This window comes from Chinchilla lanigera, unplaced genomic scaffold (assembly GCF_000276665.1).
Source record: "Chinchilla lanigera isolate Chin_1 unplaced genomic scaffold, ChiLan1.0 scaffold00032, whole genome shotgun sequence".
Lineage (NCBI taxonomy): Eukaryota > Metazoa > Chordata > Mammalia > Rodentia > Chinchillidae > Chinchilla > Chinchilla lanigera.
Window position 1 is genome coordinate 12,910,303 of NW_004955433.1, and position 72,089 is coordinate 12,982,391.

Consider the following 72,089-nt stretch of genomic DNA (forward strand, 5'->3'; position numbering starts at 1 on the left):
ACATAAAGAAGGTCACTATGTACTTGTTAGGGGAAAATTGCAAGAGGAAGAGATAACAATCATAAATATCTATGCACCAAATACAGGAGCACCTAACTATATAAGGCAAATTTTAACAGGCATGAAACATCAAATAAACAGTAACACAGTCATAACAGGGGATCTTAACACCCCATTGTCACCAAGAGATAGATCAACTAGACAAAAAATCAGCAAAGAAAAAACAGAACTAAACCAATTTAATTTTTATAATTAGTGCTGAATTGAACATCTTGGTATATGTCTTTTTTGGACAAAGGCAGGTGTGTTTATTTAGAATGGATTTGAAAAGTAGAACAGCTGGGGTGTAAGAATGCAGTTTCAGGATTTGAATAAATTAAATGGAGCTCTAAAAATGTCTTTATTTAGCTATATTCCCACAAACTATATGAGACTTTCTGTGTCCCATAGTCTTCTAGCACTTGATATTACCTGATATCTAAAAGTCTGGACAGGTTAATAGATATGCAGAGGCATCTCACTGTTGTTTTGATTCCACTGTTCTGCTTGCTAGTGTAGTTGAAATCCTTTTTTGTGATTTGCCTCTCATATTCTTTGCTAGTTTTTCTACTGGATCTGGTTTCTCTCATACTGATTTAGAAAATCTCTTTTTATACTCTCAATACTAATCCGTTGTTTGCTTTATATATTGTAGATATTTTCTCCAGCCTGTCAGTTGTCTTTTAACTGTTTTTGTTAAAAATGATGTCATACATGCTCTTTTAGGGAGAGATAAAACAGAGTCAGAGACAGAAACAGGGATTTAAGTATAAGTGTTTGCTCTTAATTACCTTCCACATACTCCACACTGAGCCAGGCTCTGTGGGACAAGCAAAGATGAACTAACTGGACACGGAATCTTTCCTCAAGGGGCTTATGATCGGGTGTGAAAGAGGGGAAGAGGGGCAGATAGCTGTTAATAGAAGTGACCCAAGCCTCTATTAAAGGGGTAAAGGAGTAAGCATACAAATAGTTACTGTCTGGTGAGAGGACCTTATTCCCCATGTACTACATTTGAATGTGTTCCCTAAATTTCATGTGTTGAAAAATTAATCCTCTCATCACTTCTCTGCCTTTTGGCTAAGATCAAGTGAAAAATTAATCCCCAGATTCATGTACTAATGGTGTTGGAAGGTAGGACCTTTGGAAAGTGATTGGATAATGAGAACTCTGCTTCCTCAAATCCATTCGTGGGTTAACATATGAGGGTTTATCAAGGGAGTGGCTTTGTCATGATACTGTGCTGCCTCACCATCTGATGCCCCCACCATGTTATGATGCAGCCAGAAGGTTCTTGCGAGATGCCAGCATCATGCTCTTGGACTTTCTAGCTCCAAAACCATAAACTAATTAATATTATCAGAGCACAGACTAAGACACTGTCTGAGAAGGCTAATGATGTATAAATGGATAACTAACTATGGGTAATTTAAATCCAGGCTGGCGTGGGTTTATTTAACATTTTTCTTAAGCAGGGAATGGGGGCATAAAAGTGGCATTTTGGCCAATTTATGCTTGAAAATCTCTTATGAAGACAGGCACTGCCTTAGGAATAATGTGCCCCTGTATGTTCCAATAAAGCCAGGTTTTATAACAATAATTAAAAATAATTTCTTTGATTTGGTGTTGTGGTCAGGATTTGCAAGGGGAACAATTTGATACAGCACACATAATTTATCGGATTATTTTATAATAGTCACCCAAACAGTCATATACAAAGAGAGTGCAGGAAATCTGTCCAGACACTGAAGACCCAAAGAATCCAGCTGAGGGCCTGGATCTCACGGCAGTGTCCTGCATGAGTCCAGCCAAAGACCTAGAGCCCATCACAATGCCCACCCACAAGTCCAGCTGGAGGCCTAGAGCCTATTGACAAGACCTCATGCAAGCCTGTTTCATGGATCTGTACCGGGAAGGCCCCAAGGTCAGTGGTGGAAGCTACAAAGTCTGCACCAGCAGGATGAAGAATCTATGTTAGCAGGCTGAGGGATCTGCACTGGAGCCAGGAAACAACGCTCAAAGTAAGGACCAGCACTCCCTTGAAAAATGTCACAGCCATCCTCAGTGATAAAGAGATCCCGAGCTCCTCTGACAATGAGAACAGCAGAGTCCATATCAGGAAAGCCAGAGCAACAAGTTTCTCTTGGAAACTGAGCAGTGTACCATCTTCCCCTCTGGAGCCAGGAAATGATGCTTAGAGTAAGGACCAGAGCTCCCAAAGTGAAACGCAGCCATTCTCAGTGACAACAATGTCTCAAGCTCCTCTGACGATGAGAACAGCCACGCTGATATCAGGAAAGCCAGCATGACAAGCTCCTCCAGGAAAACCAACAGCACCCAAGGGAACCAACAGCCCTCCTAACAGCACCTCCTCTTCTTTTCCAGTTCTCCTTTTTATTTTGTTGCCAACAGTCCTCAGGTGGGCCTCCTGCACCCAGCACCACACTGATTCAGTTTAGCTGGATGTTGCAAGTTGACCATCAGTTGTTAATCTACCACATTTAGTATTGGAAGATGTAGTTGTTTTGCATTTAGGGACTAGGTTGTAAGTAGACTAGTTCTCAATATACTCCAGAATCTTACTCAGGCAGAGTAACTAATTAATTAATCATGAAAAACTGACCAGCTGAAAAGAGGGTGTATGCATATGTCCCTTCCACATTTACTCTGGGAAATATAGAGTTAAATGGCGATGGAATCACATCAGCATGGGCACTATCATTTCTCTCTCTTGATCCTTCTCATAAGTCACAATCTCAGATTGGGGAATTTCCATAAATTCAATGTGAATGACTCTTACTGGATTATAATTCCAAAACACACTCTAAACCCCTTGACTCTGCCCCAACTTGAGGAAACTCACCTTCTCAAGTGTGAGACACATACCATGTTTGTCCTGTACCCTGGCTCAGGGATTGCACTGAAGAGGCTGATGTTCTAGACTGACTAATGCATTGAGTGTGTCACCAGCAACCCATGGAGCCTTCTATACTGCACTCTAGAGCAGAACTGGAAGACATGCTGAGTGATGGGCATCTACCCTCTTTTTGACTGATGGATACAGACTTTAAGAAGCAGGCAGAATAGAAAAAAATTAATCTTGGGAGTCAGAAGAATTGGATTGTAATCCCTCATCTATCAACTCTAATCCCTAAGAGAATTTAGACAAAGAGTGCTCCTCCTCAAGCCTTAGTAAATGGGATGGTGTATGAGTTCCCTAGGTCTGTGTGATAAATTATCACAAACGTGAACTTAAATTTATTCTCTGTCATGGAGACCAAAAATCCAAAACCAAGGTGCTGGCAGTGCCATGTCTTTTCCATCTTCTGGTGGCTCCTGGTGTTGTTGGCTTGCATTAGCATCATTGCAATGTTTTCACGTGACCTCCTCTCCCTCCTCCTCTCCTCCCCCTCCCTGTATTTCTCCTCCTCGTTGCCATTGTCTTCCACCTCCTCCCCCTCCTCTTTCTCCTCCTCTATCTCTTATATGGACACAAATCATTGAACTTAGGCTCCACCCTAAATCCAGGATGATCTCATCTCAGGACTCTTAACTTAATTACACCTGCAAAGGATCTTACTTCCATGTCATTGATTCCTGGGTACCAGATATTAGGATTTGTGTATATCTTTTTGGATTTGGAAGACACAGTTCATGCACAAGAAAAAGGAAGGAAGAAATGATCTCTAGACTTCATTCTATGCCTAACCCCCTTTTAACTATGATCATGGTCATTTAAGGAGGAAACAGAAAGAGAAAGAAATGTGCTCCAAAAGCAGGGGTAGAAAAACTTGATTAAATATGTACCAACCAGTTTCAGAGGTGGAAATAGAAGTAGGTTCTTTGTTTTCACACTCCTTTTTTTTTTTTTTTTGGTTTTTCTCCAGTACCGGGAACCAAACTCACAACCTTGCGCTTGCCAGGCAGGCGCTTTGCCACTGAGCTAAATCCCCAGCCCCTTGTTTTCATACTCTTGAAACAACCCAAAAGCAAAAAAAAAAGTAAAACCAAAATCACTTCCCTCAAGACCTAGATGAGAGAAAAGCATTAGTACTTCAGTAAAGAGGAACAAATAAAAATTACAGCTTCTCACACTTCCATGCGAAAGGTCAGCTTGCATAGATGTGGTGTGGGTGTGGGTTACTCCAACAACTTGCGGGTCCCCAAAGAAGATAAATCTTTCCTCAGCTGGGCACGGGCAAGGCCACATGGATGTATGTATGCAGAATACAATTCATAAAAGTGCTGCTTAGGAGATACATCAAGGCAGAAATAGAAACCTATGCTTATGTGGGAGGGAAGAAAAAACTATACTGTTTGGTGGAGAAGGCAGAAAGAAGGTGATTGAAATGTCCAGAGCTTGGAGGGGAACACTGTGGAATCTGCCTGGAGAGCCACTGATGCGAATGCTTTGGAAATCTAAGCAAAAGGAGCAGCTCATCCACGTCTCTGCTTTTGCTGTCAGGGGAATGAACTTTAGTGGGGCTTGAAATATGACTTCTCTAGGCTTGGTTAGAGTTCCAGAGACAGTGCATACCACTCGGCTTGCCTTAGGTGCATGCTTCTTCCCTCACCATCCTGTTTGTCTAAAGAAAGGCAGAGCCCTTTGACTCAATGTCCTGCTGTTCTATCATGTGAAAAGAAGGGTCATTCCTCAAATGGAAATTGGGGTGCTGTCTCAGCAGGAGGCAGAGAGCATCCTTGAAGCAGCACTGCTTACAGCAGTGCAAGCTGAGGGGACCAACAGGAATAAAAAAAGCACCTATAGGATGGCAGCAAAGGGATCCGTTACCCCCTTGGGGCCTGAAGGAACAGGACCCAGAGTTATTAGAACCTGAGGGATGTAGAAGAGGCTTTCTGGACAGGAGATAGGGCAGGGGGCTCGAGGGAGAGGCCACTGTGACACAGAAACTGGGCAGGAAGGAACCAGGAGCTTAAATATGTATACCTATCTCTCAGCGCCTCTGGTACTTTCCAACAAAATCCAGTGAGTAAGGGCAGCTGATGATGCAGTCTGTGAGCTCAGCTTCCAAGGGCACCAAGCAGAGCAAAAAATGGCAGAGAATGGATTCAGAGTGGCAGGTAGGAAATACCTAACGTGGGTGCTGTTATCACAAGAAGGTAAAAGAGATGCCAGCCAGCCGAAAGATGGCGCAGATCTATCAGGAGGCCAGAAGGAAAAGTGCCCAGGAAGGGATAGGAGTTAGAAGAGAAGACACCACAGTTTCCTACATTTGGAGGCAACAAAAAAAAAAAAAAAATGAAAACAACAAAGACGACCTTAAGCCATGTTAGGTGAGGGTTTCAACTGTCTGAAAACAGATGGCTCAGCTTCTTTTTTTAAAAGGTTGGCTTCATTAAGGTGATTGTATGCCATACATTGAGGTGTCTTTTTTCCCTCTGGAGAAATGAATCCAGGGTACAATTTGGAGGCAGTTGATCCCAAGAGATGCCCAGTTGAGTACCTTTGACAGAAAATTAACTGTTTATCTTTGTCAATATACTGAATATTGGAAACTATAATGCAACAGTGCAGGCCATTCTGTCACCACCCCCATCTCTAATGAATGAAAGCTAATTGGAATCCTAGTGCAGTAACAGCCATAAAAGCGAGGCTCTTAGCTGAGATGGAGGGAAAGTACCACTTTAGCAATTACACTTCCTTTACCTGTCAAAGGAAGGAGCCTCTGGCCAAAGACTCAGTCCTTGGCAAGTCTGGGTGAAATGACATCAGTAGATGTAAGCTTGATGGCTTGGAGGAAAAAGTACATTGTGTTTTTCAGTCCACATTACTTCCACATGCATTCCATGCTTTGCAGCTCGCAACATGCATTCACAACTGCTTTGTCATCAACCCTTCCTACGAGTTCACCTGGGTAACATTATCTTCTCCCTGCCATGATTTGAAAACTGAAGTTAAAGAGGTTCATGTAGCTGATATCTTAGGTTGGATGTTCCCAGGAGTTGACCGTAAGACAGGATTTTAGTAGTCTGTTTGGAAGATGATCCCAGGAAATACTGGTGTGGGATAGAGAAGCAAGAGAAAAGGTAAGAAGGCCAGTTCAGAGGATGGACAAGTTCCCCTCAGTCACATTGTAGGTGATTGGGAAATAGTATGAAATGAATGTTGGTATTGTCTTACTCAAAGGCAAGTGTACTAGAGGATGTATCCTTCACCTCCAATTTGCACTTTTCTCAAGTTTGACTCCCCAGCACTAAAGGACACCCTGCTTTCTCAAGAGAAAACCCTGAGCCCCACCTCATAGGAAATAGTGTCCTGGAATGTGAGTGCAGAAGGGACAGGAGGCAGTGGGACGATGTATACAGTCACTGCTGGCCACCAATCCCAGCATGTCCAGCCCACCTTGTCCTTATGGGTTCCAGCTTACAGGCTTTCTAAGCCTCCTCTTCTGCTAAATATGGTTGGCTTGTCATGGTCAATGGTATGCAATACAACAGCCTCTGAGGACTTCTAGGAAAGATTCTTTTCCTCTTTGGATAACAGAAGAAAGATGCAAAGGAGACCTCGCACTCTGGCCTTCTATGTTTCCTGCTTTTAGACCACTCACATGAAGTTCTGAGGCCTCAAATGGTGATACCAGCAGGGACCATGAGGGTAAAGACCCTGACATCATTTATATTCTGATACCAAAATAGCACAATTGCATACATCCAGACTTACTCTAAAGTTAACAACAGCTGGGGATGTAGCTCAGTGGCACAGTGCCTGTCTGGCAAGCACAAGTCCCTGAGTTTGATTCCTGGTGCCATAAATAAATAAATAAATAAATAAATAAATAAATAAATAAATAAATAAAGTTGACAATAAATATCCATGTGGTTTAAGCTACTATTAGGTGGATGTTCTGTCAGTTGCAGCTAAATATATTCCTTCCAGAAAATTTATTTTTTGTCTCTGAATGCAAATAAAAATCCATACTATTTTCATTTCCATTTAACTTTTCTTTCTTAGTGGCTAAATTTTACAAAATGCTAAGATCTTCATTATTCCCAGCCCTCTAGGAAGTTGAGGCAGGAGGATCACAAATTTGAGCCTAGCCTGGCAACTTCGCAGCTTAGGCAAAACAAACAAAAAGTAAAACAAAAAAGTCTGCCTCTTTCCTTAAATTTTTGAGTAATCAAAATGAAGGTAGTGGTGTAAACTGGTATAAACGTATGCCAAAATTTAAAATGTACAATGAAGTAATCTAAGTAGGCTTATCGTTTTTACTTTTGCAATTTTACAACTACTTGACAGTTAGCTGTTATTTCTTATCCATCCACACTGACTGTCTGCAGATTTTGAGAAGTGTTGACAGGTATATAGCTAACCAACATAGAGTGTATTTCATAAATTTTCATCCTCACTTCATTTTCCAGACAGACGCAATATAGGATATTCCTTATCCCTCTGCCTCAGACAGCTTTGTTGAGTCAGTTACCAATGCGCATGTCTGAAGTTACTGTCTCCTTGAGAAATTTTCAGATTTTTTTTGGAGTGTCCAGGGATGAGCTTCTTGATGAGCCAACTATGTACTTGTGAATATTCATGGTGTACATATTGTCCCTGATTTACAGTGGTTAGACTTAAGATGGTTGAACTATATAACCTTGCTGAAACTAAGCACATTAAGTAAATATCATTACTATTTTGAATTTGGCCTTTTCCTGGACTAGTGATGCATCACAAGATACTCTTTTCTGATGCTCAGAAGTAGCAGTAAGCTGAAGCGCTCAGTCAACACAATCAGGAGAGGAAACAAAATGATACTCCCTGGTGTGCTGTGTTGCTAAGCTAGGATGTTTGGTAGGTTAGGGTGTATTCAAGGTATTTTGACTTAAATACTTTCAACTTGGATGGAATTGCAGGAATGTGACCCCACTATAATTCTAAGAGCTTCTGCACTCTCTGATGACTGCCTCAGTGTAGCAGAATGGCATTCTTTTCCCTTCTATTCGACAGGAGCCCATCTGAAAGATCAAGATCAGACTAAATTATATTAATGAATTAGTTGATGTTTCCCCCAAAAGTTTTATCCCTTTATTTTAATCTCAGAATTTAGTCTGAGATTATAGAGTTTCTCCTCTAGTATCCTTCTGCTCTCTCAAATGATTCATGAATCAGATGTAAGACAGATGAGCTCAAACACGGTGGGAAGAAGGGACAGAAGAATAACTTTGTCAGAAATCAAGTCCAGGGTCAGTAGCAAAACACACAGAAGTAGAAACAATTCCTAACAAAGAGTCAACAAAGACTTGGTTATTTGGGGACTCCATGGCAAGCCTCAGAATGAGGGGGACGATGGTAGAGTCAGGAGTTGTTAAGGATTGAATGTTTTCAACTTCTGGAATGTACATAATGAAGCCCTAAACTACCTGATGCGATGGGATTTTTTAGATGGACATTTTTGGAGACAGTTAAAGTTAGAAAATACCATGAGTGTGAGCTTGTCAATGAGCTTAGGGTCCTTACAAGAAAAGACATCAGAGAGGGCCTCCCCATCCCTTGCTCTCTCACCTTTCCCTTTTCTGCTATATGAGAGCACAAGAGAGTATAGTGATTAACCAGAAGCCAGGAAGACAGCTGTCACTAGAGAACACGTGACACCTTGATCTTGGACTTCCCCACCTCCAGAACTGTGAGAAAATAGATTTCTATTGTTTAAGCCACCCACCTTATACTATGTTGTTATGCCAATCCAAGTTAAAGCAAGAGTGTTGGATTTAAATAAAGCTCATCCAAGCACAGATGCTGGGCTCCTGGGTAAGACCTTGCTCCTTTTGAGTTCAACTTCTCTTTCCAGCCAAAAAGAAAGGACTGTATTACTTTTGATGTACTAGTTTTCTAATAATTCCCAGAGTTCTCAATTTCAGCCTAGGTTTTTATATGCTCTATCTCTTTGTCTCCAAACTGAGCACATCTGTAATTAGAAGTTGCAACCAAGAACTCTCCATGTCAATTTACCCCAAATACTGTTTGGGAAAAGAGACAACAAATAAATCAACCATATCAGCAATGGTTTCCATTTATTTTAAAGTCTTTGAGTGCTGTAAAAGCAAGCAGCATGTTAATATGACATTTACAAATCATCCCCAACCACTCTCTAATTAACTTATTGTGTGCCTTCTCTAAACTAGCATACACAGAATTAGAGGAGAAACACTTATTTGTTCTGTTGCTAAGCAACCACTATAATTTGCATAGTAAAAAATCATTAATATATTTAAGCCAAAATCCTATCTATTTATAACAGTCACATTTGAAACTTGACATCAAAGTCTTAGCGTTACTTTATTCTCTGTTCTTAAGTGAGCAGCTCAAAGAAACAGTGAGTTGTACTTAATACATAATATTACTGAGAAGTTCAGTTGTATTTTCCATTACTTGTCTTATTTATTTGTTGATTGATTGATTGATTGTCATGCTGGGGATCAAATCCAGGGCCTTGGGCATTCTTGGTAAGTGCTCTACCACTGAGTTCTAGCTTCCAGTTTTGTTCACTCAATTCATGGTTATCAGAGATAGAAGGAGACTTTAAAAATCTGTCCAACTACTTCCCATTTCACAGTCTGGGTAATGGAGGCCCAGGAGTAGGAAGTGTTTTCTCAAGGACAGACCATGGCTACATAGCAGGAACATTCACATTACCTGAGTCTCCATCTAACATTTCCTCAACACAATCTGTTGTCTCAGATAATTATGCTAACCATGGCAACCAAGAGTAAAATAAAATTAAAAATAAAAGCAATAATAATAAAAGTGACCTGCCCATAAGACACTATGACTAAGAAATATCCTGAAACTTTGATACATTTCAGTAGAGTGTTAATGATTTCCAATGGCAATTATGAATCTAGGGTTTTACTTGTTTGTTTGTCTCATGTGTTCCTAAAAATGTCCAGACACAGTGCGTTTCTGACCTACCATTTTCTTGGGCTGGGAATAGAGCAGCCACATGCTTCCCTAGGAGTTGAAAGCTGAGCTGTATTTAGCTAACCACATATTTTAAAGACACAATCTAAGTACAGGTACAGGGGGGGAGAAAGGAGGACAGAAATAGAGATTCATCCTTGCCAGTTAGCCTCCAAGTTTGGTGTCTCACTATAAGACAGTATGGCTAGGGGCTGGGGATTTAGCTCAGCGACAAAAGCGCCTGCCTGGCAAGCGCAAGGTCGTGAGTTCAGTTCCCGGTACCAGAGAAAAACCAAAAAAAAAAAAAAAAAAAAGACAGTATGGCTGTATGACCAGGGGAATCACCTAAGGCACTTGTTAAAAATCCAGATTCTCAGGTTCCACCAAAGAATTACTGACACAGAAATGACAGGGGAGACACCTGGGTATCAGCAGTAACCCCTTCTGTCATCAGAAGACACGTTCAGCAGCTCTAGTACATGCTAAAACTGCTGAGTACTGAACCCTTGATGGACTATGTTATACATACTTATAATAAGGTTTAATTTATAAATTAGACATAGTAAGAGATTAACAAGTAAGAATAAAATAGAGCAATTATAACAATAGATGTGCTATAATAAAAGTTATATGAACATGGTTGGTTTCTCTCTCTCATAGGATTCAAGACAAACACTACTACTATTTTTAGACCACAATTGACCTCAGGTAAGTGAAACTGTGGAACTACTCTCTATATATTTACATGACACCTGGGTATTTTATTATCAGGAAACTTGTAATGGTGGTCAAAGATGTGAACTTGAGAGTTGTCATTACTGGGTTTTACTAAACAGGAAACATAATTTAACTTCTCAGAGGGCGAGCTTCCTCATCTGTCCAGGAGGAATAATAATAGCTACTTATAAGGTTACTGAGACCGTGTCTGGTCGAGGTTTTGGAAAAAAGAGTACCTAAAAAAGAACTTTTCTAATGACTTCCCGAGCCAAGACAGCTAAATGTGTGATCTCTAAGAGCTGCATGTTATTGTGGAGCTTCCAGGAACAAGAAAACGGGAGAGGGCCCTGTCACTCAGCAAGCAGGATGAGTCGGAGGTGGCTCTTCATAGTTGTCGCAAAGTGTGCTGTGTTCTCGGGTGAAATTGAAGATTACAGCAGGGCTGGAGAGGGTCGGACACATGATTACCACATGGCTAGTCAGGCTGCAGGGCAGAGGAGTTTAAGAACCAGAGTATGAATTTCAGCTCCAACACTAATAATTAAAATGGGTAAGTTTTTAAAAATTCCCTGAGCCTTAGTTGCAGTGTTTATATAAACAAGGATAACACGTATTTTATGTGGGCTTTTAGGCCACTGTGGTGATCCAATCAGATAATATAGGTGGGATTTTCATTTTGAAACAAGACTTTGGTTCTATAATAAATGCTTGTTCAACAAAATATACTCTCTCCCAAATATAGTTTTTACAAAGTTTTCCCTATAACCTGCCCATCCAAAACAATAAATGGAATTTTTCTTTAGAGTTGTAGCATTAACATTTGTAGTTGGGTTTCTTTATTTGGATAAAATTTTTTTTTTTGCCTTTTTATGTTTTGATTAAAGGTATATGCAGTTTTGCATCTTTTAAATTTAGTAATATCACATAGGTACTTTGCATCATTAAAATGGCCATCCAAGACCAACATTAACTTAGTCTTCCATTATTGAACTTTCCCTTTGGTAAAAACCTTGCACCATCCTCAAATTCACCATCATGTACATCCAAAATATATACTTACTATTCTTTTCTTTTGAAGTCATTTTCAGAGAATGTGGAATTACTGAGTCAGTGCCACATGATTCCAATTTGTAAGATGTTTTTTAAAATCATAAAATGCTGTGCAAATGTGAGGGCTGCTTACAGCTCATATTTATCAAGTTCGTACTGCAGTGGGCACAGAATCGCACCACGTGCCTTGGGAATAACTCACAGAGCATCCAGGAATCCTTAGTCCTAAAGATACTAATACGTTAATAAGGACGACAGAGATGAAATCAGCAGAAACCTAACCTTCCAAGAGCTCTCCTTTTGGGCTGGACAATGACATCTCCATAAGTAATGACCAAATAAAGCCTCAGGCCAACCGGGAAAGATACTACAGCTCTCTGTGCCTCTTTTTCAATCTGAAAATGAGGGGCTGAGACCGCCTCTTAGGTCTTTCTAGTTCTGAAAATTATGTGATTCTGTCCCACACTGTGGCCTATGTCTTTGGTTGAGGTTTCTAAATAGCTCTACGCTACATGTGTGTAAGATGATAAAGATCAGACTGGGCCCAGAGCAGGTGACTGTCCTGGCTGCATCCTCTGAACTGGGGACAAACTCCTACTGGGGATCATTTGTCTAGAAAGGGCACATTTGATCTTCAGGCTGTTTGGTCCAAGATCCTGCAGTGCCAAAGCAAGGCTCGGTGTTTACATGGGGTACGTGTCTCTTTATGGACATCTGCTTCTTTTGCTGGCTGTGGGAGTGATGAATCCTAAGTAATTCACCTAAATAAGTAAAACTGACTTTAATTCATCAATGAATGAAAGAAAAGGAAAACATCGTCAAGGCCTAAAATGAAGATGCTTTCATGTCCCAAATGTAAACAAAACTAGAATATCTTATTCCACTGACTAAACTATATTGAGTCATAGAAATGGGTCATAGGAATGACTTCAGTATTACTTTTGCCTTTAAAATACATGAAACAGGGCAACTCAGTCTGTGAAAGTATTAAATTTGAGCCTATGTTCAAATGCCTAACATTTCATTTCCGTTACGATGGAGGAGGTATCCAAATATTGCTTCAGTAATTTCTGTAAATATTATTATTATGCCAGTCTTTTAACTCAAATATGATACCTTGCTCTCCATGTGGTTCATTCGCTCTCTTGGTTTTTTTTTGAAGAAAATAAAAGAAGACCCCAGTCATTCCGATCTCACTGACTTCTTAGAGATGGAGGTGCCGGGTTGGACTGAGACAGCTCTATCTTCTCCATTTTGTGCCACCCATTTTTCTCCTTGAATTTCAGTTTCTGCATAATGGAAACAAAGAGCTGAGTTTGATGCTTGGTAACTAGCTCTCACCCTTTCTTGATGCTCTATTCTTGCTGTTGAGTGGAGCTTGGGCTGAGATATTCCTTGTAGCTAAGAAAATAAACAAGTACCAGCAAAGTTACAGAAATGAGTGGACAAAAGCACTCTTTTTTGCCACTGATATGTGTCTCTGTTTCCGTGTCCTTTATTTCATGTTTGTCATATCTTCTACTAAAAGTAAAGTGGTTTTCCCTGTTTTTACCTTTGGGCTCAGCCCTATGACTTCGGACATTCCCAGTCATGCTGACCTAGTAGTGGCTTGAAATGTGCTCTTGTGGTTGTGCTTGTCAAGTTAGGTTTCTTCTGCTTTCTTGGCGTTACTCTAGGCTGATCATGCTCTGGCCGGCCTGCTGGCCTTAGGAAGAGGATGAGGGAGCCACATGGGTACAGACATCTCAGCTTCTGTGGCCAGTGTCGGTCCCCTCCAGTCTACCCACACATGTATCAGCAATAGTAAATGACTGTCGCTTTAAGCCGCCAAGCTTTGGCATGGCTCATTATGCACATTATATAGCAATGCTAGCTAATAAAAAAAGCAGATACTGTTGTAGAAAAGAGCCCACATTTGCCTAGAAAAAAAAAACACCAAATATAAATTATCTTTGCTGTAAAATATAGTCATTAAGACTTCCTATGCAGTAGTCTGCCTGAAGCGGGTTGTTACTGCCGTGCGCATGAGCTCCTCTGGGCCCTGGTTTCCTCATCTGTGGAGCGGGGTACCTGTGCAAGTAGATGTACTGAGGATATGCATGAGTTCACACAGAAAGCATGGAATGCACTGCCTGCATCTCAGTGCTGGAGAAAGAGCAGCTGCTAAGTAGCCTAGAAAGCTGTAAGTTCCTTTGGAACTTGCACTGAATACTACAACATTCGGGCGCCTACCTAGAAAAAATAATATAGAGACATATAATCAGTTGTGCCGGGCAAGTATTTTCTCACCCAAAAGACATAGCACCTGGAGGGGAAGATTGGTTTATGGTCCTGCTAGAAAATATAGCTGCTGTGAGCATTTGAGTAAAGTCAAATAATTTAATCCTTCTTTACTGCTCTTTAGATCCTTCTGATTTTTACAGACATTTCCCACCAATACTATTACATTATTAGCCCCTTTCTGACCCCAAATAATCTCCATTTTGTTGTTGTTGTTGTTGTTGTTGTTTTCCAGTACTGGGAATTGAACTCACGACCTTGTGCTTGCCAGGCAGGCGCTGTGCCACTGAGCTAAATCCCCAGCCCCATAATCTCCATTTTTAATGAAAAATGAGAAGGTCTGGAGCTGAGAGATTCTTTGGGAAGCAACAATTGTTTTGATGGTTATTTTGTACTGGCAATAAGTGTTTTTTCTTGTTTGCTTATTTCCCTTTATGGGAGTGATATAAACTATCTGTTTTAAGTAAATTTATTTCAGTTTTTAAAAGAAATCTGAAAAAGAAAATTAGGGAAAATATCATAAAAGTGATGTTTGGAAATGACAGAGTTAATAAATACCTGACTGATTAAAGCAGGAATGAAATGAAAACTAAAAATTTTATTTGGTTTGCTAAAGCATTCACTAATTCCGACTTGATACTAGTATTGATTTGTTCTATTCTCATCCCTGAAATTGGCAGTGTTACTGGTCTATAAGCATAAGGAACACTTCTAAAAAATCAGCATAACATTTTTCATTTCAACACCAAGGGCACTGACAACTAGCCCCTTTTCAATAGTCTGGAAAGAAAAAAAAAATACAGGATTTCTGTTTTCCAATTTTATTGAAGTCGGCAGGAACCATCTGCACACATACCAGACATACAGGGTGACACCCATGACTCTAAATAGGTTGGCAAATTGTACTGAGTGTGTCTTTGTGTCTACAATTATCAATTTCAAATCCAAGGAAAATGTGCATAGAACAGAATCGGAGAGCGATGGTGCCGTCTCTCCTCTCTCCGTGGAAACAGTCATTGTTCAAGACCAATTAGCATTACTGGTGGTCGCTTCTTCCTGAGGGTTACACTCCAGTCTGGGAGCATCTGCTGTACATTTTTCATTTCTTTCTCATTTTGAGCAATTTGGTTCCTAAGCTCCGTTTCCTTGTGGCTTCCTGGAGCTCTGATGACAAACCACCACACTTTGTTCCTGTCCTTTCAGGCCCTGAAGGGCACCAAAGAACACACGAAATTTGTTTCTAATTTTGTGTCTGCCAAAACATTCCTGGGGTAACAATACAAGCCTATAAAAATAAGATGCACCATCCCTCTAATTCCACAAAATAAACAAATCCAAAAGGAAATCAAACACAGTTCTTGAAAATGCAGCATAAATATTTTTAACCCATTCTCCCTTTTCTAAGCTGGTGAAAACTTGTTCCTGAGTAATGATTGAGATTGCATACTTATTCTTTTATGTTTACAGAAAAAATTCATGACGTAAGCAAATGAAAAGCAACACTAAGGCTTTCTCTTCTGAGCTTCACGTTTTGTAAATGAAATCCCTAAGGACAGTCTAAGAGAATGTGGAGTCCAGTTTCCTCACTTGTGTTAGGAGTTTTATTTTTAACTTAAGTATTCAAAAAAAAAAAAAAAAAAAAAAAAAAAAAAGCTGTTTGCCATGTATCCTTACCCGAAGTTGGAGTACACAGAGGCAGAGACACAAAACAGAATCATCTTTCCATTTTCGTTTGTAGATAGTTCAGGGTAAGTTAGAGTTCTGAATTTCTGAATCTTGGCCAAGGTGATGTCATTAAATCTAATGAAAACAGTATCACTGAGAGAATTAATTCATTATGGTGGAATTAAGTTAAATCCTTTATGATGTGCCATTAAGCACCCTACTAACTTGCTTGCATCAACCTGAGTGAAGCACATTGAAATACAAAGATGAAAAATAAAGTTCCAATCTCAAACCTTGTACAATATTAAGAAACTTTCAGAGTTAAAGTCATTTAACAATTAAAAATATTTATAAATCTCATGGTGTTCAGCATCTTATGATGCCTTATATGTTACAGAGGCCAAATACCTTGTGGTTTGTATGACATCTTTGCCTGGGGGAGTAGAATTTGTGGTATAAATCATTATTATATATGTTGTAAATGTTTTTGCCTTGTTACTTAGTTCCTACAACAGCCAAAACAGCACAGGAATTCCTTAACATTCAATTAATTCTCAAAATATTGTTAAACTTGGTCCAGATATGATAAATCAGCATTGCCAGACTTGGAAGCAACTTGGTCAATATTTTCAGAACAAAAAAAAAAAAAAAATTTTCAGAACATTTCTAATTTCTAAATTGACCATGTAATCAAGAAATATTTATTTTGTTAAGTTCTGCAGAGAGAAGTAAATAAAGAGAATGTTTTCCCTGTGCTTTGAGATTTTACAAGTTCCATCCAGAGCCATAACATAGTCACGTAAAAAACTATTGCCTAGAACCTACCTGCCTACAAGAGAAAGAGCCACATACCTATTAGCCAGATACTTATAAGGAGCTATTTTTGCTTCTGACACCAAATTTCTGCTGAGTCCAGGGAAACTCCTCACTTCCTCTTTATATCCTGCTCACCACATACTTATCTAGGATAATGACTGCTTATGGAAGGGGACGGGTGTCTTAGAGGAAAAAAGAATTACGATGGTATTCAACATGAAAACTTGCATATTAATAATTTTTTTAAATAAAGGTTTCTGCTTCAAAAATTAGGTCATTTCATACAGTGAAACAACATGCAATCTCAGAAGATAACTAAAAAAAAAAAAATCACAATTTGTGTTCAAAGCCTCTTACTACTGACATATGGCTGTTAAGTGAAATTTCCTGAGCTCAGTAAAATGACTTGACAATTGACTGCGTATAGTTTTTCTTGAAGCTGGCTGTCAAAAAAAGTTGTCGCCATCATGCCCTATCATTAACGATGACCAGCCAAGCTTTTTGTCTGTAAAGCTTGTCAGAACCCATCGCTGGCTGTGCAAGACTTTTCTCCTATCATCTTACAAAAAAATAAATTTCATTTTTGCAGATTGGCTTTCATTCAAACACACATTACCCAAATTCTTGAAATCATAAAAAGAATTCTGAGGCCTGCCCAATGAGCTGCCTGCTTTATACAATATTGATAGGACAACCCCTGGGCAACAAAAGAATTGTGATAGTGCCTTGGTTTTCTTTGTAATGGGATTTGAGCAGGATCAGGAAAAGCATGTATTTATTTTTTATTTATTTCAACTGTGTAGTCTATTTGCTTCTTAAAGGTTTTGAGATGGCTTGCAAAAACAAAATAAACAAATAACAAAACCCCCCATATACATCAAGATAGGTACAAACATAAAAATGAAATGTTTTAAAAGTAAAAAAGACAATAATTAAGTATATGATTAGCTTAGACAAATACCTGCTGCTCTCGTTGAGTATTAAATGAATTGAGATGTAGCATTTCCTATTCAAGAAACAAGCAGGATAGAAAACTCGGCTGGTTCCCCACTAAAGCTTACCAGTTGTTTTGTTTTCAGCTGGCATTCATTTCAATTGGTAGCTGTTCATGCTGTACTAGATATTAAATACTTTTTTCTCACCACTCCAGCAGGCAAGCTGAGAATAGGCACAGAAGAAATTGTAGTAGTTTTCAGAATTTGTGTCCTGTATTCCCAGCAGCTATATCACCTGCAGCATTCCGTTAATATGTATTTGAAATACACAAAAAACATATTCATGTTTTCCCTTTCAGCAACTGCCTGCTAAGTGCCCTCTATCAGCAAAAGGAGGCAAGGACTTGGTCTTTCTTTGGACTCTATTTTCTTCAAAAGGAGAAATGTGTGTAACAGGCCACGACTTGAGTGATGTTTACTAAAAGTCTGATTCTGGTTCCTAGCAGGATTTTTGCAACCACATTTTAAATAACTGGAGGCTCAATTCCAGTCTAGCGATAAAGAGTAGGCAAATGCTCTATGGTGTTTCTCTCAAGTTTGAAATAAAAGGGGTGGGGTGTGGTATGGTGAGGAGCCCATCTTCTTTTCTTTTCTCTAATTTTTCTCCTATCTAAGTTTCCCACTTTGGAAGAGTTCATGGAGCTAATTGTACTATTCCCTTGTGTGAACGAAGGACGAGGTATCTGCTTTCCCTTCAAATTGCTTGGCCCTCAATCAACATCACCATAAAAGTGACATTTGCATATTAAATCCAAATATTTTATTGGTACAGATAAATATGATTTGTAAAAAGAGTCAAATTAACAATCCATTACATACTAATGGGCTCTAATCAATAAGTTTAATTTGACTAAAAGGAGAAGGGCGGGGGAAGAAAAGAGACTCAATTACACCCAAATGGTGCAATTTAAGATTAAAAAGGTGACTGATTTCTACAACTTTCAAGCTGGATTTTGATTTGAGGCTTATAGATTCAAGGCGTGTGTTATATTCAAACTGGGTTTCTGTCTGTGGTTTGCACACTTATATTTCCGATTATCTTTCCTTGAAAAACTTTGCTTTAAATACTTTTAAAAAGCATGGAGAGTTACAAAAGAAAACAAACAAGATCTCAAGTCTTCAGGTTTCTTTTTTAAATAAATAAACCAGTATACCTAAACCGGAGTCTTTTGTCCACTTCCCTATTTCATCCTCTTCTTCCCTTCTTTCTTCCCCAGAGGATGGCTGGATTGAATGCTGTATAATTCTTTCTTGTCTTTGTTTTTGTCTTAATGAATCCTCAAGCCCTACATGCTGCCACTTGATATATTAGTAAAATTCTACAACTTGCTTTTTCTACTTGGCAATCTTATTCATACCTTTTAACTATGACATAATATTCCACTGTATGATTCAGTCATGTTTTACTTTCTTTCCTCCTCCCTTCCTTCTTCCTTTTTCTCCCTCCCTCCCCTTTTTCATTCTGCAACGATGGGCATTTAGGATAAGCCAATTTATTATAGTTATTCTGACATCGGTTAAGAAAAAGGTGCAGGCCCCTTGTTCCCCGCAGTAGATTTCAGGTTTTTGAACAGGCCTCAGCCTGGGAAGATCCTATGGGATCTTCCTATGGGAAGATCTACACCCCTTCCCCCAGGGCTCAATAACAGAAGAACCAAAGTAGAAAAAAGAGAAAAGAAGGGAGGAAGGAAGAAAGGGAGGAAGGAAGGAAGGAAGGAAGGAAGGAAGGAAGGAAGGAAGGAAGGAAGGAAGGAAGGGAGGGAGGGAGGGAGGAAAAGAAAGAAGAAAGAAAAGAAAACAAATCCCTCTTCCTTAGGCATTTGATGCAAAAATCCGCCCACACCAGTGTGGCCCCAGCCCGCAAGACCTTTGAGCACGAAACGTGCCCTTCCCGCCGCTGCCCTCTTTTCTTTTCCAAAGCCTAAATAAAGAAGGCAACAGACAAGGCTTCTCTTTCTGGGCTCTGCCTCTTCAGACGGGCTGTCTGCAGCACATCCATAATCCTGGTGTCAGCCTGCTCCCTAGCGTCGCGCGCCGCGTCCAGCAGCTGACAGCCCAGCGAGCGAGCGCGGCTCAGGGCCTCGGCTGCAGCCGCCTCCCGAGGCAGAGGAACAAAGCCCAGAGGACTATCTCGCTATCTTCTGGGTGGCAAGGAAATCTCAATTATACACCCAGGGGATGTGGTTTGTGAAAAACTAGGAAGAATGTTTAAATTGTATACGTAAATTGTTTTGTTTTACAAGCTGGGGTAAATCAGCACATTTGCAGCCCATATTTATCTGATCCTCCCTCAGTCTCTTTTTGAACGTGTACCATTGATGTGGGGTAGAAGCCTATGCAAAACATAACCGACCCCTAAATTCAATTAGGGCACTGGGGGGATGGAAATTTTGCTTTGGGGTTCGGCATGACTGCTGAGAGCTTCTCGGAATAGTTCCTTGGCTATAACCAAAGATTAAAATCGAGGGATAAAATTTCCAATGTACGTTGCGTACTTGGAATACAGGTTTGGGCTAGCCCTTTTAAGAAAAAGAGGACAAATGAAATGCCCTCTGTTAGCCTGATTTCTTTCTTTCTATCTATCTATCTATCTATCTATCTATCTATCTATCTATCTATCTTCTATCTACATCAATCTATCATCTATCTACCATCAATTTATATCACCTAACCAAGTATTTCACCCCCAGTGTGGCATATTCTCATAGGATAATTAATGTTATGCAAGCAGTGAAAGATGAGAATATTATTCCGTGGGATAAAATGTAAGCTGGAAAAAAATAGCCCAGAAAAAAAAAAATCTCTGCAAACAGTTTTATCTTCATTCAACTCTTGGTAGCCTGACATACCCCAGAGATGTGACTGATGAAAAAGTGGAAGTTTTTAACCTGTTTGTATCAACTATTTTGTTTTCCAAATGGAGCAAATCACAGACAGAGGTCATGGTGATCAGAAAAGTTGGAAGCGGTGGGGGAGCCTGCACAGGAATAATCTAGCTTTAACCAAGGACTGTGGAACCCTAATCACTGATAAGAGCTGCCCAGCGGCTGAGGGGCTCCACTTCATATCGACGTGGCATTTTCTCTTTCAGCAAGCTCCCCACTCTGGCTGCCACTTATGGTAAGATAATTAATAGTCTTCTGAGTTATAGATTCTGAGCCAAAGGTAACAGTACATAATGGAAGTCAAGGTCACCCATAATACAGTAGCTTCTATAACAAAGGGGATTATTACTGCAATTACCGTCCTGTTGGAGAGATTTTATAAGTTTTCATCATTTTAATTCTTAAATCTTTCTCTTGCCAGTGAAGTTTAAACTCTCCGATTTATGATGGAGGAATAAAAGCTCTCCTGTGCCACTACAAAAGCTCTCTCTCTTAGAGCATTCCAGGTGGCTTCTAGCGAGGTCAGGAAACAGAGAGAGAGAGAGAGAGAGGAGACCCACTGGCCAGTATGACCTCAAAAAGTCCTAGCAGGTTGGACGTGTCTCCTTCGTGTTATCCCCATCTATGGCATGTTGACTATATGTAAATAAGCTCCTATCACACATTACATGTAAATTTTTAACTGTAAAAATGAGCATTTTTAATGGTGAGTATACAACATTATTATTTGTCTTCAGTAGATAGTAATCTTTATTCCTTTCAGAGCCAGTGATTTCCTCCCCAATCCCACTCCAGTCCTCAGCCATTTTCAAAGGACCTTAAAAAGTTTTAGCCTCTGGGCCTTTGCATGTGTGTCTAGTGAAGACAGGTCTTTTTGCCAAGGCCGCGACTGGTCTGAACACAGGCAGACATTTCCCACCCAAACTGCTGTTTAATGCCCAAATTTGCTCAAGGCTGGGAAAACTACAGTTCCTGTCAGCAGCATGTGCATGCACACACACACACACACACACACACACACACACACACACACCTCAAACAAAGCTCAGGTCTAAAATTGTAATTGATTTAATAAAGCATTCTGCCCAGAGCAGATTGGAAGCTGCTGGACAACATGCATGAGTCCCATGACCTGGTGACAGACAACATCACTCCAAGAGTTTTTTGAAATGGTTCCCAACTAACACAGCGTTCCTTTTCATGATCCGATGGTCTTGCTGTCTTTCTGCTCTGAACAAAAGAGCGAGCAGACACAATTATCTTTTGAGAATGATGGCATCATCATTGTCTGCATAGCAGGACTGTAATTAAGCACCAGAAATAGGACAGCTGAGAGCAGACAAAGCCAGGGGAAGGCTGGGACAGTGAGATGGCGTCGTGGTGAGAGGCCTGAGCAAAGATAGCAGCTAAAATTGAGTACACTCATGGGTGAGGTCATCCTGGGAAAGTGTGGCTGGATAGAAAAATTAGGAAGCAGGCCAGAGGAAGAGGAAGGAGGCCCTGTGAGCTATTTAGTACTCAAGCTCCTGCTTGCAGGACTCCTCCTCCAGGCAGACTGCAGGGATGCCTGCTGAAAAATTTATTCATGTGTCAGACATTTACCACGTTATGTACCATTCATTATTTTAGGTGCCGAGGAGTCTCAGCAGTGAGACAAACATGTTTTTAGCTTGGTCCTACACTTCAGAAAGAACTAGCTAGGCTAAATGTGGGAGGGCAGAACCATCCAGGGAAAAGGAACAAGGTCAAAGGCCCCAGGGTAGAACAAGAAACAGGAGTGGTAGTCCCTGGGAGTAGACTGGGAGTGAGATGAGGGAAGGAAAAGAAATGCATTGAGTGGGAACTTTGAGTCAGGTCAGGAGGTAGTTCCCATCGCAACTCCAGAGTCCATTTTAGGAGGGTTTAAGCATGGAGCTTATGTGATCCTTCACTTGCATGGGGCCGTGGATTTCCAGGGGACCTCCTTTCCAGACTTCTCTCCTGCTGCCCAACAGGTAATGTACATTGTTCACCCAGAGCAGCCACCTCTTGGACCTGCACGGACTCAAGCGATGGTTGGGGCAGTGCACAGTACAGAAACCATGCCAACTCAGTCTGTGTTGTCCACAGATGCTACTTAACATCCTGCTGTGTCTCTAAAAGGTTGGTGAGTGACAGGTGATTCTGAGACAGAACTCACCAGGACAGTTCAAAAGAAGCGACACCCACAAAATCTTAATTATCCTTGATGTTTCTTCTTCTGTGATTATATAAAAATGTATTTTTCTGCGGAATCCAGAAAGTCACTTAATAGCCACCCAACAAAGTCCTTGTGGAGGCCTGAATGAGAACACACAGATAAAGTAGAAACCAGAACATAGTGGCAGAAGTGAATTAATGACTGGGTGGGGAGGATTCCATCATTTGTGCATTCGAGGGCTCCAAAGGTTGTGAAGTGGGCTTAGGTATCCTGCTTGGGGATCTGAAGAAAGAAGACTCCTTGCTTATTCTGGATCAGCAATGTTCCTGAGCTCTGCAGAGAGTCTCTTTCTGGAATAGAATTGAGCTAAACTCAGCTAACCCCCGCTAGAAGTTGAGGCCCAGCATGTAAGTGACTTGTCCAAGGTTGCACAGGTAAATAGAACTGGAATTCTGCACTGAGCTTCCCAGGTGCTCTTTAAACACAAAAAAGAGAAGAGGAGACTAGCTCAGGGCCCTCACCACGTGAGCACTGACTAGCAAAGATGACTTGCAGCAGGTAGGAAGCTCTCCTGCTGGCTCTGCTCTGCAGATCCACCTATATCCAGGCCTTTCAGCAGACAACTATGACCTCCTGAGATCCAGGACATGTTCTAGAAGAGGAGTGTGATCTTGGGGTGGGCAAATACCCTCAACTTCCTCATGTAAAATGGGTGTGACTGTAATGCGTATCTCACATGGAAGTGGTATGATGAATCAATCTATGTAAAAAGTTTATACATAGACTATATATGATAAATCCTCAATAAATAGTAGCCATTTTGACGTTTTTTTACATGATGGAACACATAGAAAAATACCCACAAAAAATCATCCATTATCCCAAGCCTGAAGATAACCATAGTCAATAGCTCTGTGGAGTATTGTTCCCAATTTTCTCCCTCTAAGCCAATATAATATAATATATGTGTGTGTATTTATGCACTTTTATATATATATATATGTGTATACTGTTTCATAATTTGCCTATCACTTTCAGGTACATTTTAAACATTTCTTATGCTGTCACATTCCTCAAAATATAACTTGTTATGGCTCTTTTAACCGATGCCCTCTTACCAGAAATATCAATTTGCCTGTTTTTTGCTGATTGAAAAAATCTTCAGTTGTTATTCCTATACATGAACATTTCTGATCATTTCTTCAGGATAATTCTTAAATGTGGACTTTCTGGGTCAAAGGCCATACCTGTTTTTGAAGCTTTTGATAGAAATTGCCTAAGTGTCCTACAAAAAATGGACCACTTCATATCCTCCTGAGCAGTGTACAGTAGCATGTGGAATATGTGCCATGTGCCCACATCTTCTCCAACCTGGGGTATAAACACTTAAAATGCCTTTACCTTAGGGCCTGGGGGTGGCATAGTGCGCTTGTCTAGCATGCTCAAAACATTGCATCTCGTTTTAAATTACCTTTCCTTAATTGCAAAGAAGTCTGAATCTGCATCATTATTCATTGACAAACTGCCTGGCTGAGTCTTCTGTGTTTCTAGTGGGACATTTGTTTTATCCAACTAATGTGTTTTAGCTGAACAAATTTGTAAGAGGATGTTGTTTAACTGAGATGCTAATGTTTCATCACAGCATTTGCTGAACTATTTCTCCTATTTTGTTTTTGATATCTCAATCAGTATGTTTGGATAATACAGTGCAGACAGTGTGCATCAGACACTCATGGTCCGTCTTTGATGATTAAACAACCTCAGTCTTGTTCATTCCTGGTTCTAAAACAGATTTCCACGTGGGGCAGAAGCCACTGCAGTCGGGCTGCAGTTTTCCAACCAGATCCCCTCTTTGCTGTGTTCATTAAAGCACTGTTGAGATCGTGAGTGTCTCTTCTAATCACCATGTGCTAGAGGGCCTGTTTCCTCCTTCCCTGACCCCATGATCTGCATTGAGCACCCAAGGTTCTGCCTGGCCCCAGAGCAGGAACACTGTCTTTGAACAAAGCAGGGGAAGGAAGGGAGAAGGAGAGCAACTAGTTTTTGTTTTATTTATTTATTTATTTATTTAAAGCAACCTAATTTAACTGTAAAAATCAACTTTACTTCTGAACAATGTGGCAACAAGCTGAAAGCTGTGAATGGTGGTGCTAAAGCTAGGGAAGTTGTGAGGAAGAGCTTTTATCAAAAACCCAAGGGAAAGCTGACTGCCTCTGAACGTACAAAGGACATTTCTGAGCTGGGTGGATGGCCCACCAAGCTATTCCTTAAACTCTCAAGAATCTTTTAATGGCCCCATCAACAAAACCCTCCAGAAGCCACGGTAATGGCTTGAACTTGTTTTGTCTGCTCCGGGACTGATCTTCCACTCTCGCTCCTTCTAGTAACAAAACTCCCATTTTCTGCGGCAAATGCCCATTCCTCACTCACTGTGATTTAGGAGAAGCTGGCTCCAAAGCTGCTGCCTGGGTAGGGATTAGACTCACACCTTGCCTGACAGCACTCCACTGTATTTGTGGTCTCACTTGTCCAGGCAGGGATGGTCATGTGCTCCAATTCAAGCCAAAGAGAGTCAAGACTTTTCCAGAACTTCCTCTAAAACCATGAGTAATAAGATTCTTATTTTCCCTAGGCCAGTATGAAAGTGGGGAACTGGAGATGTCAGTGGCATCTTGCTACCCTGGGAGTCAACGAAGAGTAGAATGGGGAGATGGAGATCATGAGACTTGAGGACATTACTGGGCTCATAGATCAAGCCCTGCCTGAAGCCCACTGCTGGGATTTACATTGACAGGGGCTCCATTTTGGTAAAAGAGTGCTTGGGTTGTGTTTCTGTCACTTATGATGAAAGGGGGCCTGTTTCACACAATTTTTTAAAAAATCAGATCTCTTCCTTCAACATCTGAGTTGTAGGTCACCCACTCACCCAAATGCAGATGAGGTTCCTGGTTTCACAGCTAACAGAGGACGCTGGTAGCCCTGTGATCTCATAAGAAAGGGACCTGGAAATGTACATGCAAGGACTAGTTGAAGACACACAGAGGATGACTGCAGGGAGATGTGACAGCTGTTGTCATGGGGACTCCACGGTATAGCTCATTGGATGAAGAATTTTTAGAGCTGAATTTTAACTCCATGTGAGGAAAAATTGCTGATTCTCAGATGTAAAGTGATAATGAGCCTTGCTCCCTGGGAGTATTAAGGAGAAACATGTCTACCAGAACACCACTTGAGGAGAAGGAAGCATCTGGTGAGTTGGGACCAGATGACCTTTCTCTCTCTGCTAACCCTGAGCTGCAAGGAATCTATTTTCAGAACGAAGATTTTAGTGTTTGAATCAAGTCTTTCTCAGTCGTGACCCAGCTTTTCTGGGGTAGAAATTATTTTTATGATGGGCAAACTGCTATGGAGATGATTCAAGCTGACAGAGTTGATGCTTAAAGCAAAGAAACCGTGAGATTACCTCTACAGTGTGGGCCTTGCATCACCAACTGAGACCTTACCAACTTTTTCTGGTACCAACCACTTCCTCTAAGGGGAATGCGGCTGCCAGAGACCCAGTGCTGCAGGCTGGCAGGGCAGGGAGCAGCTGATTCCTGGAAGTGACTTCAAGGAGGGGCCGTGTGGTTGTCAGAAGACCCCGCTGGGCATTCCGCTTGAAGGTGTTTTTCTGGCACCTGCTAAATATGGAACCCACGATTCTTCTGCAGCCTGTCTCCTCCTCCTCCTCTTAACCCAGGAACCCCTTGTTCATTTCTAAAGTAGAAGCTGAGTCATTCATTCTTCTGTGATCTCATAAAAATGTCTTTGCTGTGTTTCATTTAGACTTTTGTTATTTTAAACAATATTTTAAAAATCACCATTGTACCATAAGTTTTTATGTAGGGCATTATCCTGAGAATCGTTTAACATTAAAAATAATTTTTCCAGAGAAGAATTTCTTTTTCCATTTTCAAAATGCTTCTTTGTGTGTACGTGTGTGCACATGTGTGAGTGACCGTGCACTATTGTTGAAGTCCAGTTCATGGAAAACATATTCCAAAACCCAGATTAGCTGTTTGTAGACTACATTTTTATTTTAAAGGAAACTATCTGTTGTGCCCTGTTGGTGATACCTGAACCATAGGTGTTTATGGCACTTGTGTAGCTCCAATACAGCCGTTGGGAGGAAGCTGAGATTTTAAAATTTCTTTTACAATAGAAACAAGACATTCTTCTTATCTCAACATCTTCCACCTCTCCATTTTCTGTTAGTGATTTTCCTCATCTCTCTTCACTTGGGTAAATATTTATCATGCCTGAGACCCTTATGATCCATAACCCACCAAAAATAAACTCTGCAGATGTTCTCAAAGTGAATAAAATGGATACTTTTAACATTTTGCTCCCCAGAGTATCTTATGGAAGATTTTTATTGGGGGGAAAGAGTGTGTCACTCCTTTTGGCCATAAAACCAAAACCATTGCCCCATCTTTAAAAGCAACGTCTTGGTAATGCTCACAATAAGAACACCTTGGTAAACGGACTTGGTCATTAGGAAACATCTTCTAACATAAAATGCCGATGGGATCATCTCTAGACTAGGACAGATAGGATTCATTTTTATTATCATTTTTAAATTTTTCCATGGCTTTTGGATTAGTGGTCACACGCTAGTTTAAGAATAACTTTAATTAAACAGCAAATATATGACTATACATTCCTAGAAAAAATTATGGATAAGGCTAAAGTCACTTTTGGCCCTACTCTTTCCTATACTGGGTCTCTCTCCAGAGATAATCACTACTATTGTGGATTTAACCTGTATTCTTCTAGACCTTCTTCTTATTATTTACACATATATACACATTTGCTCACATACACACCCACTTACACACACACACTCATGTGTGCATCTATGTATTAAAAATTGAAGGCAAAAATGAATTTGATCCAGCTTTTCCAGCACAGAAATCACAGCATAGCACAGAATATTTACAAATGTTTTGGTAAAAAGAAGGAACTTTAAAGCCTTGTCCAACTCCCTCGCTTACCAAACGTGCACTCGGGGTCCCCGAGCCCCTCTTCCCACGCAGCGGTGCGGTGATGAGGGCCACATCTTGACGAGCGTGTCTTCAGATGAGCAGACAGATGTGTAAATACTCGTCTCCCAGGCCTGAGTATGATTTTTAATAATCGAATATGGAGCTCGAGCCAACATTTTATTCAGGCATTAAATTTAAAAGTGGAGCCAAGAGACCTTAAAAAATTTATGATTCCACAAACGCAAGGAATTTTCCCCCACGATCGCTATCTCAGAACTAAAAGCGTAAAACCAGCCCTGAGTGGCTTGGCTTGCTTTCCCCAGCTCCGGCCCAGGGGTGCGCTTGTGTCTGAAGATTGGGTCCCTCCAGATGGCTTGAGAGGGGAAGCTCTTGCTCACTCCCACCCCACGCTGTACCCAGACTGGAGGAGGCTCCTGCAGCCCTGAGCTCTGTCATCAGCGTCTCCCTTCAGAACAACCCCCGGAGCCAGAGCCTGCTTGCCCCAGGATAAAGATGGTGCTCAACTTGAAAGCGTAATTGCTGACACATATTACTGTTTCCCCTGAGGAAATCAGTCCAGACAAATCCGCTACAACCCAGGACAGCAAACTGGGCAGTTTGTGATGGCAGCCTGCGTGGCTTTTGGTCTTTCTTGTGAAGGAGCTCTGAGGCCTTTTCGGACTCAAGTCCAAAGGCCTGTAGGCTGACACACCCTGCCCCTGCTCCCTCAGGCCTACCTGAGCCAGGTGAGAAGCAGCAGCTGCCCACAGACCACTGACTTAACCCACCCATCTTGTGAGGCCCATCATCAACCGCAAAATTTCAGAAGCCTGCGTGGTGCTCTATTCTCTCTGTGCATCCCTTAGAGATGTGGCCAATGCAGCAAGTCCATGGACTAGAGGTGTCCCTCCATCCCAGAAGGAGATGCCCACTGGCCAGACACTTCTTTCCCAGGGTTCTATGCTTTCCAGGCCTCATTCATTCATTATTCATTCATTTGCTACATTCAACAAATATTTATAAGTACTTACCATGTTCCTGACACAAAGAAACATATGGCAGGTGATGATAAACTTAAGAAAATAAAGTAAAATAAGGCAAAGAAAATAGTGACAAGGTGGGTTTCTACTTTGTAAGTGGTCAAGGATGGCCTCAATATTTGAGTGACATTAGAGCAGACAGAAGGTATGAACCACAATCTAGGCAGAAGAACAGTAAATGCACAGGTCTTGAGTGAACAGGTTAAGTCTGGCCATTGAGGGGCAAAGTGAGGGAGGAAGAGGGTACAGGTGAGTTGGGGTGGGTGAAGGAAATCACTCATGGCCTTATAGGCTATCATAAGGATTCCACTTTTCCTCCAAGTAAGAGGAGAAACCATTGGAGAGATTCGCTCCCAAGACTGGCATGGTCAGATTTAGATTTTAGGACCATTTAGACTGTCAGATTTCCATTTGCAGCACATATTTATCTCAGTTTGAGACAAGCATGGAAAGAAGAAGGTTAGACAGGGGGCTGTTGGTGCTATCCAGCAGTGTTAATGTTAAAGCAGGAGCATGATTAAGAAATATTGCTAGCATGCACCAGGTTGGTAGGAATCTGGTGCGCAATGTGGTAAATTTGAGATGTCAGGTAGCCCCTCAACTGCAGATACTGAGTATGCAAGAGATAGTTAGCCTGAAGTTCAAGGGAGAAGTCTCTCATCTGGAGCTATATTTTAAGATAGTATTTAAAGCTATGGAACCAGATTAGTAGGAAGAGGAAAAAATAATCAAAGGCATGAATTTAACCACAGAAGGCAGGAAATTAAAGGAAAATGGGGAAAAATAGAGAGGAGGAAAAGGAAGTTTGGAGAACTGAGCCCAGGGCTGCTTTAAAAATTCCCAGGTTGGGGATATATGGGACGTTTCCAATTCAGAGAGAATAACAGTGGATATGGGATGACACCCAGGAGACTGTGATGTCCTAGAAGCCAAGAAAAAGCACTTCCTGAAGGAAAGGATGATTAGCTATGCCAAATCTTGTTGTGAGGTTGAGAGAGATGAAGTGTGTGAGTTGATCACGGGATTTAACAGCATAGAGGCCAACAGTGACCTTGACAAGAGCTTCATCAGTGGCAAGGAATTGGGCAATCCAATTTTCGATTGGAATGCATTCAAAGGAGAATGGAAGGACTAGCAGTCAAGATAATGAGAAGAAAAGATTATTTTGAGGAGTTTATTATGAAATTCCATAACCACAAATCTTGGTGTGTCAAAAAGTTACCCAATATCTGCATGGGCTTCCATAGGAGTGCAAGAACCAGCTCCTCAGTAGGCATTGCATGTCCATGTACCTACATCTGAGAATTTACCTGTGTAACATTTATTTGTGAAAAGAGAGAGCAGGTGTTTCTACAAAATATAGCATCTCCACTGCCTTCTCTCATCAGCAGAATATCAACTACTCCCCAAAGCTAACTATGCAGCTTCCAGCGCAGACACAGTCCTCGTTCTTAGTATTCAGAGGATTCTGTATCTCTCACTTAAACTTTTAAAGGCTATTAAACAATCAGACTTTTCTCCAAATAGTTAAGGAGGGAAAAAAAAAACCCTGGTTTCAACAGTTCTTCCATGCAAAGAATCATGGTCCAATCGCAGTACTCACAACTATCATTTAAATTTTTAAAGGCTTCTAAGTACTGTATTTTCACGTTTATCACCTTGCTTGATCTTCATAGTGTGGAAGATGGGTAGAAATTATTATACTTCTATTTTGCAAAAGAAAGCACAGAGATTCATAGGGATCAGTGGTTTGTCTGAGGCTGTTAAGAAAGTAAATTGTGACCCTTCACTCAGTGCTGCTTCTGGCTGCACATCTTGTAGGGATTCCAGTGATCTCCACTGAGTACAGTGCGGTGTATTTGCACTGAGTTTGAGGCAAAGAGCTAAGTATTTGTCACTGGATGTTACCCTGGAACCCTATGGCTTTTCCTGCCATCCGAAGGGCTGGGTTGGCTCAAATTTGTACCATGAACTGACACTGAATAAGCATGGACAATGATCTCTAAGTGCCTCTCAACTGTTCTAAGAAAAATGGAACTTCACTTTCCTAGAGTTCTATGAAAAATGGAACCTCCACCTGACCAACTTGTTCTTGTCTTTTACAAATTTCCCTGTGATGGTTGTCAGGAAGTCCCACCAACCATTTGGAGAGTAAGTCAAGTAACTCACTGGCAAACATGGTGTTTGCAATCAGAGCCCTGCTAGACAATCACTCCTGTCTGATGGAGAGCTGCCCAGGCACTCAGAGTCCTAATGCTAATAGGTCCATGTTGTCTTTGACCTCACATCCAAGGCTTTCATTTGGAATATTATTAATGTGTGTGCATTAGGTATTGATTTAACCAACCAGCAACAGCAATTGTGGTATTGAACACGAGCAGGCTGGCTTGGGTGTATTAAAAGAAAGTATAAAACAAAGTCAAATTTACATATTCATCTGTTTGATAAAGGAGGTATTTCCAATAAGTCGGGAAATTAATAATGATTTAATGAAATTGTGGGGAGGAAATTGATTAACTATTTAGAAAATATAAGGTCAGAGCTTCACCTCACTCTCTTTGCTCAAATAAATTTCAGTCCAATTAAAAACATAAATGTAAAATTAATCAAAAATAAAATAAAAGAGGCCAGATGAGAAGGCGATTTTTATATGAACTGGAATTGAGGAGGAACTTTGCGAGTCTGCACACAAGGAAGGAAGCTTCATATAAATATACAAAGGGTGATCAAAACACACGTTTAAATACAAAACAATTATTACAGTAAAAGACACATTGTCATTAATTTTTTACAAAAGATCGTTTTGCTTTGAGCACTCTTCTTGTTTTTGCTACTTTCTGAAGCAGTTCTGGAAGTTTTCTTTCATGAGTGCGTCTGTGAGGTGTGATCAAAAATATGGTGAGTACTACCACAGAGCGCCACCCAATGGAAAAGCAGGCTCATGAAACATTATAAGGTGGTGTTAGCCACTCTGCTTACTGGATCTGACACTGTATGACTTCTGACTCTGCCTCGAACTCAAAGTGACTACAGAAGTTAAACATTTTGAATCAATTCAGGACATCAAGGCAGCCTCAACCATGCAAATAAAGACAGGCACAAAAAAACTACTTCTAGAACTGCTTCAGAAAGTAGCAAGAATGATAAATGTGTTGAAGCAGTGGGTAGTATTTTGAGAATTAGTGGTAATGTGTCTTTTACTACAATAAATTTTTAAAAATGTAAGCATACACCATATTTTTATCCCTCCTTGTATTAATTATTTGACACCTGAAAATAGATTGTGTTTTTAAAATTAAAGTAGAGCCTCATGGCCTTACCCAACCTCTGTTGTTAAAATTCCTTTTCTTGTCTTCCATGCCCCGTGAGGCTTCCAGAATCCAAGGAAGATGGAAGGAAAACCACACACTCCTCTTGAGAAAGGGAAACCAAAGAGACTCAGAAAAGGGAAGAAGCTTATCTAAGGAGCAAACAGCTTGGCATTAGAAAAGAGGTGTCTGCCTGGGCTTGAACTGTACCTCTGTCATTTATTAGCTGTGTGACCTTGAAAAAATCACCTCCCCTCTCGGAGCCTCAGCTCCTCATCTGTAATAAATAAAATAATACCTGTCCTAGTAGCATGTTATAACTATTAAATGAGTTAATCTGCAACATGCTAGAAATAGTGCCAGCTCTATAAAGTTTTCATAAACATTAAGTTTATTATAAGGCTAAGGCCAGCCTTACCTTGTCCTGGAGGACTGGAGTGGATCATACGTGTCTTCAGCACAGTGCTAGGTAATAGGCCAGCATAAGCCCTTAGTAAATCCTTACTTTAGATGGAAACTGAGAGTTATGTACAGCACATGGGACATTCATTTTAGAGCTTTTATTTTACGTAGGCAGCACAACAATGTCAGAATGTAAACAGGGCCTTTATGATTAAGTCTATTTTAAAGATGATAAAACAGAGATGGGAACGGCCTTGCTTAAGGGCCAGAGAGAGTTGGGACTTCAGTGTGCTGACTTTTTCTCTTTGCTTTTACACTGAGACTCAAACTACTTGGAAACCTTCACCTTGAGCCCACCAGACACCAGCTCACTGTGCGTGCTTTTCGTGGAGAGCGCCCGTTACGAAGCTCCTTATGTGCCCAGTCCAGCTGTCAGCACTGTACGTGCACCATCTCCTTAAACTCTCAGAACAAGGCTGCAGAATGGGCATTCTTGTCCCCATTTGACCCAAAACAAACCAAAGCGCAAGGTCACATAGGAACAGAATAAAAATCCCTGTTCAAATGAGGCCTGGCTGCTGACAAAGCCCAGGTTCTTTACTACGACTCTTACATGCGAGCGAAGCCCTGGAAAGCACTAGACCCGGTTTTTGCCTTAAAGTGGTTAACAATCACCTGGAGAAGATGACCCAGCTGGGATACTCAGCACCAGGGGTCAGACCAGGCGGCCTGACATGGGAGCCTAAATTTAGATCCCATGTGACTTTCCAATTAGTCTAAAATAATAGCACTAAAATACTTAGTGGTATTAAACTACTACAATAATAACGCTGAAATAAATCATTGCATGCCTACTAAGGGCCAAAGCACTGAGCCTGGGTTTAGAGCAGCCACAGGTAGATTATTTATGCACTAATAGACTGGATGACGTAAGTTGCGCATCTGCTAAGGCCAAGTACTTGTCTCGACGCCCCGCCGACATAAGTCACATCTTGCTGACTAGTCTGCACAATGATTGGGAAGGAGAGACAGGGGTAGGCAACAAGTGCAGTAGTGATGAAAAGTTAAGCTGTCAGTTGAGGTGAAGCATTGATGGACTTCATGGTGGCAAGAGAGGCGATGGGATCTCTGCCCTCAAAACACTCACGACCTTTCAGAGGAGAGAAGACACAAATCACCAACAGATGAGCTCGACAGAAGGAGCCAGTGTCAACCACTGCAGTAGAACAGACAGGAAATTGCCCAGGGAGGGCTGGGAACAAACCGTGGCTCCAGAAGTGTTGGTGGGATTTGGAGCGCTAGAGAGCTTCCTTTGCCTGCAGGCCTTAAGCTGCTCCATCTGTGGCCCACAGCCAAGCTGAAATATTATTTTCCAGAGTTTAAAACGAAAAACAAAACACTAATGATAAAGTAGAACAAATAAAGGAGGAAAGGTGTTCTTCAGGTCCTCCCCCATTCTCACCTCCACAAATTCTTCATCTCGTCACTCACCTCTCTCCTGGATTGCCTATTCCATAGTCCCCCATCTTGGATGGAAATGAGGGCAGAGAAAAAATTGTGAGGAGGTGTTCTCTTCTCCCTGCCTGCCCTGCCCTAAATCACTTTTGACCCCAGTGTAAGGAGACAATATTGAAAATACTCAAAAATAACCCCACTAAAAACATGAATCAAAGAGTCACGGCTCATGGTCATGTTTTTAAAATTGCTTAGTTGCATGCAAGTCCCTTTAGTGCTCGAAGGACTTTAATAAAATTGATTTTCTGAGTATAGCCTTTTAGCAGCTACTGTATAAGCTTGAAATATGAACCCTTCATTGTTGAAAGTGTTTCATTTTTGCCCTGTTACTAATGATGAAGGGAGAGTGTGGGTTTGGAATTCTCCATGGCTGACATTCTCGTAATTAAATAGTGTTAATAATAAAGCTTTGCAGATTTTAAACAAACTGGCACAGAGGTGGAACAGTTTGCTGTATTTCATTTAGAGACCACAGCAATTAGCCCTTAATGAATAGTACACAGCGACATATCAGGGAGTTATTTCTACACATCGTTTATTTGCCAGATCACAAAAGACGACATTTTCATTCTACTGATTGAAAATGATTCTCAGGATTTCTTTGGAAGGCCTCTTAAGTAATTGCATGGTGAAACTTAAATAAATAACAATGCGGAGAGGGACAGTAATTGCTTTTAATATCTACAGTCTAATTTCAACAAAGCTTAGCACACTAAAACCTCTGGATCTCCAGCCGTACAACAAGGGATCCAAAATAGAAGACTCGTCATAGTTGATCTATTTAGATGTTGATGTTTTTCTTTTATAATTTTAGGAGAGAGTTGCTCCCAGGCATACTGTTACTTCTCTCTGTAAAGTGGCGAGGGGATATTTTTATAGAGGTCTCTGGGGTGAGGAGACTGCGAAGTCGATGCCAAAGGAAAATGACAATGCTTATCCTGAAGGTGAGACAAGAGAAAGAACGCCTCAACTGCCAAGGTCGTGAATGACAAAGAAACACTTCCCCTATGGTTTGCCTTGCCTAAAGCTTTTATAGAGCGGGGTAAATTATTTTTTAAAAGGCAGGTGAGTTCTAGAACTAGTTTTACACAACTGAAATATTTCTTTTCTTTTCTTTTTTTTTAAATGATAAAAGAGATTGAACTCAGGACCTGGCGTGTTACATTGAGCCACATCCCTCAGCCTGCTTGCTTATTTATTTGTTTATTTATCTATTTTAAATTCTGAAACAGGGTTTGCTAAATTGTGCAGGCTGACCTCAAATGTGCTCTTCTTACCTCAGATTTCAGAGTGACTGGGATTTCCAGACATATGCCTCTGTACCCAGCCCTACTTCTCCTCTTTGAGGTTCAGTGTTCTTATCTGTAAGTTACATGGAAGAAGGAGAGGGAGGAACTACACTTAGCTAGACAAACCCTAAAATCACCTGGGACTGTGAAGTAGACACATCCCCAGTTTCCACAGTTGGGATTTTAAAGGAAATGGCTAAGGAATCCTGCCCTTAGTGAAAGCACACTAGATGATTCTGAGAATCCAGTACATTTGGTAAATATTTAAGGGCTTTCGGCCCTTAGTTCCACATCCATGGACAGACTAGCTATACTTTGAAGCAGAGAATTGTGGGAGAAGGCAGGTGGCACTTTAGGGGCGGTTCCTTTCAGGAAATCCCAGCCCCTAACCTAAGAAATGCCTCCCATGGTGCAGCAATTACCCCAAGCAGTAGCGATTCAGCTCAGCATCAGCAAAGGTGGTTACCGACAGGGCTGAGAAAGGTATGTTTTAACAAAGCCTGAATGGAATGTGAGCTGAGGACAGGGAGGTGGTAGGGAGCAGGGACCCCATGAAGGGACAGTTGCTCAGCAGGGTATGGTACAAGGTATATGAACAGACAATCATAATTGCCCTCTGCTCTGCACTATAAATCTCTGAGTGATGCTGGCAGGTCTTCCCCTTTCTGAGTCAGCTCCCCCCAGTTAAAGTAGGATGGTTGAACTTCAGAACCTGACAGTATAGCTCATAGAGCCTGGCAGCTTTTTTAAGGGCTGGTCCTGGCTTTGGCTTTGGCGGTCTAACCTCATTTTGCCTTGGAGCAAAGGTCTGGGTAAAGGACCTTCATTTGAATTTCAAGATGGAGGTAACTGGACTGAGTTGATACTAAATTTACTTCCAGGATTGTTAGAAATTAGACACAGTTTTAATACCTGGGAAATAAATTAGTATTTCTTTTTCAGTATACTGGTCCTTCTAAATATAAAAAATGAGAGTAGCCTAATATAAACGCTTGTGATGAGAAAATAATGTACTTTTTAAACATTTATTCTTTTATTACCACTTAACCTTTTCCCCAACTCCTTGGCAAGCTCATTGAAAGGACCTGGTTGCCATAACCCAGAGCATTTGGCAACCTGTTTATCCCATGGCAGATGCTCAAAGCATGTCAGGTGGACTAAGTGATACACTCATTACTTAACATTTCATTGTGCTGAGTATTTTCCATGCATTTTATCACTTAATCTGCACAATCATCCTCGGAAGTAGAATTATTGAGCTTATTAATGAGATTATTGCTTTATTCTTCAAATGAGCAAATTGAGGACAAGAAAATTTAAGAAACTTCCAGAGAGTATATCCACAGTAAGCAGTAGAGCTGGAAATCAAATGTAGGCACATGGACCCTGAGTACATGCTCTTAGGCAGGGAGTGATCTGTTTCTCATGCTACCACCAGCCCTAAAGTTAACTCGCGAGTAATCAGTTCAGAAAATCATAAAAGCTTCGGGTTATTTTCTCAAGTTTCCTGCATCCAGAAGGGAAAGTCCACACCCAACTCTACACTCCAAAGTATGAGGTCTTTCTTTGTATGTGATACTTCTCTGGAAACATCTCTTGGTGGGGGACAGCAATTATGATTATTTATTGTAAGACCAGGGACAGGAGATCAAAAGAGGGTAACAGCCAAGGTACCAAAGGCATACAATCACAGTGTCAATCAATGTCCACTCCAACACAATGTTCCGGTCATTTGGATTGGTAATTCTATGTTGCAGATGGGAAAGCTAAGGCTACAGAATCGTGAGACTGACCCAAGGTCCAGAGGCCATCCTCAGCAGGGCTGATGTGACAGTCCCCTGCCTTATGGCTGGTCAAGATGATCAGTTGGTTTAGAACCAGTGAAGAAGCTATCTCTGTCTGTGCTCTCCACCCATACCCCCTTGCCATTCACATGTTGAAATCCCAACCCCCAATCTGATGGTACTTCACTCTCAGTCATGAGCGTGAAGCCTCTTATGCTCTTCAAAGAGACTGAAGAGATTGCTCCTCTTTCTTTCTCTACCTTCTGGTGAAGACACCAGAAGACAGCCATCTGCAAAACAGGAAATAATTCTTTATCAGAGACCAGACCTGCCCGACACCAGATCTTGGATGGTCACCCTCCAGAAATAAAAGAAATAAATGTTTAAGTACCCCAGTCTATGGTAATTGGTTATAGCAACTCTGAACTGACTGAAACAATGTCCATGGATATCTTTGCAATGTTAGCACAATGCTAACACCAACTACTGTCATCACTACCTTAGTGTTAACATTTCCTTCACTGTACAGGCTGTCTGTAGATAACAAGGTGAGAAAAGATGTTTTCTATTTTTGAAAGAAAAAAACCACTCAAGTTTAACTAGGTAATTAATTAATTCACAAGTGGATCTGAAGTGGGAGCGATGATTAAACAATGACTCATGATAAAGAATAAGCCCTAAGGTAAGTGATGATCAAGGAGATGAGACGTTTTAGTTTAGAGTCCTATTACAATTCTATTTCATTATAAATAAGCTGACACCGGAAGCAAGCGATTAACCCCAAAGCCGCTGGCTGTTCATTAGCTAAGGAATAATTTTACATTCATTATTATTCATGTTGGCTAAATTTCCATTAAAACCAATTTAGTAAACTGGCCCTCCATGGGCTTGAAATTAATGGGAGGAAGAGAAGGCAAGGAGGGGACAAACCAGAGGCCATCACGTAAGCATCTAGGGATGGGAAACTCAAGGGGGCAGATTGCTGCTCTAATTAAACATAATGTCTCAATTCACTTTCAAAATTAGTCTCCAGAAAATGCCCGGGAAATATTTCCCTGGCCAGAGTGTCAGGCTCATTCACCAAGACAGCGATTTCTGCAGCTGGGATTTCTAATTGGGTGGAGAAGCAGCAGGATTCCCCCTTGTCAGCCTCCCCATCTCCCTACTTGTCTGCTGAGAAGTCTCCAGGGGAGAAGCGATGGCTTGGGAGCCCCTGAAACAGGTACTCAGGATCCTGAGTGTGGAAGTCCCTGCTTCCTTCCTTCTTTGGTCCATTATTCAGGCGCCATGACTTTTATTTAACATATAAATATGACCTTAGTATCACTGGTTCCATTAGCTCACATTTAAAGAGCATTCTCTTCAGCCAAGTCATGGGCTAAAAACGTGCATAAATTTGTTTAATTGTCTTAATCTCTCTAATGTGGTAGATTCTATTTTCCCCATTTTACAGATGAGAAAGCTGAGGCACTTCAAGAAGATGGGTGACTGATACTCTAGTTAACCTTTATCTACTTCTGGATAAAATAAGTAAACAATGTTTTTTTAAACAGAATAAGGCATCTGGTACGTTCTTAATGGGATATAATGCTGGAAAGAGAAGTGAAGGACAATTTTGGGGGAGTCTTTGAAGCCAGACTAAAGGTTGCAGTAGAGTCTTTTGGGGCTCCTATAGTGTGATACTCAGTGTCCTGGGTGTCCATGAACGGGATTTAAGACAATAGTTAGTAGTTATATGTTTTCACAAATAAATTTAGCTTGTATATAAAATCATGTAACAATGATAAATTTTCTTAAGAAAAGTAAAAAATTAACACAGACATATAATGATACTCTATATCGGGCACTGTTCTAAGTGCTTTGCATTTTACTCTTCCAGGTCTTAGTACTCTGCCAGGCAGTACTATTGTTTGCTGACAAAGGAGGAAACCGAGGCAAACCAAGCTTATCCTGTCCTAGATCTCCTAGCCAGCAGGTGTCAGAAGAGGGAGTAGAAGCCAGGTGCTCTTGTCCAGACTGTTCTTTTAAAAATTGGGCCTAGTGGTAACAGGAAAGGAAGGCGGGATTCAGCAGCAAGCAGAAAGGTGAGTGTGTTGGCAGTGTCTGCGGCAGGTGACGCAGACCATCGTGCACTAATCACAGCGACACTCAGTGATGTTGCTCAGAAGCTGGCTCGTGCCTAGGCAAAGGGCTTTGGAAGCAAATCAGCCCTTTCTCTCCCACAGGACAGGGTGCCCAGCACATCTCAAGGATCCGGTGCTCACATCAGAAATGAACCCATCCCTAGGCACTGCAAAGCACTTTAGAGAAGTGGAATTTTTTTCATATGCCTGGACCAGGCCTTGTAGGCCACCAACTCTGGCTGCTATAGATCAAGACAGAAGAAATAATAAGGGCAGGGGAGGGCTTAGACAGCTTCCATACAGGGAGTGCTATGCATCCACCAGAGACATACTCATGTCTGTCCCAAACCTAGAAGAGCTCTTGAAGGCTCTCTCATCAGCCAGCCCCTCCATGTCACAATAGTGGATGCTTCGTCTCCATTGAAAGCCAAATGGCAGGTGAGTTCTCTCCCTGAGTCACTGTTGCCAGAGAAGCCATCTCCCACCCCACCTTGCCAGAGATGATGCCCCGGCCCTCTAGGGATCCTGTACATGTCTAAGGACTGAGCCTGAGGAACAGAGTGGCTGCCAGCCCGGACTGCCACCAAAAGGACTTCAGAGCAAACGCTGTGCTTTCCGTCTTCTCAACAAATGACCTTGGGCAAGCTCTGTAATTGTCCTGTGACTATTGCCCTGCTCTGAACGGGAACCAGTGACAGCAGACCCACCTCATAGGGACATTGGGCTGATTAATGAGATAATGTATAGAAAATATTTAACCCTAGCAAGTGGGCACATACTGAAAACTAGACAGATAACCGTCTGACTGTCAATAACATGAATACAAGTTTGACTACGATGACTGAGATCTGGAGCGTGGAAACTGGCAAGCCTGCTATACACACACAGCTACTGCTCCTGCCCATGGCAAGTTCCACATCGGGCAGCCACGGTGACCTCCCGGACGTGGGGCCATCTGTCCTTTAAGAGCCTGGCTTCCCTTTCTGGCCTCCTCAAGCCCTCACTTTTTGCTTCTTTACCTAACCAGAGGCCATAAGGGATGATCTTTTGCTGGAAGGAAAAGGGGGTGGCGTTCTTAGAAAGGCGTCTGAAGCACGCCTTTGTGGTACAAAGAGAAGACCATAGGCACTCTCTCAATGACACATGCACAAAAGCTCTTGTGGTGGACACAAATAAGAAAAGTTGAACCCCTCACCCGGTGTAATTCACTTCATTTATTGACCAGAATTCTCTCCCGCAACCCCTGATTCCTTTGCATTTGTCAGCGGTTCAGAGACCCCTGGCATTCAGCGTGATTTGTAATGTAAATTATATAATTGTACTTTCACATATTTTAACATCAAATGAAATGATTGACTACAGAATCAGAGCTGTCTACAGGTGGGGGTCAATTACCATCTGAATAATCACAGTGCCACACAAGAATAGCATAGCTGCTGAGCGTGACATATTTTTATCTCTATGCATTTCAATGAAGTCAGGCTGGTACATAAAAGGTTATCACCTAGGAAACATATTTTCCTAAGCACAAGTTAAACATGCAAGTGAGATCAGCAAAGATATTCAATTTAGCCAGTCAACCCTAACCTATTAATATTTTAACAAAATCCAGTGAGGATAATTTTTTTCTTTGATCCCATTTCATGTGAGCAGCCTAGAAAGGGGAGAAAAATTAAAAACAAAATAGTCAAGCATACAGAATGAGGTTATGTATTAAGTGGGCTATTTAATGTTTCTGGCATTTCATAGCCCAGGGGAAAGTGTGGATGGATTTAACAATCAAAAGCTGTGTTCCCTTGGCCACAAAGTTCGAGAAACATAAAATAATCTATACTTCCAACCTGACAAATCGTGCCTGACACCCAGCTTCATCTCACCGGGACTTCGGAGATCAGCATTAATCATATGTTACAGGGAGTAAAAAGAAAAGTAAATCATGCCAGGCTGAAAGAGAGATGGAAGGTCTTCGGGCAAGGATTTTAATCAATAATGTGTGGAATGATAACCAGAAGCTATTGTTTTAATCTTCTGATATGAAAAGAAATGAATGCAAAACACAAAGCTACCAGGAGCCAAAACGCCATCCGTGATACCTTTTAAGACCCAAAAACAGCTCGGCAGCATAACTTTTTTTTTTTTTTATTCATGGCAATAAACCAGCCGAAATTTTGTTTTACGAAGGCAAGAGTCAAGCTCATCCTTTAGCTTTGCTGTGATTGGCACTCACACTTCTTCTCCTGACAACACATCCTTTTCCCTCTAGGGACCCTCCTGTCCTTCCAGCAGCAGATCCTGTGGTCAGAGTTCTCTCTAGTTTCAAGGGAAAATCAGTGTCACAAAGATTAAGGATGTGATTCATTAGAGCCCAAGAAATACCACTGTGGATGTTCTTGGTCATATTATTTTTATTGCTGTTAGTTGAACGCCCCTCTCCACTAGGTTGAAGTTCTAACCCCACTACCTCAGAGTGTGACTGCATTTGGAAAGAGGATTGTTGCTGACGCAATCAGTTAGGATGATATCACACAAGAGTAGAGTGAACCTATGAGCCAGTAAGAGTGGTGAACTCATTAAAAGGGGAGATTTGGACACAGGCGAAGGAGGGAGAAGAGTAAGCCACCAGAAACTAGAGGAGAAGAAAAGAACAGACCCTTTCCTAGAGTCCTTGGAAGGCTGACCCCTTGCTTTCAGAGTTCTGGTCTCCAGAAAGTGAGACACTCAGTTTTTGTTCAGGTCACTCATTCGTGGGTTTTGTTACATCAGCACTAGCAAACTTGCACAGAGGCCCGCTGTCTTCATTGCCATGTGCTGAGAATTTTGAAGATTTAAGCTCTACACAGCTTTCCTGGAAATGGTGCCATTGTATTAGACAGCTGAGTAACAACTATATAGCTATCTACCTCCTGCAGATGTTGTGTGAGCCCCAGAACCTAGCCATACCTGAAGTTAAACTCTTGACTTTATAATGATGTAGCTTACTGGATTCCCCTTTTTGCTTTAACTAAACATAATTGAATTTTCACCATTTGCAACTAAAGGAAGCACAAATTATTTATTTTGAACTCAGTCAATATGCTTTTAGGATACATGGATAGACACGTAGTCTTTAGAACAAAGCACACGATCATCTTAATTGGACCACAGAAGACTGCGATCAGTATGAAGTGGCAAACTTTTTTCAGTGTCTATAATTTTTTATTAATATATGTAGGCAGAATATAATGTTAATATTCCTTGCGTGGAGTTGGTGCATGTAAATAACACATCTCAATTTCTTTTTTCAGCCCTTTTCCTTCCATTCTCTTCCTCTTCCCTCCATCTTTTGATTCCTCTCCCACTGAGAAAGATCTATTTCCCTACTACCTATTGTCTATCTTTTATTTTGCCCTTTGTTTATAATTTGGGTTTCTCACATAAGAGAAACCATGGGATATTTAACTTTGTGTGTCTGATTGATTTCACTAACATTTTGGTCTCAAGGTGCATTTTTAAGAAGAACATAGATCTGAGCAGAGTGATTGGGTGGGGAGAGAACTGTGTACTGAATCATAGGAGGCATGAGAGATGCTTGTCCTGGAAAAGAAAAAAGGTATATATGGAAAACATGCTAGACTACCTCAGCTATCCACAGGAATGGCAAGGTAATGAAAGGCTGGACTTTCTTCGTGTTGTCCCCTAGGGATAGATTTAGGAAGCCAAGATAAGGTTGATTTAGAACAAAGTGATGTCAAATGCAGAACCTATCAGGAGTAAGAAGCCCCTGAAAGCAAGGAGTCCTCTGTCATCAGTTAGATTTTAAATCTAGAATTTTTTTCACTGCAACCAAAGTGAACTTGGACATGTTCCTTCCTATTTTTATACCACATTTTCCCAGTTTGTAAAAGAAGGGAGTTGGCCTTAACAATCGCTGGTCTTGTGGCCAGAGCATGCCATGATTCCATGACTCCAGCTCAGTTTCTTCCATTTCAACTTCTCTCCACAGCCCTGGGAGGACTTGGGCTCAACAGGAATAGCAATTATGTATTATTGATCTTTGCTTTAAGGGATGGCTAATGCTAGACAGGTAGGACTCTTGGTGGCAGGGGCAGCACAAAGCAGGGATTAACTTTCATATTCCTTTACTCTTTGCTCTAATTAAATTACTCCAGCTATAGCTGAGAGTGGAGCAATAATATTAAGCCTACATTATAATCAATCTGGCTATAGATTTTTAGAAACACAGCCCATGTTGGATGTATGCTGCACTTGAAATCAAATGGCCAGTTAAGGCACAAACTGAATGAAAGCTACTACTTGCATCATCAACTGTCTTTGGTCTTTCCCAGGGAGAACCTTGGATTTTATATTTAGGAGCAGGGGAGGTGGGACATTTAGTTTTATCCCATAAGTCCAGATTCCTATCCTCATTGCTACTGTGATCTTTTGTCACAGATACTCAGATTGTGAGGAGCCTTCTGCCACCTTAGCTTAGCCTCTGTATTTGATATTGCAGACATGCCTAGGCATGGAAGGAAAAAAGAGTTTCCCAGTATGACTGTGGGTTGGTCCAAGAGGAAAGAAATTTTTGTTTATAATCAGAAAAGAAATTAAAACTCCATCATGGGAGTTTCTATTCACCATGCAGGGAAGGGAGACCTGAGATTGTACTTGGTAAATAAAGCCCCCAACCACTTTGAAGGGACTGTATGCTGCTTTCCATGATTTTAGCATCTGCTTACTTCCTTGGTCTAATTAATTTCTTTCTGGATGCTAAACAATTTTTCAAGTTGACAATCTTTTTTAAAAAATGATCTTTAAAACCAATTCCCGATAGGAACTCAAAAGCAATCCATTAGGAATATCCATGCTTTGGTATTGTTTGGAGAGCTTTGCCTACTGCAGTAAGCAGAACCATTTCTCAGGTTGGAGGGAGTCTCAGAGACTGAGGGAGTGACAGTACTTGCACTCTCAAAAAGTATTCACTCTTCATGAATATGGATCTTTTGATCGCAAATCCTAATCTTAGATTTGCAAGATATATAAGTACTAATATCACAGGCATCTCCCTTTACTCTTGTGAAAGAAGCAGGGCTAGTATTATTATTTTTAGTTTCCAGTTGGAAAAAACTGTGATTTAGAGAAGGCTAATATCTTACCTAAGGCCACAGAGCAGGTGCAGAAGGGTCAAGGCTGGAACCCAAACTGTCCTTGTTTGATTTCCACTAGGATTGGAGATCTCTAGATGCCTCAAAGAGCAGCAGGCAGTTTAAAGGCAAGTGCATACGGATTCTTAGAAAACAGTTTGCCAGTTCCTTAGAATACTGATTCTCAAAGTATGGTCCTTAGACCAATGCATGAATGTTACCTGAGAACTTAATAGAAATATAGATTCTTGAGTCCTACTTTACACATTCAGAATTTACTCTGAAGCTGGGGCCCCAACATGTGTTCATATAGGTGTTTCTGCTGTACATTCATATTTGAGAATGACTGCCTTAGAAAGTAGAATGTTCTGTTTGCTTAAAGGACTGCTCAGAAATATGGGCACTAAAAATTCAAACTCATCACCTCTGAATTCCATTTAGTGAAGGCCAGAGTCCAAAACCCTGGAAAGCTAGTTACGCCTTGGCTTGAGAATACAAGAATAAGGACTCCCACTCACATGCAGACCTAGCCCGAAATTCTCACCTCTTACCCACCACTGTTGCAGAATTGAGTCCAGTGGGACAGGGGGACCAGTTACCCGAATCCTATAATCTTTGAAAAACAAAGAATCAAAGTCTCCGGGATGTCTGGGTTAAGCCAAGGTGGCCCCTGGGTTCTGGTTTCATCAGTATTACTCCAGGCAGACTATGAATGTGGGTGTATGTTCCTTCCACTCCCTGCCTTGCTCCTTTTTGGACTTAAGCATTCTGCTGAGGGATATATTAATATGCAAGGAAAACAAACCTCACCAGAAAGATTGAAAACACAAAGAGACAGTGATTATTAATGTTGGAAAAGCAGAGCAGGTATTTTTTCCAACCTCAGGTGAATCCTGCGGTCTAACCCAAAGCAGGCTATGGTGAACATGGAAGGATTCGGCCACCAAACTCTCTAGGTTGCCCTGTGATGCAATGGTTCAGCACAGAAAATCTATTTACAAGGACTCCTGCCACACATGACACTGAGGAAAAGGCAGATGAGGAGATGAAACAGCAGTTTAGAACAAAATTGAAAGTTGCATACAGTGGCAGAAACCAAGCAAATAAACAGGGCTCAGGCTGAGCTTGGCCTTTGTTAGTCCATGTTGACCCAGTTCAACGCATCATTATAAAGGTGAACTTTTTGTCACTACTAAAAAAAAAATTAGAAAATATTACAGTTAAATTCTACTGTCTTTTTTTTGTTTGTTTGTTTGTTTTCCGGCACCAAGAATTGAACTCATGACCTCGCACTTGCCAGGCAGGCGCAGTGCCACTGAGCTAAATCCCCAGCCCCTATAGTTAAATTCTAGATCACCTCCTGCCTCCAAAAATATCAGAAAGTCGGGCCATCCTGGGCTCATTTTCCTACATAGCGGCCACCCTTTTAGTTGCCATCCCAGCCCTTATTTACGATACCCACCTGTCCTCAGCAAGCACAGGAGTTTGTCAACCCTGATTTAAACAAACCCTGAGTTTATGCATCTACTACTTAAAACCCAAGGTGAATTTAGTTGTAGGCTAACCTAGAATTATAGTCTCTTGGCGAGCTGCTTCCCAGAAAGGAATTCATTGGCAATGATACTGATACAAATGGGACTCCTCAGAAAATGAATCACAGAGTCTAGAATTAATGACTCAATGTGTTGTTCACATTATACATAAAATCAAATAAAAATACAGTACCATGTAAAATTGCAGTTATTCAGGAAACTTAACCATATTATTTAAAAACTTCTTGTATTCATTTATGTGTTTACTGTCTGCCGCTCTGTGCAACCAAGCTATAGTCTGGATCCTAAATGTCCCCTAAAGGCCCCTGTGGTAAAGAGTAGTCTCCAGTTTGATGCTATTGGGAGATGGTAGAAAATTGAAGAAATAGGGCCTAGTGAAAGGTTTTAGGTCATTGGGCCATGCTCTTAAAGGGGATCACGGGACACCAGTCTCTTCTTTAATTCCCGGCCATCAAGTGGACAGTTTGTTCCACCAGGATGTGTTACCAGAAGCCAAAAGCAACAGGACAGGAGGGTCACAGGCTGAAACCAACAAAATTGTGAGCCAAAACAAATCTTTTCCTTTTACAAGTTAACTATGTCAGGTATTTATTATAGTAACAGAAAGCTTCCTTGGAAGGTAGAGTGTTCTACCAGGAGAGCAGAGACTTTATTCTGATCTGTACTTTCTGTCCAATGCCTACAACATGCTTAACACCATAGGCACTTACCACATATTTGTTAGGGATGAATAGTCGTATTTATTGAGCCTTTACTTACACTAGGAATAAAAACTGCACAAACATTAAGATCTCAGGGCATCTCTGAGAGATACTCTTTAATAGATAAGGAAACTGAGTCAAAAGACAGCTAACCAACAGGACCAAGGCTCTCCAGCTTGTCTGTGGAGCAGAGAGGATGAAGGGGTAGGTAACCCAATGCCAAGCCCTGGGGTCTCTTTTCTCCTCTCTGTGCTCTTATTGTGGCTATATTTCTTGGGCTGGAACTAATAAACTAAGGGCTCCCGGAGCCAGTCTAGGCCTTTGGATCTCTTTCTTGTGCAAAGTAAGTTCTCAGGGAGAGAGAGTTTGTTTGCATTTGTTATTAAAATTATTTCTATGAGAATAAAAGCAGAAGGGCTACTATAGAGATCCCACAATCTAATGAAAAAGCATGCAGTAATGTCAGAGACCCACCCAGGGTTGTATTTCTATTTCTTCTCCTAAGTAAATTACTCAGTTTTTATAGGTTCCTGTTTTCCCATCTAGAAAAGTTTAGGAGAAGTTTTTCTACATCCTTATCACAAGGACAGTTGAAGGGCAAAGTGTCCAGGAGGAAAATTCAAAGCATGTAAATATTTATAAAAATGAAACTTGTTTTATAATTTAAAATATTGTTTTCAGTGCAGTATTTCATCGTTTCCACCAAGGGCGCTGTTAGCAGAACAAGGATTGTGAGCACGTTCAAATGCAGAAAGTGGGGACAGTAGCAGGTCACTCACCAAAAATCACAGAACCTACAGATAGCAGAACTGGCTCTTGCAGGAGCCCATTTCTTCTAGGCCAAGGGAAATAGTCTAATAAGATCAAGGGAAGAAATGGGATGTTCCTACAGATGTGCTCTGGTACTTCTCTCCTGTGAAGGCCAGAGAGGGCTGTGGTTTGGCTGAGAGCTGTCATTCATGTATGCCCTTCCCCTCAGGGTTCTCCTTTGAGGGTTGTTTTGTTTTGTTCTGAAACAAGATCTCCCTATGTAGTACAGCCTGGTCTTGAACTTGCGGTGATTCTCTTGCCTCAGCCTCTTGAATGCTGGGATTACAGGGTGCACCACCACATGCAGTGCCCTGAGGTTATTTCATAGCTACTCTTCTGGCTTCCCTGACTGGAGGTGCAGCTTGTGGGCTGCAGTGCCTCTTCTCCTACCCCTGTCACTTCAGATGCTGCTTCTCTGAGAAGCAGCCAGGAAACTACTCCAGATAGGGAAAAGATGAAGGAGGGATCCAAACTCATTTTTAACATCCCTAGTATCTTCAAATCTCTATCGGTTGCAATTAACACAGCTCTCCTGAAGATTTCCCAATGTTAACCTTGCCATTTTCACAGGGAGTCAAGAGCTGTAAAGTAGCATGTCTCTCTACTAAGCTACCACCACTACAGCTGCAACCATTGCATACCAACTCCACAAAATGTCTACTCTGACCAGGGTGGGCTTAAATTTAAACTAAGCAGAGAATTGAATTTTGACGAATCAATAGGCTCAGGTCAGAAGGATTGAGTTTAGACCAATTAGGACCAATCTGCAGCCTTGAATTTGAACCAATTGGCAGGCTTGAATTTAGGCCAATCAGAGGTTTGAATTTGGACCAATCAGCAGGTTTGAATTTGGACCAATCAGGAGATTTGAATGTCAACCAATCACAAGCCTGCTGCTGCTGTATCAGCAGTATTTCTTGGGTTGGTCTAGGAGGGATTCCTCTTGTGCATAGACCCAGTTACCATTTGTTGCAGTATAAGTCCTTTACAAATAAGACCTTGCTCCAGGGGTCCTGAGAAGGGTGGACAGAATGGTCTCTTTAAGAAGAGCTAGAAGACCCATGGCTGCTAGCCATGAAAAGCTCCAGCAACTGATGAGGATCAGCAACCACATAGTTGACAGTGTGCATCATTAACCGGTGCTGACTGATGGTGTCAGGTTCCAGAGCTATAATCTTAGTGGCTAAGGACCTTTGACATTTGTGACAGACTGACAACTGGTGCTCAATATGTAACACCCAGCTGAACTGAATCAGCATGGTGCTGGGTGTGCAGGGCCAACCTGAGAATTGTTGCTAACAGCATAAAAAGAGAATTGGAGGTCAAGATGGTATGCTGTTGATTCTCCTGGAGAAGCTTGCCATGTTGGATTTCCTGATATGAACTCAGCTGTTCTCATCATCTGAGAAGCTCGGGTCCTCACTGTCACTGAGGATGGCTGTTGCTCTTTGGCGGAGCTCTTGTCCTTACTTTGAGTATCACTTGCTGGCTCCAGTGCAGATCTCTCAGCCTGCTGACACTGATCCTTCATTCTGCTGGCACAGACTTTCTAGCTTCCACCACTGACCTTTGAGCCCTCCCAGTGCAGATCCTTGATACAGATTTGCCTGAGGCATTGTCATGGGCTCTAGGCCTCCAGGTGGACTTGTGGTGGGCGTGGCCATGGGCTCTGGGTCTTCAGCTGGACTCATACAGGACATTGCCCTGGGATCCAGACCATCATCTGGATTCTTTGGGTCTCTAGTGTGTGGATAGATCTCCCACAGTCTTTTGCATTTGACTCCACAGGTGAATATTATAAAATAATCCTATAAATTATGTGTCATGCATTAAATCTTTTCCCCTGTAAATCTTGACTGCAACAATATTCAAAGCTCATGGCTGCTGGCAGAACTGCACTTTGCCCATTCATGATTTCTGTTTTAATCAAACCAAAGAACCCTCAACCAGTTGTGACAAGTGAGGGGGTCACAGTGGCTAGAACAGAAGAGCACACAGTAAGCCATCATCTAATAAAGCCCAGAGCACAGACTTTGTAGGTCTGTGACAAACCATATGCAGGAGTAAGACCAGAGAAAAGCAAGGAGGGCCTTGGGAGAAGGATGTGGGTGAGGGGGTTGGAGAAGTACTCCAGAAACGGCTGAGTGCGCTAGCTGTGCTGGAGGAGAAATAATGGCAGAGACAGGAAAGGAAAGGGAATAAGGAAGTTGAATGTCTAAAGAACTTACATTTGTTTTCCCCTAAACAATTGGAGCCTATGGAGGTCTCCTTGATGGAAAGAATTTGGGTATTGGAGGTAAAAGGTCCTGGGTTCAAGTCTTAAAGTGGCTTCTTTCTGTCTAAATCTTGATTTTTTCATTGGTTTGGCTGATTTGTGGTTCATTGGAAGGAGGTAATGACTGAAAGCTCCTAACCCATGGCCTGGCACATAGGGCCTGGGACTCCCCAGACCACAGCTTCTGCCCCGATCTCAAGAACAAGCTGGGTGAGGAGAGAGAGGAGATGCAGGCTAAGAGATGAGTGGCTCTAGGGTATCTACTGAGACTTTGTTGGTGGTGTGTGGTGTAGTGCCATCTCCCCTCCAGGTTGTGCTAAAGTGTAGTGGCATCTCAGCCAGTGCACCCAGGGTGCTTGTGGGCTCTGTGTGATTTTGTGTGTGCATGTTTTACACAGACCTCTCTCGCTTTGGGCAGACTTGCTCCAGCCCTGCATTACAGGTGACATTGTAACAGTCTCCTCACAGAGCTGATGCGTTCTGCCCTTCAAATCACTCTTCCAGTGTGTCTTTGAGGCTGTGCTCCCCAGATTGTTCAGGGCAGTCTTGTATGAATGAACAACCCCCACAAACACAAAAGGGCATTACCCTTCCGCAAGTCTTGTGCCTCTGCTAACCTGGCAAAGCTTCCTCCGTGATGGGTTTTCCCATTTGAAAAGCCTGGCTTCAGTAATTTCCTTACTTTTTGAGATCCATAGTCTAAGAAACTGATTCATTCCAAAGGAAACAGGGAGTGATCATTAGATGAAAGGTGATAACTGATTGCTTTTTAATGCATTATTTATTGCCAGTTTAATTCTAACATCTTTCTTGGACAACTCATAACTTCAACAACACTAAAAGACTCTTATTTACTCACCACTGTATAAATATAGATAATAAAATGTGGTGTTACGAGTATGACAAAAATACAGATTACTTAAGAAACTTTTCTTCTGCCATATTTTTCTTTTTCTTTACTATTCTGTTTTGAACTCTTTTTTTCTGGGTCAAATCATTTTAATGGTGGAAAGCAGCCCTCTCTGTATTCAAACATAGTTCTTTTTTTTTTCTCAGTATTAAGGATTGAACCTGGGGCTTTCACATTGAGATATATATATATATTTTTTCTTTTTTTTTTAATTTTTATTTCAAGGCAGCATCTTGCTAAACTGCTGAGTTGTCCAGTTTGGGCTCAAACCTAAAATACTCCTTCCTTGATCTACCAGTATGCTGGAATTATACACATGTAGCATCATGCCTGGCTTCCAGCGTGGTTCTTAATAAAATTCCTTCTAGCATTTTCAGAGAATGTGTGTTTGAACACGGGTGCTTGTAACTATTCTTGCAGGGGAAATGAATTTATTGGGTCATGATTGAGCTCTGGTGTGTGTTACTTGGCTTCTCTAAACTTCTGCTTTGGGACCGAAAATCTCCAGGATTTCTCAAGCTCTGACTCCCTGAGGCAATGCCCACTCCCTGCCACTTTCAAAATGTTCAAGGCTGGCCTCAGGCCAAGCATCCATGCTTACAAAAGACCAGGGATTTTTCCACCCTCTGTGGTGGCTGGTGCAGAACCATTACTCTGCCCCACTGCCACAGTCACCATTGGTAGAGTGACCTACATAAAACCCAGAAAGACCCTTTGTGCATGTGTAAGTGCATACGCAGCAGGGTGTGGCAGCATTCACCTATAACCCCAGCATTCAGGGAGGCTGAGGAAGGAGGATCGCAAGCTCAAGCCTGGCCTGGGAAATTTAGTGACTTGGAGACATCCTGCTTCAAAATAAAAAATACAGTGGGTAGGGGCTATAGCTTAGTGCAAAGGTCCCAGGTGCAATCTTTAGTACAATAAAAGAAAGAGAAGTATTTGCTATGCTTGGGTAAGTGCAGAGGACCCACAAAGCTGAAATGAAACTTCCAAGTCACCTAGTACAGCACTTACAAACTAGATGCCGACACCAAACACTGACCCCAGGATTTTTTGATCCAGGGTCTTCTGTTTTGTTTATAAACGGTAACAGTTTTAATTTGTTACCAACACTTTGTCACTGGAAGAGTTCATATTAAAATGTGAATTTCTGTTTCCCTGGAGAAGTAAGGTCTGGCCACACTGGCCCCTTGCCCCATGGCCACAGCTGAATGGATCTGAATGACAGCTGTCACTTTGAATGGAACTGAGCACTTGGGCTCCCCTATATCCCCGGGGCTCTCTTTCGTTTTATCTCCAGTCCACTTCAGTCACTTATGCTCCCTGTCTGGCTCTGTAGGCAATTAGAGCTTCTTAAAAATTTATTTAATTTTTGACCATATAAATCATGCATATGGAAAGAACTGGAAATAGTGCAAAAGGAATATACAGTGAAAAGGAAGCCACCCTTCCACACTGACCCACCGTCTCTGAGGACAACCACTGTTACGGTTTCTTATGTCCCTTTCTAGAGATAAAACACACACGCACAAGCGTACTGTACCATCACCTTTATAAAAACATGAGTACACACAATATTTCATGGCCTCACGTAACAATACATTTTAGGCCTCATATCTTACCATGTCTAGAGATCTGCCTCAGTCTTCAAAGTCTGCAGAACGTTTCTTTGTGAGGATGCACTGTAATTTATAGTTTCTGCGTGAGGGGATCCTCTACTGGTTCCCAAGACTCTGCTAAGAAAAACAGTGCAGATGTTAATTCCGTGTCCATAATCATCTGTCCAAATGTGCAACAGCATCTGGAGAAAAATTCTTAGAGCTAGAACTGCCACACCAAAACAAATGTGCCTTTTAAATGGTGATATCTGTTATAAATACTCCAGAAGTGCTGTACCATTTGACAGTCTCATGAGCACTGAAGGAAGGTGCCCCTAGATCTAGGGGCCCTGATACAATATACCCATTGAGCAGGTGAGGAAGCTGAGGTCCAGAGACAGGAAATGCTGTGGCTTCTAGCACTCTAGACTGGAATGGTCCAGGGGCCTGTGATGCTTTTCACTATCTCCCTTTAACTATGCCCAGCTGTGAGGCTGTCCAGCCTCGCTTTGTGAGAAAGTGAATTGAGGGACCCCTGGACTGGCTTTGGGGTTCAGCACCTGGACCCAGGCCAGCTTTCGGGGAGCAGATGTTCTGTGAATGAACATTTCCAGCATGACTGGCACACGCTGTCACCTTGGTAGCCTGGCTCAGCAGTGAAGGCCAAAGAGTAAATGGACCATGGAAGGTGAATTACCAGCCCAGCCCTTGGTGGTTTTTTAATTACAGATTTTTAAACAAAGCTAAATATAGGGCAATTAAGACATAACTCCAAGTTCTGCTCCAAAAACAAAACAGCTGAACTGGAGCTAATGCAGCACATGTATATGTATGTGAAATAGGAGATGAATCCAGGGAGTTTGTCTGAGCAAAATCTAAACTCCTTGCCTTGGTTCTTCCAGCATAGGCCATGTGTTCCTGCCTCAGGGCCTTTGTATATGCTGTTCCCAAGATCTAATATGAACCCCTTTCCATTCCATTCTTCTCTTAATTAACCCTGTCTCTTCCTTTACTTATATTTTTCCATTCTTTTAATTCTTATCTCTGTTTCATTTCATCCTTCCCCATAGCTTTTATGACAACTGGCCAATTTTTCATCTATTTACTTTGTTTTTTGGTTTAATTCCCTGACTAGAGCCCAAAGTTTCTGCTGCTCCATCTATGCAATCAGAACAGTTCTACTCTGATACTGTAAGGAAAATTGGGACCCTGAAGACCGACCCACCACAGAGCTCTCCTTTCCTAGAAGGAGGCCCAGGAAAGTAGGTTCTGGCTCAAATGTGAGCACCCACAATATAAGCCCTAGTCTGAGCTTAAAGAAATGAGTGGTGATGTCTCTGGACAGCAGATGGATGTCCTATCCCAAGCGGAGAGTGAATTCACCTTTCTTTTGCTTTCTTGCTCTCTTTGGGCTCTCAATAAACTGAATGATGCCTCTCCATACTGTTGAAGGTGGATCTTACTCAGTCTATAGATTCAAATGCTAATGCACTCAGAAACACCATCACAAGCACACCTAGAATTAGTGCTTTGTCAAAGCTCATTTCAAAGAAGTAGAAAGTAGAACAGAGGTTACTAGAACCTGGGAAGGGAGTGGGAGAGGAAGGGATGAAGTGAGAATGGTAAATGGTACAAGGATATAGATGAACAGAGCAGCAATGTCTACTGCTCCATAGTAAAGTAGCATGACTGTGTTTGACAACAGTTAATTGTATATTTTAAAGAAGTTAGTAGAGAGGAATTTGAATGTTCTCAACACAAAAAGAAATGATAAATATTTAACTGACGGATGTGCCAGTCACCTGATCTGATCCTTATGCACTGTATATATGTTTTTCAATCTCATGCTGTACCCTATCAATATTGTGTGCTAATACAAATGTTAAAAACTATATATATTACCAGTTATCTGGGCACCCATTCCTCCAATCAAGTTAACACATAAAATTAACCATCACAGAGCAAGCAAAAGAAAAATGACCCTGGAGAATGTAAGCAGCAGCTCTTCATTACTTGGAAAGTTCTTGGGGCTTATTGTTAAGTAACAGGACCCAGCTTAAAGTACAATGTTGAGATATCCCTTCAGATATGGGTTCCAAGTTAACAGAGGCCTCCTCCTTCTGTTTTTTTTTTTTTTGTTTTGTTTTTCGTTTTTCTCTGGTACCGGAAACCGAACTCACGACCTTGCGCTTGCCAGGCAGGCACTTTGCCGCTGAGCTAAATCCCCAGCCCGCCTCCTCCTTCTGGATTTGAGGAACCTGTTAGGGCTTGCAATGGGCTCTAAGATGGGCCAATTCTGGGGCTCCTCCCTTTCTGTCTTGCTAGTCAGGCTCAGGATTTGTTAATGGCCCCGAAGTATTCATGATTATATTAGCTACAAACATAGAAAGCAGGTCCATAGAGGAGGAAGGGAGACAGGGAAGCAGGAGATTTAAGTCATCTTCTTGATGTTCTCAATACAACTGGACAAGGACAGACTTTGGGAAATTCCAGGGAGCTCTGATAACCAGACAGTGCAAAGCTTTTGTCAGGGTGCTGAAAGAGTCCAGAAGCTGGGGCCTCGGCAGCCCTGGAGGGCTTGTTAAAACTCAGATTTCAGGGGCCCATGGCAGATAATCTGATTTAGTAGATCTGTCGTAGATCCCAGGATTTTGCATTTTTAACACATTACTGGTGATGCTGGTGCTCTGGATCCAGGAATTGTACTGTTCCGCAGTATTAAGGCAACAGCTCAAAAAGAGAAAGATGTAAACAGTCAGCAATTTATTTGTCTAAAGAAAGCCTACCTGAACCTACGCTCCTCTGAATTCTTCTCTGAATGGGAAGGTTTGCTTGGAACTGCTGGAGGTGACCGGCTGGGATATGTATGGTAAGTAGCCCCGGAATCTGCAGTATTCTTACTAGAATTGGAACAGTGAAGTGGGTTTTGCTCAAAATGATTTATCAGCCATTATTAAAGTATATGAGAATCTAATCTGCAATGGGAAGTGAGTTCCCAAGAAAGCAGTTCAGTCCTTTTGACACAAAATGCTCAAATTAATACCTGGTTCATTGACTCAGGTGAGGGCTACACTGGTGCACTCAACTGCTCGACACATGGAGAAAAATGCTCTTTGTGCCTATAGAAAAACATACTCTGACAGGTATGTACTTTTCCATATTTATACATGAATATATAGTTTTTTTAAGTATTTAAGCAACATTACTTTTGGATACTATCAGCTAGCTGGGGCAAGAGCACAGAGGAAAACTTGTCTTGGAGTGTCCTAGAAAAATGATGCATCTCTCTGTGATACTATTTAGAAGCTCTCAGGGCAGCAGGTGACCAGGGCTGCATGTGAAGAAATACCTCCAAGGGAGCTGCAAGGTGCCCAGACAGACTCCGGTCCCTCTCTGCAAAGGATTGGAAGCACGTGTGCTACCTACTTGCTTTACCTGTTTAGCAAACTCGCTCCACACCTCACCTCTCTTTGCGCCTGCCATCTAGGAGGATCTTTGAAATTTATTTTCTCCTTTTAGCCTGCTGTATTTTTAATGTCTGAGTGAAAGAACAAAGGAAGCGAACACCAGACAAGATTGTTTCATTCCTCCACGAGCTGTTGTGTAGCCCAGCTCCGGATCAGCTAACATAAATGTTTTAAAATTCTGTCTTTGCAAGGGGAGCAGTGCTAGGGTAGTCATCAATGCCAAAGTAAGGGCCCTGTTTCTGACTTTCATTTGGGGACATAAAAGGCCCCTGCATCAATCATTAACAACCTATTAACACAAGCAGTCCAGAGAAGTTTTCCTGGTCTGGTCAACCGCAGTGGAAGAAATTCCTGTCGCCCAGCTGGCTGGACAATCCATGATCCGCCCATGCAAACAGTTTTCAGCTTTGAAAGGACCTGCTGATTCCTCTTTCATCTCTCTCTGAGTAACAGATACCTGGTAGCCAGTTTTCCTCCTCCCCCACTGCAAAATTATCCACCTGCGTCCTTGGCTTCTGGCATCAGGAATTGCTTGCAAGAACACTGACACTATTGATTGTGTCTGAGCGGCCTGCAGGGCTGCAAGACGTCTGCTCCACATGAGGGCCAGGACTCAGGGCTGCCTCGTCCTTACAAGACAGTGCAGGGAGGGTCTTGAGGAGTCTTCAGGAAGCAGATATTTGCTTGGTGTTTCTGATTCTTGAATATAACTGGTTTGGGTTTGAAGCAAAACCAATCAACATGAAGATTTTTAACTAGTGAATTGGAACTTAGTTTTTTAAACAGTTCATGAGGCTTGTCCAACACATTTTGGAAGTTTGCAGACCTGAAGAACTGTATTGGAGTCTTTTTTTTTTTCCCTTTGTGATAAAATATACACAAGGTAAAATTTAGCATTGTGATCATTTTTAAGTACACAGGTTAGTGGCATTAAGTAGATTCAGGGTGTTGTGCAGCCATCACGACTACCCATCTTCTGAGCTTTTTTCATTTTCCCAACTTGAAATTATGTTCCCTTAAACAGTAACCTCCGTTACCGCTCCTACAGCTCTTAGATATCCCTATCATACTTTGCTTCTATGAGTTGACTACCTAGCTCATATACCTGCAATCATACTATATTTGTCTTTTTGTAAATGGCCTATTTTACTTAGCATAATGTCCTAACATCTCATTCATGTTTCAGAATTTGCTTCTTTTTTTGAGACTTACTAATACCTCATTGATATAAAGGCCAAATTTTGTTTATTTGTTAACCTGTTGATGAATATTTGATTGTTTCTACCTTTTGTCTACGGCAAATAATATTGCTGCAAACATTGGTGGACAAATGATGTGCTTGAGTCCTCTTTTGCAATTGTTTTGGTTATTCCACTCAGAGGTGGAATTGCTGGATCACATAGTTTTGTATACTTAAAACTCTTAGGAGCCACCTGTGTTTTCCATATTAGCTGCACCATTTTACATTCCCCTAAGCAATGCACAAGTGCTCCAGTTTCTGTGGAAATTGCCATAATGCCAACACTTGTTATTTTCTGGGTTTTGTTTGGTGTTGTTTTTCTTTTAAATACTGGGCATCCTATTGGGTGTTCAGTAGATTTATCCCATACCTTTCCGCCTCTTTCTACTTGACCCCTAGGAATATCTTTGAAATGTATTTCAAAGTGGCATCTCATTTGTGGTTTTGACTTGCATTTCCCTAATGTCCTCCACGTTCGCTCATGTTGCAGTGTGTGCTGGAATTTCCTTTCTCTTAAAGCTGAATGATATCCTGTGGTATATATACAGTACATCACAGTTTGCTCATCAACTCATCTGTCCTGGACTCTTAGGTAGCTTCTGCCTCTGGCTATTGTGAATAATATTTATATGAACATGGATTTATAAATATCTGTTCAAATTCCTATTTTCAATTCTTTCGGATGTGTAGTCCTAGGAGTGGAATTCCTGAATCACATAGTAATGTTATGTTTAATTTTTTGTGCAATCACCATACTAACTTCTTCAGTGGCTGCATCACTTTACATTTCCGTTAGCAAAGCACAAGGTACCAATCATTCTACATCTTTGCCAACATTTGTTATTGTCTGTTTTTTTTAAGTAGTTCTATTATTTAATTTGACACTAATTCACTAAATGACCTTCAGCAAATGAGGAACTCATTGATCTGCTCTGGACCAGTTTTCATGCCTAGAAATGGCAGTGTCAGCCTCCTCTGACTCTGAAAATCTTCTCATCACAAGATCTCCACCCTACTCTGACACTGACTCCGGCTGAGTGTCCATTCCTGCACCTTGCAAAGAGCAATGACAGTACTCCTATGTCCTCAACTTGCAAAGAGGGATGACAGTACTCCTTTTATCCCTGCAGTGAATAAGCTGAGCTGGTCAAGTGAGTTGTGGATGGAAAGGGAATGTAAAAGGCTTTGGAGCACTATGGAATGATGGTGGAGGAAATAAATGGGCTCTTCTTCATGCCATATGGGTTGGATTCCTTCAGCCATCCTGATGTTAGCTGCTCAGCACTTACACTGGGTCCTTTTCCTTATGTCACTATGAGTTTCTTAAAAGAATAGAGGACATCATAGCCCCCCACCCAGTACCTAAACAAGGAGCTGGCACCCAGTAACTATTCCATAAGTTTTTGTGGAATAAATAACTTGACTGAATACATGAATAGATGAACAGCGGGTAGCAGATAAGTTAGCACATTAAATTAAACCCTGAGAAAGAATAGGAAAAAACGCTGTGTATGCCTCTCTGCCTCATTTTTATCCCAGTAGCAAGTGTTACTTCCTTCTTTGGCTTTTCTCCTTTCATTCTTCTTCAACTTTAAGGAACTGCTAAAATAAATATACTAAGAGGAATATTTTAAACAGTAAGCCTGCCAATGAGACAGGATTGAGAAAAACTGGACTGTCTACTTCTTTGCCCAACCTACCCTTGGGATAACTTCTACTCCCACCTCACTCCTTCCTACTCATTTATTCTCATTACTGTTGCTTCTTTTGAAGGAAAGAACTCCGTTTACATTCCTTTATTATTTCAGCAAATATTTATTGAGGACCCATTATTTGTCAGGTGTGACTATGCTTCCAAGAAGCTAGAAAGGCAAATAAGGTAAATGTATTAGCCAGGAGAGGTTGGGTCCTGTTGCAGCAACAAGCAAGTTCAGAAAAGTGTAACAGTGTGTTGATTTCCCATGTGTTCTACATGTCCATCACTGGTTAGAAGGAGGAGCTGTACCTCCAAGGCATTCAGAGATCTGGGTTCAATGGGTACTTCTGTATTTCTGCAGCAGTGGAAAGGGACATATGTGGTAAATCATGCACTTGTTCATTAAGCTTTATCCCAGCAGTGACATGTCACTCCTGCTCACATTTCATTGCCTGTTCCTAATTTTAAAGGGGGCTGTAAAGTGCAATCCTACCATGTCCTGGAAGGAGGAAAGAACTAAAATGTCTGTGCATGGCACTAATGACTACCTCTGCACAGTGTTTGTCTTCTAAGAGGTTATTGCTATTGAGACACTCAGGCATATAAATCTTCAAAGTATGTGTCTTGCAAGTGCAGACTCTGGCATAAGAGGAACAGCCAAGGGACTATGGGATGACCAGGAAGAGATGATATAGTTCAGGTGTTTATACACACAAAAGAAAAAATAATTTTTACCTTTACCGTTCTATTAGGGGCCACTAAGGTCAAATGGGCTCAAATCTATAGTGATCATTAAAAGCAAAAAGAAATATTATTTTGGTAATGCAAGCAAAACTTTTAGCATCTTCTCTCTCAATTTTATTATCCAACACATTTTCTTTTTCACTACAGCATAAGCAAAACTAAATATTCTCTTCTAAGTTCACAAGAATATGAAATGTTGACGCCCTACTGGCTTCTCCATTTAACATGGATTTCCTGAGCACTTACTCTGTGCTAGGCACTGCACTGACACAGTGCAACAAGCTAAATAAGCTGCTCTGTGCTTTGCTTATGAAGAGGAGAAGAGCCAGACACTGATCAAGTAAACATGTAAATAGCCATACAATTCTACATTGTGTTAAGTGTTATGCAGGAAAGAAACAGATCCTTGAAAGTTATGCCAAGGAAACCAGTTCCTGGAAAGTCAATGTTGTCTATCATTTATTTATCCAGCCAGCAGACGTTTAATGAGATCCTCTTATGCACAGAGAAACCATAGGAGCAAAGATGTAGGAACAGGAAGACATGATTTGTCCAGTCACATAGCAAAGGCATCCAGTGTAGCCAAATGGAGGCTTTTTTCACACACATCCTCACTCCTGGCTATGTACACACACACAGACACACACACACACACACACGTACACACAGATATATACACACACAGACACACATACTCACACACTATAGCAACCAGTCCTGGTCACCCTAGAACATGCACCCCAGTCACTATATTCTCTCCATTTTAGTCTAAAATCTCTTTGCTTCTCGCTGAGCTCATCTATGTGGACTGTCTATGCTGTTCACTGGGTCTGCATGCAGAGCAGATGGGCTCTTGATTCGTCAGCTCTATCTCAGGTGCCCTGACATGCCAGCCTGGCCATTTGCATACCAGCTGAATAAGGACAGCAGGGAGTCCCCACAGAGGAGACAAGAAAACCAGGGTAATAGAGTCACTCAGGGATTGGAATGGGTTGAACAGTCATGTCTACTCACCACCTGGGAAAGACAGTCTTATTTGGAAATAGAATAAACATAATTAGTTAATAATCTCCAAACAAAATCATTCCACATTTAAGGTGGGCCCTAAATGCAATGAGTGCATCTTTGTAAGAAGGCTACAGAGAGACAAGCAGAAGAAAAGACCATAAAGAGATGTCTTTCTGGTGCAGCCCCAAGCTAAGGAATATCTGGGGGCCATCAAAAGCTGGCAGAGGCAAAAAAGGATTCTCTTCAGAAGGAGCATGGTCCTCCTGACACCTTGATTTTAGACTACTAGACTTTAGAACAATGAAAGAATATGTTTCTTTCATTTTAAATCACTCATTTTGTGGCTATTTGTTATAGCATACTTAGGGAACAAATAGAAGAAGGCTTTCCCCACCAATATTTCAACTCTTAACGTTTTGTACAACAGAATCACTGTCTATAAGCCCAAATCTGGCCCAGGTTCCTTATAGTTTAGACAAGAAATTGAAGTCTGCAATTCATCATGGATTGCAGTAAACGTTAGATGCAAGTGCCAGGGCTCCCATTTCTCAGCCTTCCCTTTCTTCCCTTTATTTCCTGTCTGGGAAGGAACGGAGAAGCCAGCGGGGGAGGGGAAACAACCCTTTTCTGTCCCTTGCTTCCCCCGCCCCCAACCCTTCTCTCCTGCCCGTCCCTCTGGTCTGTTTGTTGGTGTTTGTTCTGCCACCTCAGGCCACCCAGCCTTGTTTGGCTGGAGCTGTTGCCAAAACCCATATTTAGTTGTTGAAAGTTCCTTGCCCAGGCGCCTCTGAAGTTAATGATGGAATCTTTGAAAATGACATTAGAAGCAAAGCATAAGCAGCAGAAAACATGAAACTACCTTGAGCCCATCTGTTGGAGGACGATCCACCTCAGAGCTCCCATTTCCCATGTAAAACAGAAGATATGATTCATAATTTATATCTCGCCGGGACAACCCCGATTGAAGCAAACCACTTTGATGAAGTGTTGGTTTCATGCTAGTGGAACACCATTTCAAATCAGAGAATATTTAGAACTCTAACTCCTCTGCTGCCACTTTGATGTAGAAAGATTTGTATTTTATGTGCTTTTCCGAGAAAAAAAAGAGAAGGAAAATATGTACACTCCACCATGCATGTGGTGGAAATAAGAAAATATTTACGTGTGAATCAACACCAAAATGTAATTACTACATTAAGCACTGAAAATATTTACAGACTTATATCTCATGTTGAAGTCCTGGTTCCAATAATTCTCAGAAAATTGTGAAATTCAGACTTTGTTTTGCTGGAACTAACTTAATTAATTTGAAATTGACAACACATGAAAGACAAAAATCAAAGAACGTTGACTTTCCACCACCTCCACTAATGATCTAATAAAGTTGTTGTGAGTATGTGTTGTATGTGTGCATTTGTTCATGACCTTGATTGGTTGAGAAAGACAGAGACAGAGAGAGATAGAAATGGAGGGATATTGCAAGGCAATTCCATAGGAAATAGGAAAATATGTATTATGCTATAATTAAAATATCAGTCAAGCTAAATGTCTTCATTATCTCACCCTCAAGTGACAAAACTAGCTAATTTGTTGACACTTTTACCAATAAAGGATACTCACTGAGCCTCTTCCAACCAGGCACCACCCAGAGGCTGAAGACACCATGACACGGGAGGCCCATGGCTCCTCCTCTTATGCAATCCAGTTAAAAGATCAGCCAATAAGCAAATACACAATGTGCATTTGTAAAAGCCATAATGAACTATGTAAAAGGCAGAGTGTGGAAATAAAAAGGAGGGCTCGTAGTTCCAATAGAGAAGACTCTTCTGCAGAAGTGACTTAAATCATGAAAAGCTCAAAGGGAAGAGCACACCAGGCAGAGGAAGCAGGCGGTGTGAAGGGCATGTGGTTGGAGCTCTGTGAACTGGAAGAGCAAGAAGCCTGATGGAACTTCAGCAGGTAAATGAGGTGGAGAGGAGGACGAGGTCAGGATGGGCAGAACGGGCCTCACAGGGAGCAACAGAGACACCATACTGACTTCATCCTATACCAAGTCGAAAACGTAAGTTCAGCTACTGAGGTCAATGGAGCAGCCACAGGCCAAAAGGCCCTCCAGGTCTTGTGCAAGAAAGCAAGGCACATGTGCAATGACTGTGTAATAAGGAAGCACATGATAAACATCGCAGACTGGAGCACTCGGAGGACTTTGGATTGTATCTGAATTAACCTGAGGCGAGCTGAATATTTTGGGCAGATAGAAATATGAAAAGAAAATTAATTAGTCAATTAATGACTTTAATTTAAGGGATCATTAGGAGGTGCTGGCCCTATGCTATTAGGCTGTGGGAATACAAAGCTGAACAAAAATAAAGGAAGGCCTCTGCCTTCAGGAAGGTTTTCATCCATGAATAACACAAACTCAATTCTTATTGCAAGAAGGATCACAAAAGAAGCTCCCTTTGGGTCTACCAATGGCTATCAGAGAGACTTCTCTGACAAAGGCGTGATTGACAAGTACCTGAAGTGTAGCTAAGTGTAGAATGGGGGACGGTGATGAAGAGGAGAGCTTTGCAGGTAGGGAGAGTGACAAGTGCAAAGATCCTGTGACTTAAGGACTTGGCAAGGGAATGATGGGAAGCCTGACATTGGAGGTCCTGAGACTGGGTGAGTGTTTATCTCCGCAGTGTGTCCCAAACCTTCCTGCATGCAAACAAGAAAACCAATATAATTGGGATAGCTCCTGTGCTGGCTTTCAGACTGCTTTCCAGCGCAACTCAGTATTCCAAGCGAGCCTCTGGTCCCCACCAAATTCCATCTGATTCAATTCAGTGTGACACTGAGGAAAGTGAATCTACCTTCAGCAAATGTGACTGCTAATGGTAGCAAAGTGCTTTGAAGATGAAAAGTTCTCCGCTAGCGCTAAGCATTATTATTCTGTATCTGATGTCGGTATGTACTTTAAAAAAAGATTCAATTAAACTGCTTTGCCATTGTTTTAGGATACAGCCGTCAGACATGCTTCAAAGGGTCAAGTCATAACAGGAATATTTAACTCCTGGTAAGAGCAGAGTAATTGGAGGCAACTGGAGGATAATCCAGGATCTGAAGATGGAGTGCTACTTGCACAGTGCATCTCATAAGCAAGAGTGGATGCAGGGTACAACGGGATTAGTGTTCTCATCTAAGGAACCCAAAAGTATAGAACTTCAGAGGGAACAGACTGAAAGGCAGAAGAGCCCCTGTATTTGCATACTGACAAGTGAGAACGAGACAATTCCTCGGGGAAGTAAAGAAATATATCTGGATACAGCCAGTCCCCCACTCCCACTCCAGCACACACACACACACACACACACACACACACACACACACACACCCTCGCTAGTGTTTCTTGTGCATCGATAGCTCAGATTAAAGTGCTTTAAGGATGGAAGCTGAGCTGGGAATCTGTCACCTAACCCTGTCACCTTCATTTCATGTTTGCTGTTGGACTATCCTAGTCATTCAGTGCTGGGCATCCTGATTATAAAAAAGATAGAAGAGTTGCACATGGTGGCACATGCCTGTGATCCCAGCACTCGGAAAGTGAGGCAGTAGGACTGCAAGTTTCCGTTCAGCCTGGGCAACTTAGCTGTTTAGCAAGTCCCTGATTCAAAATTTTAAAGGACTGAGGATGCAGCATTCAGTGTGAAGGCCCTAGATTCAGTCTCCAGCACTAAAAAAAAGGGTGGAAGAGGATAAGAGGAAACAACAATACTATGTGGTGACAGGTGGGAGGGAAGGCATGCTTGGTATTGTCAGGTGGCTAGGACAGGACCAATGGGAAACGTCCTCAAGTAACATGTAGATAGTCCAGTCTAAGGGTCTATCATTAGAGGGTTTGTGGGGAGGGGTCAATGTCAATCACAATACTACTGCACTTTTATGTACAAAGATAATGTGCCTGCTTTATTTTCTATAAATGATCTTCCTATGTACACAAGCCTCTTGCCACTGGGAATGTGTATGTGGTGATAGGCACAGAAATGGGAATTTTAAGCTTCCTAAGGAATGGTGACTCCATTTCTTCCTTTGGAAGCATCTCCTTTCAGCTAGAATTGGCCCTTTCAGCCTAGTGTCTGTGACAGTAGGGGAGGAGACTTCCCACCTACCCGGCACCCTCTGAGTGTGCTCTGCCGCCTGCTGTGCCTACTCCCAAGTGCGCAGACAGCTCTGCTTTCTTCGCAAGGATTCATCCCATGTAGATCTTCCAGGTGAGCACTAACTGGAGAATGTGGCTTTCGCACTTACCCTGGAGGAACCCTGGGGGCCCGTTCCCCCTTTTCCCTGTGTGTCTGTGACCTGCTGCAGGGCCAGGAAATGGCTTTCCACTTCCTCTTCCCATCTGGCCCAGGCCCCTCCTCCCCCACATTCTCTTCTGTCCAAGGTGGCATTCACCCTCCGCTGAAGCAGTAAGGGTGGAACAGCTGCAGGGTACGGGATGTATAGAGGAGTTGATGGAAACCACAGACATTTAATACCTTTAAAATATGTCTCCCATTACAAGATGACCATTCCTTTCACTAAAGGTTTATTTTGCCTCATAAAATGCAGATATGCTTAGAAGATGTAAAGCAAAATCTGTTTTTCTAAGACACCACTGGATGATTTCAATTTGTCTGTGGTTCATCCAACCCTAAACTGGCATCACCCTGGGCTGCTCAATCCTCTGCACACCAGCACAGCGCTGGGCCGGGGGACCGTGAACCACTGAGAAAATGACTAAGGACATGATCAGAATTAGTGATTAACGGCCATTGTGAAAAGTGGCACACAGGAGAAATACAGGGTGCTCTGACAATGAAGGCTGGAGGCACGCGGATCAGGGAAGGCTCCTGGGGCAGGTGACAAATGGCAGCGGGGACATAAAGAGTTAACTGAGTGAAGAGCCCCAAGGTGCAGTGGCATGGGCAGGAGAGGCAGTCATGGACAGCCCTCACAGGGGTCCTGAGGTAGGGAGCTGCTCTGAGGGTCTTTAACCTCCATAAAGAGAGTCTAGGAGGGAACAGAAGCAGAATTCAGGAGGAGGGAATCACACAAGAAAGGGGTTAGTGAAAGGAGGACATGGCAAGTAAAACCATGGGCCACATCTACACAGCTCATATAGAGACTCCAGAGAATTTTAGACCTCATTCTTGTCCTTTCTGAGCTGGATATTGATCTTACGCTGCATTGGCTGGTTCCATTTGTTTCCCAGGTTTTCCTGAATTCTAGAGGAGGACTGACTTGGAGACTCTCTCCTCTCAGTACTGACCCTCTCCTGCAGGGCTGGCTGCTGGGCAGGGAACTAGCCACAGTCCTAACATTCAAGGGGACTGTGCCCTAGATTAGAAATATGGAACCCTCCAAGGGTCCAGCCAGCACCCTGGCCACTCTTCCTCTGGGGACACAGACCCACAGCTCAGAAGCATTTTGATTCCTTTTCCTTATCTCTGTGGCTAATCCTTTGACATGGCCTCCCCATCTTACCTGCAAATATTCTAGAGTCCATACAGGGCTTCCTCATGTCCACTCTTGCCAAAGCAACTGTGAGAGTTAACTGATCGTATCAACTTGAATAAGAAATGCCAAACTAAATTGGCTATGCATAGTGCTGAGTGTGGAAGACACACTCTAGGGAGGATGTCACTAGAATGATATAAAAAGGAAATGAAAAAGGAAGGCTCGCTTCTGTTCCTTTGGAGGAGCTCCAGTCTTCACCTTGTCCTTGGACGTCATGTTCTGGCTTCCATCGTAGATCCCTCAGCCTCCTGATACAGACTCACATGGGACAATACAGTAAGCTCCATCCAGACCTTTGACTGGATCCTTTGGATCCCCAGTGCTCAGACAGACTTTTTGCACTCTTCCACACCTGACTCTGTGAGTGGCCACTGTAAGCCAATCTTGTAAATTCTTATACATTTGTGTATCTTGTATTAAATCTGCTTCTCTAATAAGCACTAAATGATACAGCAAGTATAACTTTTCAACTTGGTTAGTGTGACAAACTTTAGTTATTGCTGACAGAAATTGAACTCAGGACTCTGCTCATGCCAAGCACACATTCTGCCATGGAGCTACACCCTCATCCTGGTTATAACCTTTGTGTTAGCAGTCCCAAATCTCTATAATCCTCTCTTCACAGACAGCAAGGAGGATACCTTCCAGCTGCAAATGTGATCATGTCACACCCTGATTTACTTGTCCTGAGACTTTCTTGCTCTCAGGAAAAAAAAAGAAAAATGTCTCTGCTTAGCACAGGGGTTGGGGCTATCCTGCCCTTTGAGGCCCATGGCTCTAGCCTCAAACTCCCACCAGGCTCCTCCCAATCTCCACCTGCTCATCATGCCAGCCCTCACTGAGCTCCTTGAAGAGGCTGCCTAATTGACAACTGCCTAAGACTCATGCCTGCATTCCACTGTTCCTGGGGGCAGCTTCCCTGATCACCAGCACAGGTCAGTTTCCCCTGTCAACACCCCCATCACCACTCCATAGAGTGGTCTTACTTTATGCGTTTATTTGATAAATGACTACCTATCCCCACTTGGTTCTGAGTTCCCTGAGTGAAAAGATGATGACGTGCGTCTGTAACAAAGAGAAGAGAGCAATGCTGGAAGCAGTGTGGCTGCTGCAGGAATAGGAGCACAAAAGGCTGCAATGGAAATGAGCGAGGAATCTGGCCATCTTCCCAGCATCCTTGGGCAGGAAAGACCGTATGACGGCCTGCAAACGTGACATTGTCTGTACCCTTCCTGGGCTCCCTGCTCTTCTGACACCTGCTGTGCCCGCTTTCTCAAGCACACTTACCTCTGGCCTCACAGCAGTGCCTGGCATTCTGGCTCTCTTGGTGATCTACAACAGGACAAATGGATTTTAGCCTCAGGGCCATTCCACTTGCTGATGCCTGTGCTTGGAATTCTATGTTCTTAATATCCAGATGACGGACTCCATCCTTCCTCCAGGTGTCCGTTCATATTGCATCTTGCCAGGGAAAATTACTCTGATCTTCCTATAAAAAAATAATTATTCACTTGCAGGGTTTGCTAATCCCCCACCCTGACTTTTTTGTGGTAGTGCTTATCCCCTTCTGACATAGTAGCCATGCCTTTATTTTGCTGTGGACCTCTAACACTCCCCACAAGAGTGTGAGCTTCCTGTAGGCAGGAATGTGGTCTATTTTCTACTCAGTCATTTTCCCAGTTGCTAACCTGGTGCTGGCATGTGACAGATCTCAAGAAATGTTTGTGGAAAAACAAACGAGTGAATGAACAGTAAAGGAAGGGATCTTGAGCCCAGAGATGTCCTGAATCCTGTGTTCAGAGTTCCCTCCCTCTTGAGCCTATACTGAGAAAACTGAAGCTCTGTCCTCAGCCAAGTTCTCATCCAAGCAGACCTCAAATCCGGTTACAGATCAGTAACAATGCCGAGCATGAAGAAGCGCTTGCTCTATGCCAGTTATTTTGGCAAGTGTGGTACACACCTGGAAAACACGTACAGGAGCAGCAGGAAGAGGATACTTACAGTTCCTTTTTTGGGAAGTGAAGAAAGCAGAGAGGCTAAATGGTTTGCTCAACCTCACACAGCTGGTAAGAGGCTAAGGTAAGGGTTGAACCCAAGTCTATGGCGAAGAGCAAGAAGGGACAAACCATGGCTCACAGGTCAACTCCAACCCATTACACATGTGTGTGCAGACTGCAAGCCAAGAATGGTTTTGACATTTTAAAAATGGTTGCAAAAAATGCACAACAGGGGTTATACGTAGTCCACAACATTGAAGCTGTTTACTAGGATAAATACATCAAATTCAGATTCTCTGGGCATTGCCTGTGGGTACACAGGAGGTAGCAACAGGCTGCACGTGAATACCAGTTGCTGGGTTCCTAGGGCTCCACACAGGAGCTGTGCCCACGGAGATGCTGAGCCCTGAGCACCCCACACCCTCCATCATGCAGGTGAGGAAAGGGAGGAAAGGGTGAGCAAAGCCCCAGAACTAAGAGTAGAATCACAGAGTAGCAAGTCTGGAAAGGTCTCTAACACTTGTTTAGTCCAAACTGCTCATTTTATGGATTCAGAAAAGCAGGCAGCTGCGGCCGGGGGGAACCAGCTGCCACAGGGTTAGTGTCACACAGCGCTCTCCGTTCCCTTGGCCAGGGTCACCCCATGATGCCGGCTCGTCCCTCCCGCTCCTTTCCCAGTCCTCCTAGTTTTTACCACCCTGTTTCTTCTCCCGCTCCTGACCTTTCTTCTCACCCACCGCCGCTGTGTCTGTGAGGACGACTCGAACTACAAATTAAGTGAAGGGGAAAACTGAACTGATATGATCTGAGCAAGAGAAGCACAAAGGCCCCAATTTCCTCTCCGCATTATACAGGAAGATCTGGGCCATGTGGGGAGCCGGCGCGGGGCTGTTTGATGTTTGCCTTCCTGCCAGTAACAAGCGGGGAGACATGAGAAGGCTTCACCTCCTCCGTGCAAGCCCACTGCAGCGGGCTTCCAAGTGCTTGAAACGAGCCCAGAGATGAAAAACCACGGAGAGAAGGAAAAAGGAAGAGAGAGGCGATTGTTGTTTAGAGAGATTTCAGGACAACAAGACCCTTTAAAACTAACTACAGGACATGGTAAAGAGCTTACAAACATTCCCAGCACGGTCCTGGGTTGAGCCTCTAACCAGTGTATCAACAGAGGACGCTGGGTCTGAGCAGGGCCCTCCCTGGCTGAGCTAGGCACCATTCATGTTGGGGACAGAAAGCCTACGCACACTTGAGCGGGGATTCCTGCAAACACAGACCCGGATGTTGCCACTGGCCGATGGCTTTGACCAACAGAAGCACGGGATCTGGGAACATCTGCTGAGACTCTCAGGACAGACTCCGCTGTTTGTGGTTCCATTTGTGAGATATGCCAACAATATGTAAGAGCTCAGGAATGGGCAAGCGAGGAGTTATGGCTGCATTGAGGTTGGTCAGTTCCGCTCACTCTCTCTCTCTCTCTTCTTTCTTTCTCTCATTCTCTCCAGTTTCCTTGCAGTGAGGCAGAAGGCTAATGGGTGGCACCCCGATATTTTTGTCTACCTCACCTTAGCCTTACTCTGTAGTAGCAGTAGTTCTGGGACATTCAGCTTGCCCATTGAAGATCAAAGCCCTTATGATACTGTAAAACTTTTCCACCACACTGGTCACCATAAAAGATTTAGGCACCATTGAGGGAGATGTATCCAGACAAGAAATAGGAAAAAAAACAATAGCAGCAGTTTCTTCCTCCCAGGGAAGAGAATTAAATAAGATGCATTACATCCTTCTCTTGGTTGAGTTCCTTCTCATAAGATTTTCCTTTAATCTTGATATCGTATCAACTCTTGTTATTTTGCAGATGGAGGAGCTCAGTGAAATTGATTGACTTGCCAAGCCCACTGCATTAGGAAGAGTCCACTCATTAATGTCTCTCTTAAAACTGCCGCATATTCTCCTCGTCACTAGTGTGCATTTGTGTAAGCAAGACCCTCCCGAACCTGAGTGTCCCTTGAAAATATCAGTAACTTGGATTTGGTGCCTGTCTGGACTTGAACTTGTCAAACTGTCTACTCTTCAGCAGTAAGACCAGACCAAAAGGTAAAGGTCTCCTGTCTCTGACATACATAAACCCAGCATGCAATAGGTTCAGATTTATTTCCTCAGCCTGACTTCTCCCCTTGACTCTCTAGACTTGTCTTTCCACCTGACTGCTCACTAGCTTGGCTTGAATGGCCAGCAGATAACTCAGAATGGCCCATCTCTAGGTGGGATATTTCCTCTCCAATCCTCTCCGCATCTTTGCCCAGGTTTTCCTTATCCCAACAGATGGCACTGCCACACTTTTAGGTGACTCAGCCAAAAGCTATAGAGATACTCTTTAAGTTGAGAGTTCCTCTAGAAGCAGACTCTGGGGTGAGGCTTTAACCATGAAGAGGCTGTTTGAGGGGTGACAGCGAGCAGGAAGTGAGGTGGGAAAGAGATGGAGCCCATAAAGGGCACACTGTCAACCAAGTTACCATAGGGGCTTTGCTCTGCTGGATATTCTGGGAGCCAGGGTAGAGCACAAATGCCAGAGTCAGCTGCCCTGTGGGCCAGTTGCAGGAGGAGGTAGACTATAGAGACCCCAGCTTCTACTTTGTGTTAGGGGAGGCTGACCCTGGGGAGCCTTCTGGTCTACCTTGAGCACAGGGTAAAGTGGGTTCCGGCAGGCAGAGGAACTCCTCAGACAGTGAAATGCACAGGCTGACACTGGAAGTGGGGGATCTGGAAAGGGAAAGAGAGGGCCTATGGGCCTGGCACCATGGCTGCTACAGAATCCCTGCCACACATGCCCTCTGTTCTCTCCATACTACCTAGCCAGTCAGTCCGCTAGCAAAACCTGTAGGCTCTGCTTTGAAGATGTAGTCCAAATATGACTTCTTTTCACCACCGAGTCCTGAAGACCACAGTTCAAGTCCTGATCAGTTCACACCTGGACTATAGCATTAGCCCCTAGCTGGCCTCCCTGCCATTCTGGTTTGCCCTCTACTTTCTTTCCTGTACTTGCTAACCAGACAGAACCTTTCAACCACAGACATATCTTTGCTCTTCCCAAAGCCACTGTCAACTTCCCATCCTACTTAGCACAAAGCTATGGGCCTTAGCCCAGCTCACAGGTGCTCCAGATGTAGCCCCTGCCTAACTCTGGTGTCAACTCCTTCTGTGCTCTCCCTGGTTTGTCCTTTTCCACTCACGTCAGTTAATCCCCCAAGGGCCAAGCACACTTGCTCCATGAGGTCTCTCTCTATGCATTATTGCACCTTCCTGGGCTGAGCCTCCCAGACACCCCAGTACTTGCATTCTCACTATGGCTGTTCATGTCCTCACAGGGGAGGATCATCTGTCAGTCTTCATCTTCACACCCTCTCTTGTTCTTTGTGAAACTCTAAGGCTCCTCCTCTTCTCCGTCCTACTTCTTAAAGAAAACTGGATCCAGAGATGAGGACAGGACTGAGTCACCTGTGCCCAGTTGATTCCTCCCAGACTCAGCATCCATCAACCAAGCCATCCCACCTTCCTTTTGGGCAGAGTAAGTAAAGGCAGCCGAGACACTGAGATTCCCTGGAGTGCCTGTTAGGTTAATGGAGCCTGTGTACACAGACAAAACATCAGGAATGAAGCATGACTTCCCCCGCCAGCACATTATACTTATTCTACCTGTCATTACATTACTTTGTGTCTGTCTTGTGATGCTGCACACAGATTCCATCTGATTCCCTTTAATGGTCCTGTGCCCACTCCCCCAAGCCTGTATTGCTTTGCCTCTGAAAGGTTCGCACCTGCAGCTTCCATCAAGGCTGGGCCTTTGTCTGCCAGGTATCAGAGAGGAGCAGAAGTCTGCACGTTCACTCTCCCACTCCTCCCAGCCCAAGGCCAGTGGACCTGGGAGCAAAGACTCAGTACTGCCTCTTCAATGAGAAGCAGGCTTTGAGATATAATTGCACAGGTTGGGGCTGCCTGTGAAATTGCACTTTTGTTTGGCTTCTTCCCCATCCTTGTCCTGCTTCTCTATTCCTTTTCGGGGCTCCCTTGAGAGCGCTTCCTTAATAAATCACTTGCACTGGAACCCTTGGCTCAGCATCTTCTTCTGGGAAAATAAGAGCAAAGGCACTCATTGTTTATTTTATTTCCCCTACCTAGAATACGAGCTCCCAAGGGCAGAGAGTTTTTCTGTTTTGTTCAGTTTTGTATTCTCAGCAACTAGAACAGTGCTTTATACAGAGGAGTTCAATAAACATTTATTGAGTGGATGCATACATATATGTCAATTGGCAGAAATCTATCAGGACTACTTCTAAAGAATGCTCCCTTTGTTCCATTTTGTGGATGCTTCTATTCTTGCTGCCTAGAGTCATTCATAGCACAAAGT

The 72,089-nt window shown here is 42.3% G+C and overlaps 1 long non-coding RNA gene across 1 annotated transcript; it reads right to left on the bottom strand.

Moving 5' to 3' along the window:
- Positions 1-14,811: 14,811 nt before the first annotated feature.
- On the bottom strand, positions 14,812-27,688 carry LOC102005075. Its single transcript, XR_261590.1, has 3 exons — positions 27,573-27,688; positions 15,674-15,799; positions 14,812-15,205 (listed from the first exon to the last, which is right to left on the bottom strand). It is a non-coding gene; the product is annotated as an uncharacterized LOC102005075 (long non-coding RNA).
- Between the last annotated feature and the right edge of the window lie 44,401 nt (positions 27,689-72,089).